This window comes from Ascaphus truei, chromosome 14 (assembly GCF_040206685.1).
Source record: "Ascaphus truei isolate aAscTru1 chromosome 14, aAscTru1.hap1, whole genome shotgun sequence".
Classification (NCBI taxonomy): Eukaryota; Metazoa; Chordata; class Amphibia; order Anura; family Ascaphidae; genus Ascaphus; species Ascaphus truei.
The window spans coordinates 6,588,987-6,651,141 of NC_134496.1; the positions used below are offsets into that span (position 1 = coordinate 6,588,987).

At 45.5% G+C, this 62,155-nt stretch overlaps 1 protein-coding gene across 2 annotated transcripts; it reads left to right on the plus strand.

Annotated features, from left to right (window-relative positions):
• Positions 1-13,680: 13,680 nt before the first annotated feature.
• IWS1 (interacts with SUPT6H, CTD assembly factor 1) lies at positions 13,681-50,155 on the plus strand. 2 transcript variants are annotated; one of them, XM_075569611.1, is made up of 15 exons: positions 13,681-13,918; positions 16,380-16,489; positions 16,929-18,786; positions 28,422-28,614; positions 31,283-31,340; positions 32,124-32,227; positions 37,674-37,824; positions 41,037-41,119; positions 41,662-41,791; positions 41,997-42,114; positions 42,696-42,807; positions 43,967-44,023; positions 47,246-47,357; positions 47,625-47,789; positions 49,683-49,814. In XM_075569611.1, the coding sequence occupies exons 1-14, from the start codon at positions 13,885-13,887 to the stop codon at positions 47,751-47,753; spliced, it is 3,249 nt and encodes a 1,082-aa protein (XP_075425726.1). In that variant the 5' UTR covers positions 13,681-13,884; the 3' UTR covers positions 47,754-47,789; positions 49,683-49,814. The 2 variants fall into 2 exon arrangements, with proteins under 2 accessions (XP_075425726.1, XP_075425725.1); XM_075569610.1 differs by lacking the exon at positions 47,625-47,789 and having other exon boundaries at positions 13,682-13,918; positions 49,683-50,155.
• Positions 50,156-62,155: the final 12,000 nt, after the last annotated feature.

The following is a 62,155-nucleotide window of genomic DNA, read 5'->3' on the forward strand; positions in this document are numbered from 1 at the left end:
CGAAATGGCAAAGGTCGTCAAGCTGGAGGTACCGGCCGGTATCCCATCGTTATGTGGACATGAAGTTGCTATGTTATGTTATATTGCACATATGTTCCACAAACACCTTAAATAGTGGTATCTCCAGATACCAGACGGAGAGTGTCATGGAACAGAAATACCCGTCTGCCTTTTCTGTTCAGCCCCTCTCCCTTGGCAGTTCTGCTTGCTAGCTGTACGTGGATTTACTTTCCTTGCAGTTTACTCCTAGTGCAGATGGAATGGATACATTAAGTAGCCTTTTTCCTTCCAAGCTGTCACACCCCTGGTTACTCTGGCAAAATCCCCAGTCCTCCAGTTAATGGACTTTCCCATTTTCTCCCCTGTCTTTTTGCTGACAGTAGTGCAGTCTCACTCCATTTTAGTGTGACCCTTGCCCCTCACTTCCTTTTCCACCATTACCTCTGGATGAGTGAGCACTGCTGTAAACTCCTGTATGGTAGGATTATCTTTTCACCTGCCGTTAACTACCAAGCACACACAGAGAGACACTATCCCAACATCTACATCTCTACAAAAGTTCCTGGTTTTTCACCTGCTTTCCACAAATAAAGTAAAGAAAAGAAACAGACTTGTGCTTGGAAAAGGGGGCCGAGTTGATACTATCTGGGCTAAATCATCTTACATATGACCCTGGCTTTCAGAATAAAGAGCTTCGGTGTTAATATAACGCAACAGACCTTCACCTGTTCAAATATCTCCAAATCAGGCACTTCCTGTATACCGTCTCTTAGAAACTCGAGTTTCCTGAACTCTCAACTTTTGAGTCATTCTGTAGGAGAGGAACCTACCAGAAGGGCCTGATCTTATATTTAGGAATGGAAGCATCGGCTAATACTCCCGACCATAATTATAAGCTCAAGTGGGCTACAGACTTGAACCAAAATATTGATAAAGATGACTGGGAGGACATTTGGGAATTTGCAGTGAAAACTTTCATATGCACCACTACCAAAGAAAATATCTATAAGATTTTATATCATTGGTATCTAACACCAAGTAGGCTGAAGCAAATTTATCCCGAAATGTCTGATTTGTGTTGTAGGGGATGTGGACAGAAGGGGGACATGGTCCATATTTGGTGGACCTGCCTTGCTATACAGTAGTATTGGCTCACCGTACGAAATATTATCAAAAACACAACAGAGTTATCAATCCCTATTGATGCACTAGTCTTCCTGAACGCAAAACCAGTAGAAGATATCAGTCGGCCTCTAAGACGCCTGATTTCATTTATACTGACTGTGGCCAGATGTGCAATTGCGGCCTCCTGTAAGAAACTAGCCCCCCCCCCCTCCAGACAAACAGTAGAGAAGAGAATAAATGAGGTGATGATGATGGAGAAGTTGACAGCCTTCTTGAAGCACTCTACTGACATATTCTATAGAACCTGGGATCCATGGCTGGAGAGTTGAGTTGAAGATAAAAGCGGTCAGAATGACCGGTCTGGAGCGCCCTCGTCTAAGGGCCTCGGGGCTGTTCGTTAGTAGAAAAATCAGGACAAAATAGAATTGGCTCAAAAGGGTGCCCATGATCTGAATTAATTTTAGAGGTGGTTGTGGTGGATGGGGGTTTCACTTCCTCCCCCTCCCCATTACTCTTATTCAGGATTATTTTCTATTTTCAATACAACAAAGTCTGACGCACCAAATATAAAACAAAGAAGTTCCTGCAAAGAAAATAAAAAAATCAATTGGCTGGAGAAAGGATCTAGAGGTCCTAGATCCTAACTGTAGAGTCCTGCCATTGCAGCCCACGACGGGACACTAAGACCAAAGAATTTAAATCCAACACTACAAAGGAAAGAGAATATTTTGTGTAACAGCAAGGGTGTAATATACTTGTTGGAGGGTGAGTGCGGATTACAGTACATCAGACGCACTATTAGGACCCTTAGAACAAGAACAGCAGAACATGTTAGAAACATAGTAAAGGGGCTAGAATCCCAGGGTTCCCAACCATTTTAGATTACAACACCAATGTAACCCCAGTAATCTAAAATTCATAGGGTTAGAATCACTATCTAAAGACTGGAGAGGAGGGGATTTGTCAGAAAGATTTCCCAAAAGGGAGTCTTACTGAATCTATACCACAGGTCTTAATTTGGCTATCGATTTTGTTTCTTTCATGTTAAAAAACAACATACAGGACACCTACAAGCTCATATATATAATGGGAACTGGGCCTGGTGAGGTGGGTATAACGGGTACTGGGCCTGAGTAGGTGGGTATAACGAGTACTGGGCCCGGGGAGGAGGGTATAACAGGTACTGGCCCTGTGGAGGGCGGTATAACGGGGTATTGGGGAAGGGCTATAAGTGGCACAGGAGCTCTTGCGATACAGAGTATCACTGTCTCTGGTTACAAACACTTCATGTCTCCTACAGGTCAGGAGACACACAAAGGTGGTGCCCTTTGTGCTAGAGGACGACGAGGCGGACGACAAGTGGGGTGATGAGGTGCACAACGATGAAGAGGAATACAAGAGGTGTGGAGGGATGTGCTGCTTCCCCTTTCACAGGCTGGGGAGAAGATCCCGGGTGCATGTAGCAGAGGGGCCAGGGCGTAGAAACAGGGGTATTCTAGGGGCCCTGAGAAGTTGGTTTGACCGCAGGAGAGGCAGATAAGATCAGGAAGGCTGCGGGAGGGGCAGGTACTAGAGGGAGATAGGGATATTGGGCGTGAGAGGGTGAGAGAGAACAAGGAGCAGGGCCAGTGCACGGGTTTCATGCGCCCTAGGCGAAACTTAAAATTTGCGCCCCAGTTGTATAAAAAAATAATAAGATAAATAAAATAATAAAATAAACAGTGGCGTAGCTATCGGTGCTGCGACCGCAATCCAGCGCGACGCATAATAAAAATAAAAGGGCACCAAAATACTGGATAAAAAAAAGAAAAATAATTTAAAAAAACATAAATAAAAAATAATAAGAGGAAAAAATTATAATTATTATTAATGCGCCCCTAAAACCTTTGCGCGCTTGGCGACCGCCTAATGGACGGCCGGCCCTGCGAGATATGCGAGAGGAAAAGGGGTGAATGGGATAGATATGCAGGGGGAAGGGGGTGCAGGTGAGTTATACACAGGGGCACAAGGGCCCCATCACCCGCATCTCTATATACTGAGTGTGCCCGTGTATAATAACGCTGATCTGTGCTTCTCCATCTGATCTCACTGCGCAGTGATCCAGGGACCCTCCGATCGCCATTTAATGGGGTCAGGAAGGAATTTCTTTCCCCCATTGCACAGCAGGGGTTATGTTTCGCCTTCCTCTGGTTCACAGCAACAAACTGCCCTTTGTGCATGAATTATCAGTGAGATCTTTATACACCCTGCATTGGTCTTCACCCCTTTGCTGCCGGAGGGGCCTGCAATGCATTGCTGTGCATGTTACTATATCGCTCTGCAATGTGCTGCAGTCCCCCACCAGCAAAGAGATTAATTATTTAAATAAAATACTCTCTTTAATCAAACCTATGTGTAGTGTCTTTTCTATCCGTTGTATCTATTGCTAACAGCTCAGTGATTCTTACCCAGGACGCTGCACTAGTGTCACGCTGCCAAGCCCGGGTGTGAAGAAGGTTTATAGGGACACATATACACTTCTGCCAAAACACAAGTGCAAACAGGAAGCCCCTCTGATCTGTCATATCTTTTATTACACAAAACGGTATCTAAAAAGGTAAAAAGAACATACATGGGATTCTGCTACAAATATCTCTCTATCCCCCGGCTATCCCCCCCTGTCGGGGAACGGGCTTTGAAGGAGTCTATTACTGCGAAGCGTTGCTAACATTGGGAAGCAACGTTGAGTTGTGAAGTTTGTTACTGTTTAAGTGCTGTAGACAATTGGCTTATTAACCGTCAAATCCCCCATACGGCACCAGGACATGTATAGGAGTGAGGAATACATGTGATCACATTACTACCCTCTGTATTACAGGCATGGGAGGGAGGACAGCGACGAGGAAGAAGCAAGAAACAGCGCTTCACAGGTAAATGGGAATGGCGGAGCTGTGAATCTGCCGCACACACGGTGCTATTAGCTGTTGCACAGGACACTATTTATGGAAAAGTCTGCAACACTTTACAGTGTAATAATACAGAACCCCCTGGAGATGTTTTAATAAAGGTTAGTGGGTCCGTTTCCTCGGGTCTCATGCGATGGGAGCGTTCCCCAAATCTGAGGTTTGTGCCCCTATTACATGGGGGGGGGGGTCGGGAGAAATACATAGAAACAAAAGTAAGGAGGGACAGAGATAAATAAAAGAGATAAGATTAAAGGGGGAGAGAGAGGCTGACAGGAGAGGGAAAGGAAAGGCAGAGAGTAAGGAGACTTCTCACCCAAGGTGATGAAACAGCTGTGACACATGGACACCTTCTCTGAGAAACCTTCCACTACCCATGTGGCTTTACACCTCCACTGTAGAGGGTCCTGCGTCTGGGGAGGGTGTGTAAAGGATCCTGGGGAGGGGCATACAACGGAGTTCTGGTGAGGTGGGTATAACGGGTACTGGGCCTGGGGAGGTGGGTATAACAGGTACTGGCCCTGTGGAAGGTGGTATAACGGAGTATTGGGGAGGGGGTATAAGTGGCACAGGAGCTCTTGCGATACAAAGTATCACTGTCTCTGGTTACAAACACTTCATGTCTCCTACAGGTCAGTTGACACACGAAGATGGTGCCCTTTGTGCTACAGGACGACGAGGCGGGCTACAAGGCGAGATACGAGGCAGACGACAAGTGGGGTGACGAGGTGGACAACGACGAAGAGGAATACGAGAGGTGTGGAGGGATGTGCTGCTTCCCCTTTCACAGGCTGGGGAGAAGATCCCGGGTGCATGTAGCAGAGGGGCGTAGAAACAGGAGAATTCTAGGGGCCCTGAGAAGTTGATTTGACCACAGGAGAGGCAGATAAGATCAGGAAGGCTGCGTGAGGGGCAGGTACTAGAGGGAGATGTTCTGGATTTATTCCCTCGGGTCTCTTGTACCTGGGGGTATGAATGTAGATTGGGAATTAAAACACTTCATGGTCGAGGGACTTACGGTAACGTCACCGCGTTTGGATACCTGAAGGGAGAGCTCCAGAGCCCCCCATTTCCAGTAGGGAAAAGGGTAATGTGCAATTTCAAAACACACACCTAGAAATATACAGCGACCTATCCAATGCTACGACAGAAGGGAACTGAAACCCCTGACACAGAAATTGAAGGACAATAAAGTGAAATACAGGTGGGGTTTCCCCTTCAAGATTGTGGTTCACAAAGGAGGAAAGTTTCATACCCTAACATACCCAGAAGACAGCTCGCGATTCCTGAGGACTGGGTATACCCAACAGACGACGAAGCAGCCCCTGAGGATGCAGAGGATGAACGGAATCAACAACCGCAGATGAGAATGCAGAGAACCTCGCAGCGAATAGCCACGCAGAGGATTCCGGCCGGGGAGGAGTAAGGGATCCCCCCTACCAAAGCAACCAGCCCCCGCGACTTCCAGCTAACCACTACGACCGCTTCTAGACAACAGGAGCCATTGAAGCTGAATGGAGTCACCAGCTGTCCAGTGAGGATCCTGGGACTGCTCTGAAGCTACCGGGGGCTCGGGGAGTCTCCCCCGCCCCCGGTGCCCCTTTCTCTTCTTGCCCGTCCGTGGCCCCCATGCTCTGGCCCTGCCCCCCCCTCCCTCCTCGTCCCCGCTCCGGACTCCCCGCCCATACCAATGCCCGCGGACGCGGCTTTCACCGGCCATGCCTGCACCGGAGCTTAGATGAGCAATCCAGCTGCCGAGTGTCTACGCGTCCGGGTCTCACTCACCCACGCTTTCCCGGGCGGTTGCAGCAATGCAGGAGATGAGCCGCCGCTTCGGGGGATGGGGGTGGGTGAGGGGCTGGACTCGAGTTAACCTTCCAATATTAGGGGGCCTTGGAGGGCGGGAGGGAGAATTGGAGGGTCCCACAAAGAGCCAAGCAAGCCTGAGCCCTCGAAGGGGCCCCTGAGGGTCAAAAGAAACACCTCAAAGGGGCCCCTGAGGTTCAAAAGAAACAAACAGGATCAACCAACGGAGAACTTAAAGAGGACTCAGGTTGTACAATGTTCTTTTATATGTTTTGAAACCTTTCCTTTAAAACTGTTATTGAAGTTAGACTAAAATGTTTCTATGCCCCCTATTATGTTGTGATAAAGTAATAATGGTTTTAGGTGGTTCGTGGTAACAATACTAGAATTCTCAAAATCCGCCCTCTGTACACAGACCAATTGTAATCCTCTAGCCCCACCTTGTGGTGAAACTAAGAATTAAAGACAAAGCTGAGACTCTTGCGTAGAGAGCTGGAGGGAAAGGAAAAAGGAAAATAAATGAATCCAAGATATCCACAAAACCCAGAAATAATTCATCCCTATGCTAGAGCAAATATCTAATTACTAGGATCCAATGTCCTGAACTACAATAGTTTATAATACAGTTGCACCTACAGTATTGCATAAGCCAAACTGTGTCAGCTAGCAAATGATGGTAAGCAGTGAGCAACATCCTGAGATGAAGCCTGGAAATATTGATCATGCTAGGATATATATTTAAAATACAAACTAAATACCACAATAAGCCTACATATTTAACTCCATGGTACCAGTACCCTGATTTGTACTATATTTCGCTGTTGTTATGTAATTTTCTACACCGTTCCGATTGGCCATATGGCCACCCATGGGGGGCCAAATGGGTGCCTAGGAGAGACACACCGAGAAGTCTCCAGTGGGCACTATGCCCAACTCTCTCACCCTTAGCGTGGTGAGGGTCACTATGTTGGGGCGCAATTACCGCCCACTTTCTCTTTTCTTCTACTTCTTCTACCCCCCCCCCCCCTCTCCTGCTGTCCACTCCTCCCCACCCCCTCCCAGTCCCCTCCAGTACGAAAACCCTAGGGCCCAGAGGAACTAGAGACATAGACACCGAGGTCTCACAAGGACTTCACACAGGAAAGCAGACAAGGAAAGAATATAGGCCACCCCACCACCCTGGGAAAGTGGAGGGACTAGAAGGCCTCACCCAATTAAAAAAAACAAAATGGCCAATAAAACAACACTAAAACTAGTATCACTAAATGTAAAGGGACTGAATTCTGTAATTAAGGGAAAACTTGCCCTGCAAGAGCTTAAGAAAACAAACGGAGATATACTATTCCTCCAAGAGACCCACTTTACCATTACGTCCCCCCCAAACACCTTCAAAAGAGTCTATCCCCAAGCATACTATGCGTCCTGCACAGCAAAAAAAAAGAGGGGTAGCTATACTCTTCAAACACAATATCTCATTCACGTTAAACAAAGAGGTCTCAGACCCAGAAGGCAGGTACTTAATCTTGCACGGCACCCTTTCAGGAGTAGAAATAATCTTAGTAAACGTGTACGCCCCAAATAAAGGCCAAGCGTAGTTTCTGAGAGACTTACAGTATGCGATAATATATCCCCCCAACCACGAACTACATTACTCTTGGTAGGTGATATGAACATGATAGCAATCCCAGAGCAAGACAGAACAAGCATATCAGGAACCCCGCACCCACGCTCCACAGAAAAAAATGCTAGAGAATTTAGAAACATATTAAAAGAGTTCTCGTTAACCGACATTTGGAGGGCGCAACATCAGGGTCAGCGGGACTACTCGTACTTCTCACCCCCTCACCAGACCTATACGAGTATTGATTATTTTCTAGGTACTAGAGACTCTACCAATAGATATCCCAATGTCCGAACTTAAAAATATTCCTAACAGAATTTTCCAATTTATCTGGAAAAACAAAAGACCAAGGGTTGCTAGATCAATTTTGCTAGCCCCTAAAGAATGCGGAGGCCTGGCAGTCCCGGATATCACTAAATACTATCTAGCGGCCCAATAAAACAAGTAATAATGTGGAACAACGACCCAACTACAAGTTGTTGGCTTGAGATTGAGTCTACCTATGCGAGACCTCTCTCTCTCCCGGCCACTCTCTGGACTGAGGGGGGAAAGAGAGACCTTCGCGGAGAAATTAAAACTGGGAGCAATGAGATGTACATGGAAGGTATGTTCTAGAAACAAGGGGAAATATGATCTGACAGCCTCCCCCACACTATTAACCCCTATTTTCAATAACCCTGAGTTTCTTCCAGGCTGGCTCCCACAGGGACTTAATAAATTCAAAAAGCTAAAGATAATGATAGCCGATGACTTTGTATCTAAAGGTAAGATACTACCACTTCCAGATCTAGAGAAAAAATATCAAATAGCAAACCTTTCAGTATTCCGTTTCCTTCAAATTCGACACTATTTACAAACAGTCTCTAAAGATTCGGCGTTTCAGACCCTAACAAATTTTGAGAGACTATGCAGAAGAGGCTATTATTGTAAGGGACTGATTTCGGAGATAAATCTGGGCCTGGCGAGAACTGCAGTATGCTTCTCAGCATAGTTACATGCTCAAATGGGCAGATTTAAATTTAGATAAGATTGGGAGGATATTTGGGAAGCAGCTTCAAAAACATCAATCTGTACCACTATAAAAGAGAATATTTACAAAATCCTATTTCACTGGTACCTAACCCCGAATAGGCTGAGCCAGATTTTCCCCGGATCCTCAGATTTGTGCTGGAGAGGATGCGGGCAAAGAGGAGATATGGCTCATATCTGGTGGAATTGCCCAAAAATTCAGGGGTTCTGGATCATGATGCAAACATTGATACGAGAACTCCTGGGGGTGGAGATAGAGGTGGACCGCTGTCCATGATTTTAGCTGAACCAAAAGATGGACTAGAAACAAGAGAGCAAAATGATAAACCATGTCCTCACAGCAGCCCGTTGCTCGGTTGCGGCGGCCTGGAAAAAGAGAAACGCTCCATCCAAACAGTTTTGAGAAGAATCAGGGAAATCAAGATGATGGAACTCCTCTTGGCGCAACTGAGCCAAAAAGTGGATAAATTCCACAACATTTGGTAGATTTGGCCAGAAAATTAATAACCCTATGTGGCTGCCCACAGTAGGACTAGATGGACTACTCCACCCCCCTCCTCTTTTTTTCCACCCCCTCTCTCTCTTCTTTGCTCTTCTCTATCCTTTGATACTTCCGGGAGAGATATACAAGGAAGCGGCTGCTTCCCTAATAAACCCTGAAACGTTGGATCATAACTAAAAGAAATAAAAATAAAAAGGAAGAGACACAAGAAAAATAAGACAACAACACAATGTTCATGTTAAAACCAATGTTTAATCCAACTTGATGTAGAAGACTGTTGACATGTATCGCTTTAAGTACAAATGTATATGTACACACGATATGTATGGAAATGTCTATTATATGATGTCTATCTCTCCAAAAACAATAAAAAAATTGAAACGAAAAAAAAAAACACACTTCATGGTTTGAGCTTCTGCCAAATGTCTCCATTTGAATTCTTTAGTTTAATAGTCCCCTTTGGGACTTATTCTTTGGCATTAACCACTTATATAGTCTCAAGTATCATTATATTCCTCCATCATAATTATATATATAGTTGGAGCTCCTTTTTCAATGTGTTTCAGAGATTCATTAAAAGTTGGTTAAGCTTCGTATTCGAATCTTTACAATTTTTATAATAATACAACGTGTCATTGTTTCAAGGTTCTTTGAAGTATTGTTGAGATAGACCTGTTTCTAGAGAGATGCGTTTAATTTCAGTTTACCAATTCTGTCCATACAAAAGTCTTTTCAAGATAATTACTGAGTTTGTCCCTAATGATTCTATATTTACTAATATTTACTAGTACATAATTGGCTTTATTTTTGTTAAATAAATCATGACACAGTGTAATATGTCATGTGTTGTTGTTCATCTGAGGTTGTATTTACCTAATTTTAAGACCTGCTGAGGAACAGATGATTGTTGCTATGTCCTGATATGTAAAACCATATCATTCAAAGAGGGTGTACTTTCTTTTTCACACAACTGTAGAAAGAATTATGTGTAAGGTTTAAGGGAAGTACTGTACCATAGACCCTCCTGGTCTGTGGGAACGGTCCAGAAGGGGTCTCTATCCCAAAACGTTGCCCCCCTTGTTTCAGTGCCCACTTATTTCCCTTGTGGTTTTTCCATCTCCCCTTTCCTTCCCCTCCTCCTTCCACTTGTTTACCTTACCGATAGCGCACTTTTTTTGTATATACACTTGTATGACACATGGCCCAGATGAGCCAGTGGTTCAGAAGCAGATCCCCTATAAATGTACACTCAATATCACTCAAAGGGAAAAGATGGAAAATGAGCATAAATGCATTAATAGGTATGAGACTTCACCCTAAGTACAGTACATGACAGAACGGTAAAAGTTTAAAAATCTTTTATTATATCTAAACAATTAAAATATAGGGCTTTAAAATGTATCCTCAATACAACAGTGCTGCTTGATATAGCCACTTCTGGATGTGTGTTGCAATATTCACCTCCAGTCAGACGACTATATATATAATGCTAGGTTATGGATAAGGGTAATAGGACCCTAAGGTAAATGATGAACCGGGTTTGAGCCTAAGAGGAAGGGAGTTTCTAGGCCAACTCCCCCCTCCCACGACCACGCTACAATTGAAACTATATTAAAGTCCAAATACACCGTGGTAATAATGGTTGCTCTTGAGCATTAGTTACTCCGACAGCTATATAAGTGGAATTGGGACATCCAGAGTGCCAGGTGTGGAGACCGTAGTGAAAACGGTTCCGGTACGACCGAAACGACACAACCGTGGTGGTAACAGTTACTCTGAACCAGAATGGATGGTTCTTAGTGGGTACTCGGTTGAGTGAAGACACCAGATTTGTTTGGTGTTCTCCTAATTACTGCCTGATTGCTGCTGAGTAAAGTTGCTGTAATCCTATTAGTGCAGCTGTTAAAGTCGTCAGTGTTGCGTGAGTAGAGCCTTGCAATCTTGGTCAGTGTGTTGAGGCAGCAATGGTGTTTCTATGAGGGCAGACATACATCCCAAGTTGTCAATGCACTGCGAGTAGAGCCTAACAGTCGTGGTCAGTGTGCTAGAGCAGCTCAACTCAAGTTTTTTCGTGTTGACATATTATCCCCTCGTGCACCGTTCACTCCTGTTTACTATATAAGGAGTGCTGGTATCTCATCTGTTTTTGTATTACACTTGTTATTGCATTACGCGCGAGTACTACTGTTTGACCTACATGGTCGTTATTGTAGCACTGAGTCACATTGGTTTTTTTTTTCTCCACCAGTGTACTCTGTGGGGATTCTATTTAATATAGATATGTTTAACAAATTTCTCGTGTCCAAATCTTTCTTACTATTTATTGTGTGCTAGGAACCCAATTGTTTGTTCAGTTTATTTGTAGTGAGGGTATAGGGTCTGGTCCCTTCGTTGTTCCCTTTGCACCAGCCTCACCATTTGTAATCCACAGTTTACCTTGAGTGCTGCATATACCATATACTTTTTTTTAACAAATGTACCATCCCATACCTTCCCTTCCCTTATTGCTAACCCCCAACCATCACCTGCCCTCATTTTTCATCTCTCTATTAACCTGTCTGGCAAGTAGCGTTTTTCATAATTTCTTGGCCCTGAAGACTGAGATCTCCTGATTCTTTTCAAGATAATGCGGAGTATATTCTTTTTATATTTGACAGATAAGCTGCAGTGAGCTTGGCTCGATTATTCATATTTAGTACTTCTGCCCTACAATTGATAACACTTGGGCTCAGATTTACAGTATCTAGTCCATAATTTTACTTGGTTTTTAATTCCCGTAGAACCCTAGCCAATATCTTCTAAATCAAGACAATCCCTGAGATTCCAGTTTCTAGCAGAAAGATGGTCATTGAGATTTTGATTGCCAGTAGATGTTTAATAGCTAAATTCTGGAAGAATCCGTATCCTCTTCTTATTAACTTAATCACCCAAAAACAGCAATAATAATGATTTGGAGAAACCGACAAGTATTCAACAAGGTACCTTTATTGTTTCTGTTATTCTGTCCCTTTCGCAAAATTCTAAATGTTAAGTACTAATTACAGTATTTCTTTGTTAAAATTTGTCACTTGAAAAACATCAGATTTTCATTTGCTGAATCTCTTTATTACTTGTTGTTTGCCGTTGTGCGTATTCCCAGTTTGATATCTGCATGTCAATGTACCTTTACTTTTCTTGTGTCCAATCTCTGTTTCCCTTTTTCCTGTACCCCACCACTATTTAAATGTACTAAGTAAAAAAAAAAACAACAACAAATGCAGTTAAAATGATTCTTGTTGTTAAATCACACACTTTGCATTGAACGTGTCAGTACCTCCTAGGACTATGTTCACATCACATCTGTGTGAATTCACCTCTCTTCTTTTTTTTCACCCTAGGCTGACACGTACAAGTATTTTAAAATATTATTTTTAAAGCAGCCCCCTTCCCCAGAAGCCTATTTGTCACGTTAGTATCTTGACCAATGAGCCCGTGCTGCTTTTAAAATAAAGTTGTGTTAAAAATCCTAATTTTCTTAATCACTAGCATCAGGTACCATTGTAACATTTACATTGCACTGGGCAGTGCTGCATTTTAACATTGGCACTCAAAATTAAACTGCTTATATTTCCTAAACGGAGCATCAGATTTAAAAAATAAAGCGTTGGAAAATGCAAGTTTATGCCAAAAGTGAAAGAAATGGCGGTTTTAAGTTAGTCTGTAAACACAGCGAGCAAAGACTTGATAGGTTGTTCTCTTGTCTGATGTCTCTGTATTACACAAGCGTTTGCACAGGCAGTGTCCCCCTCCCCTTATTGCTTTTCTGATAAGGACAAGGTGGGTGAAGGGTAAAGAAAACAGTTGATAGACAAACTCCCCCTGTTTCGGAAGCCCCTATTAAATGCCATTTGTAATTAACTTCCAAAAAAAACATGAAAGCAGCCACGTATTTTCCAGTTTAGTTGCTGTTGGGACAGGCTTTGAGAAAATAACACTTGATAAGGTTTTTGATTTTCTAGAAATTAAAATATATAGTAAGTTCATATTGAATTCAAACATTGTGCTGGCCAATTGTATTTGGCAACACGTATCGTCATTTAGGTCCCGTATACACACAAATATATATATAGATATATATCACACTATAGTTGGTATTAATAGAAACTGTTAGCACAGACTCAGTAGTCCTCTGTGTACTGATGAATATTATTAACTCGATAATGTGTTATTACACCATCCCCACCACGGATTATTTTCAATCTGTTGTGTGAATATTAATATTGAACAACCTCCAAATACCAAAATCGCTGAGATTTGAGACTTCTTGACCACACGTGGCATAATACTGACTCCTGAGTGAGATCTCATATGAATCCATCAACAGGCTGCTTTAAAATCAACGAGAGCCACTGAAAACTCTCTGAATTATATCAAATGCAAGTAAGATTTTGATTAAAAGAGGGAAAAATAACGCTAAACCATATTTGCGGGCTTTAGCCTTCGCCTCTCGCGCCCTCACACCCGCCATGCTACTCTATGACCGCGTGCTACTCTATGACTGCGCTCTCCCTCAGTCAGTGGGTGTGGGTAACATGGCGGCCGTTTTAGCTCCTCCCCCTCACGCGACACCAGTTGTGAGTCGCGCGACCTCTGACGCAGTGTAGAGACGCCGTCTCGCAGATTCGCTGCGGTTTGCGCATGCGTAGTGACACCCGGCTCGGTTGCGGCCTAGCGGTGCCCGTGAAGTTACACGGCGGGGGGAAGAGAGGAGGCGCTCGGGAGAGCTGCACTGGCTGTGTGACCGGAGGCAGGGCTCGCAGGCGGAGAGGGGGACTCGGGACAACAAGGAAAAGGCGGAGCCCAGCTCCGGAGAACCGAGCATGGAGGCGCATTATTACAGCCCGGAGCTCTCCGGTGAGAGGGGGGGAGGGGGCGAGGAGCTCCGGTCTGGCGATGTACGTGGGGCTGTGTGGCTAGTAACACCTTCACAGCCTCAACGGTTAGCAGAGGGTGACGCCATTGAAACTAACGGAGCATCTGGTGTTTGTAGGTGGGGGCATCATGGTAATGAGGGAGAAGGGGGGTGCAAGGGGTGCGCCTCCTAACATTTAGGGGCACTTTTTGAGGGAGGTGGGTTCCAATGGTGGTTGGTAGGGAGTGGTTGATGGTGTGGAAGAGAGGGATCGCATGGTATGTAATGGGGTGCCTGTAGGAGGGGGATCCAGTGGTATTTGGTGTGGATGATGTGTGTAGGAAGGGGATCCCATGGTATCTAATAGGGTGCTTGAAGTTTGAAGGTGGGGGATCAAGTGGTAATTGGTGGGGTGACGTTTGTGGGAAGGGGATCCCATTGTATGTAATGGGGTGCCTGAAGTTTGTAGGCGTAGGATCCAGCAGTGGGTGACAGTGTGTTTAGAAATGTGTGTGATGCAATCAAGGGTGGCACCGCTGTTACTATAATAGCGCTGATTGATGGTAATGTGTATGGCGCGACAGTACATTTTCTATTCAGTGTACTGTATTTCTTGGGATGTTATGAGATGTTACCGATCATGGCTTATAGGCACAATAAAAAAAGACAATGTGAAACAGCGCTAATAAATAAAAAAATTATATGTGTAACACATAAATAATGTACCTAAATAACATTGAAAACAGGCAACCTGGTGAATAATGACAGTACAGTCAAACAACAAGCATAAAAAGAAAGGGATAACCGGCGCCTAAAAAGTCCTTAAAGTGAATATCATTGAATATCAAACCGATCCTTGGAAAGTCCCAATAATGTCCTTGAGGTGAATGGGCAGAGATGGGGTGGATAGATAACTCTCACCATGCAGCAGTGCAATATGTGGAGAAAAAAACAAAACAAATTATGGTACAGTATGCCAATCAATGTTGACAAATTACATTGATCACAAAACAAACAGAACAGACCAACAAGACGAACAATGGCAAGGCTTGAGATTGAACACAAAGCTATTTAATAACAATACAAAATGCTGGGTTCCGGAGGATAACAAGAAATTGCAGCAGGTCCAGAGGGGTAAAATTGAGTAGGGTCTCAATTTTACCCCTCTGGACCTGCTGCAATTTCTTGTTATCCTCTGGAACCCAGAATTTTGTATTGTTATTAAATAGCTTTGTGTTCAATCTCAAGCCTTGCCATTGTTCGTCTTGTTGGTCTGTTCTGTTTGTTTTGTGTTCAATGTAATTTGTCAACATTGATTGGCATACTGCACCATAATTTGTTTTGTTTTTTTCTCCACATATTGCACTGCTGCATGGTGAGAGTTATCTATCCACCCCATCTCTGCCAATTCACCTCAAGGACATTATTGGAACTTTCCAAGGATCGGTTTGATTTTCACTTTAAGGACTTTTTTGGCGCCGGTTATCATAGACATACAATACAACAAAAATGCAACTCATAACCCTATGGGGAATGGTCCAAGATTCTCCTTTGTAGATTGGTGTAGTGAAGTTTTGGGGCGTGCAGGTGTCACCAAATATGGAAACCGTAAAAGTGCAACATAGTGCAATATGTTCTCAGCTGGGTTGGAATTTCTAAAGATAATCTGTAAAGTGGGAACTCACATTTTCTTAAATCAAAAACAGCATTTTCCAAATCTTTTGGTAGATGTTTCAGGCTTGGAACAGGTGGTGTTGGTGGTAAGACTGTTTTGCAGATTGCAAAGCCACAGGTACATTCTTGGCTTTTCTCTGTTTGTTCATTTTGAAGTCATCATTAGCCATACATATAAACAGTAGGGGATATATTTGAATTCGGTGTTCCCGTTAAGTGCAGATGGGCAAAACAGGCAGTCCCAAACCTAATGTAAAATCTCAAGATTTGTATTCCCAAAATACCAGGCCAAGTGCCCATTTCAAGGTGTTTCTCGCCACGTTTTCTTTCCCACCCTTACCGATAAGGTAAACACATTCATTTTTCACAAGGTTCACATGAGTAAAAGTTATTTTTAGAGTTAATCTTTCCAAAGAAACCAGCTAACTAGTTTTAAAATGTATTTTTGACCTGGTAGGTAGACTTCCGCCAAAAATGTTTATATAGATGTGTGTGTGTGTGTGTGTGTGTGTGTGTGTGTGTGTGTGTGTGTGTGTGTGTGTGTGTGTGTGTGTTCCGTCTGAGGCATGGGTGTGAAGGTACAGGCACTCCAAAGTAAGCAAATAAGGTGTGTGTGTATATATCTCTCTCACTCCACCAAAATAATGATGGGTGCTTTGTGTGTATATGTATCTATTATGAAACCTCTATAAATGTGGGAAAAAGTCTGACACTCAAAAGATGATCAGAAAGTGGTAGTGACCATGGGTGTGCGCATCATTTTATTCTTTACACCTTTTCCTGTTGCAGACGATGGGGGTGCGACTCCAGTGCAAGATGAGCGGGAATCTGCCTCAGATGATGAGGGAAATGAGCAGCGCCATGGATCAGAGGCTGGAAGCCGAGGACGCAAGTATGAGGTACTGTCTGAAACAATATTATGTGTATTTATTAAATACTGCCTGTATATCAGAAAATTGGAGTTACATTGAAGCTCTGCGCTGGAGAGTGAGAAGTATCTTTTGGTGTTAGAAATGTGGGAAATGTACCCGTTTGGGTCGATTTGTAAAGTTAGGCGTGGTGGGAAAAACAGATCTGAGGATCATTGCTCTGCTTCCTGAAATTGTGCCCCACAATGTCTTGCATAGCGCTGTGGGGCACAACTTCAGGAAGCAGTGATGATTGTCAACTCTTCTGTCGTGGTTCTACAGCGTTTGCAGTGTATGCCGCTATGGACCACTGCGGTCGACAAGTGACAATGTTAAGAGACCAATGAAGCAAAGTAGAACCTTTTTGTACTGTATATCAGTCCTCTAGTTCTGAACCCCTGGTTAAGACTTTTATGTTCTTCTTTTTCAGACTAAGCACAGTGATGCAGAGGAGGATAGGCGAGATGGTGCCAGTGGGTCTGAGAATGATGATGCTGCTGCTGACCCCAATGATTCAGAAGATGATGAACTGAGAATTCACAACTCCAGTAACTTAGGAAACGATGACAGCTTTAATCACAATGCAAGTGATTCTGAGAACGAGGGTAACCAACATCATGTTGCTAGTGATTCAGAAGATGAGGCACACGGACAAAAGGACAGCGATTCTGAGGATGGCACCCTCTTAAAACGTGCTGCCAGCGATTCGGAGGAGGAGGTTCACTCTAGACATTCAGCCAGTGACTCTGAGGAAGATGAACATAGCAAGAGACAAGTTAATAACTCGGAAGATGAAACCCCAGTTAAATATGCAGCCAGTGACTCGGAGGATGAGGGTCCGGCGAAGCGCGTGGCCAGTGACTCGGAGGATGAGGCTCCAGCTAAGCACGTGGCTAGTGACTCGGAGGATGAGGCTCCAGCTAAGCACATGGCTAGTGACTCGGAGGATGAGGCTCCGGCTAAGCGCGTGGCTAGTGACTCGGAGGATGAGGCTCCGGCTAAGTGCGTGGCTAGTGACTCGGAGGACGAGGCTCCAGCTAAGCGCGTGGCTAGTGACTCGGAGGAAGAGGCTCCGGCGAAGCACATGGCCAGTGACTCAGAGGATGAGGCTCCGGCTAAGCGCGTGGCCAGTGACTCGGCGGATGAGGCACCAGCTAAGCGCGTGGCCAGTGACTCGGAGGATGAGGCACCAGCTAAGCGCGTGGCCAGTGACTCGGAGGATGAGGCACCAGCTAAGCGTGTGGCCAGTGACTCGGAGGATGAGGCTCCGGCTAAGCGCGTGGCCAGTGACTCGGAGGACGAGGCTCCGGCTAAACGCGTGGCCAGCGACTCGGAGGATGAGGCTCCGGCTAAGCGCGTGGCCAGCGACTCGGAGGACGAGGCTCCGGCTAAGCGAGTGGCCAACGACTCGGAGGATGAGGCTCCGGCTAAGCGCGTGGCCAGCGACTCGGAGGATGAGGCTCCGGCTAAGCGCGTGGCCAGCGACTCGGAGGATGAGGCTCCGGCTAAGCGCGTGGCCAGCGACTCGGAGGATGAGGCTCCGGCTAAGCGCGTGGCCAGCGACTCGGAGGATGAGGCTCCGGCTAAGCGCGTGGCCAGCGACTCGGAGGATGAGGCTCCGGCTAAGCGCGTGGCCAGCGACTCGGAGGATGAGGCCCCGGCTAAGCGCGTGGCCAGCGACTCGGAGGATGAGGCTCCGGCTAAGCGCGTGGCCAGCGACTCGGAGGATGAGGCTCCGGCTAAGCGCGTGGCCAGCGACTCGGAGGGTGAGGCTCCGGCTAAGCGCGTGGCCAGCGACTCGGATGGTGAGGCTCCGGTTAAGCGCGTGGCCAGCGACTCGGAGGGTGAGGCTCCGGCTAAGCGCGTGGCCAGCGACTCGGAGGGTGAGGCTCCGGTTAAGCGCGTGGCCAGCGACTCGGAGGGTGAGGCTCCGGCTAAGCGCGTGGCCAGCGACTCGGAGGATGAGGCTCCGGCTAAGCGTGTGGCCAGTGACTCGGAGGATGAGGCTCCGGCTAAGCGCGTGGCCAGCGACTCGGAAGATGAATTCCCCAGAATGAAGAGGAAAATTGAGTCGTCCGATGACAGCGATGATGAAGACAAGAGCAAGGGTAAGCCTGGCCTGAAGAAGATCAAGAAGTTATCACAGGACAGCTCAGGGAGTGAAGACAGCGGGAACGAGGGTACCAAAAGGCGCAAAGCATCAGAGAGCGACGAAGAGGGAGAGAAAGTGGTAAAGAGGAAAGCAACCATCCTTTCTGACAGCGAAGAGGAGACGGCTGATAAACCAGGTATTTCATTGTGTTAAAGCGTAGAAATAAAATCAATGAGTCAAGGGTTCAAAAAAGTAACAACATGAGTTTATCTGTACCAAGGCACAATTGGGAGACAAGAATTCAGAAAGAACTCAAGCCTCTGAAAACATATTGCTTGGATCACATTTTTATACATTTCAAAATGAGTAATACACCCCTTAAGGGGGCTGGCTTAGAGATAAATAATATGATGACATGCAAAAATACATATTGGTTGATACCTAAATATGCTGCATACGCTATATTCTTATCGATAATTTACCATAATGTGGGCCTCTTAACCTTGTGACATAAGGGAGTTACTCTGTCCAGCCCTGTATGTGTACTGTAGCTGTCAGATAACAGCTACACTACGGTCAGCAGGAATATCGCTTACGAATGCTATTTCAATTTATTACATGACTCGTAGGAATTACACAAGGGTGGGTTAGATCCAGAAGCGATACTCTGCAGAATCAAACATTCACAGTTCATTCATTCACGAATGAAACAAATAAACATTCATATAAGCAAACACTCAGAAAATGGTGGTTTAGGCCAAAATGGAGGTGATGATGGCCACACACATTATCTCAATCTTCACAATTGCTTAAGCCGTGATTATACAGAAAACGCGTGCTGTGTGTAGCGGCCCGTTCGCCTGGAAAACATTAACAATATAATAGCATTGATGATACCTTTTGCGGAGTGCGCACCGTGTGGAACTGCAGGGCTGATGTCTCCTGGCGCCATCCTCAGATTTGTTCTTGGTTGGCGACGTAACGTGAGAGGTTCCAGCCAATGAGGGCGAACCGCTCGCGGCCACGCCTCCCTGTCTCCGCTTTGCAGTTTCCCAGGTATAATCAAGATGCTGCTCAGCGGTAGCGTGAGGGTGATGTCACCGGATTGCGCTGCCGCTCAGCGGCATCTGGTATAATCGAGCCCTTAGAACCGTGCCAACAAATGTCTGGGGTCTGGTAAGGGAGAGGGGTCCATTCACTTGTTACTAATAGTCAGGTTAGTGTGGAAATAAATACTATAAACGCTACCCTCTGTTTTACTTTATTACTTAACCCTACGCTGTCAGAGGGGCCTGCAACTCCTTGTTCTGCCAGTACAGGGGCTAACGACACTGATAGAGAAGTTATTGTTTGTACTTTCTGCTGGTCGCTTAGTTTTTTATTGCTTTTACTTTAATATTTTTTTGCCCATTTCTGATTTTTGCTAACATTGTAAAAATTCACAACTTATTGGAACTTTTTTTTTTTTAGTTTGAGAACCTTTTGTTTGTTCTTAAAAGCCATCTAGCGTCAGGGAAACTATGCCTCCGTTGTAATGTGCCATTTAATTTAACCAGGAGAGTTAGTGCTGCAAAATTCTGTAAAAAAAAAAAAAAAAAAAAAAAAAAGAACGATGATGGTCTGTTATCTTGGTTTTATGAATGAACATCTCTTCTGTTTGCCGGTGAGAATGCAATTTGCGCCAGACTTTAGAGCGATGCTCCGTTTGTGAGGTTCATACATAAATAGCCCACTTGTGTTAATAGAACTTGATTTGGGATTTATACACATTTATTAACCAAAGCAATGTGCTCCAGTCAGTTGAAATAGATCTTCTGTTGGAGATTTACTGTGTTGGAGACCTAATTATCTATCTGTTAATGTAATGCCCATATTTTTAGAAATTTGGGGCCAGAGTCGTTGACCCAGCTCGTCAACTGCTCCATCTGGCAAACATGCCAAATTCTATTCCTGATTTTGGGTATGGTTGGAATTTCTTTTTGCTTCCACAATGCTGCGATCTCGCATCTCGTGGTGGTTGCGAAATGCATAACCAGTTTGTGTGTCGCCTTGGACACGCCCTGGGGCCGTCTGCTCACTAGGAACAGCCACGGGTCCAGGGGGATCTCCAAATTGAGAATCCTTTGTAACCACTCTGATAGATTCCCAAATCGGGACCACGATCGGGCAGGACCACAGCATGTGTTTCAGGTCGGCGACTTCCCCGCACTGTTTTGGGCAGAGCGGGGAATATCCCTTGACAAATTTAGATAATTTTGCTGGGGTATGATACCACCGCATTAGGACCTTATATGCGTTCTCCTTTAACGTGGTACATATTGAACTTTAACAGCCGCTTGCAATATGTGGTCCCATTACTCGTCCTCTAGAGTCTCTCCTAAATCTGTCTCCCACTGTCGCATATATTTCAGTCTGGGAACGTCTGCTGTCGTTGGACACATCACCTCCCTGTACATCTGTGAGGTTAGTCCCCTTATGTCCGTTTCTCTTGAACACAGCTGTTCGAAATTAGTTCGCGCTGGACGAACTAGGAATTTATTATAGAATGCCCTGACCTGGAGGAATCTAAATAATTCTGAGTTTGGCAGGTTTTTTTCTGCCTTAAGTATGTCGAACGTCTTGATAAATTTATTTCCTTCCTGGTCTTTCAATCGTGTGTACCCCGCTTGCGTCCATTTTACGAATTTGTCACCCAACAGCCCTGGAGCAAAATCCAGGTTTCCCAGTAGGGGGGTCATTAATGACTGCTGTGTTGTTAACTTAGCTTTAAATTTAGAATCCTCCCGACCGCCAGCGAGTTCGCGATTGCGCAGTGCGGCGTCTTGATCGATTTATTTTTTTTACATCGTTTTTGGAGCCAAATCAGGTCGTGGAGCGCTACTGGCGCAAATCATTCATTTTCTATGGCTACCCATCTTCTCTTGGCTGGCTTCGAGTACCATTGGACAATTTGGCATAGTTGTGCCGCCTTGTAATATGCCAACAAGCAAGGTACCGATAGCCCTCCTTTCGTCACTGGTTTTGTCAGTAGGCTTTTTGCAATTCGTGGGCTTTTTTTGTTCCAAATAAATTGGATGATGTGGGCCTGTAGGGCCAGGATCTCAGCCCGAACGAGCGGAATTGGTAGGGCTTGAAACAAATATAGCATCTTGGGTAGTAAGTTTATTTTGACACTATTATTCCTACCGAACCATGATATCCCATAGCCCGCCCATACCCTGAGATCCTCCTTCAGTTTCCCCATCATCTTGGGGAAATTAGCTTTGTATAATGTATTGTATTCTTTGGTGATATATACCCCTAAATATTTGATCGCGGAGGGCTGCCATTTAAAATTGAAGTTGAGTTCTATTAATTTTTCGACCGGTTTGGTTAGGTTGATGTTAAGAGCCTCCGACTTGGTCTGGTTAATTTTAAACCCCGAAACCATGTTGAAAGTTCCCAAGATCTCAAAAACGTTGGGCAAGGAGGTAAGCGGCGTTGACAACGTTAAAATCACATCGTCTGCGTATAACGCTACTTTGTGTCTGCTCTCCCACTTCTATCCCTGCTGCATTTGGGCTTAACCTAATATGGGCCGCTAGGGGCTCTATACATAGGGTGAATAACAGAGGTGATAGAGGGCACCCCGGACGTGTCCCGCTACGGACGTTAAATACCTCAGAGGGGAAACCCTGGTGTCTCACTCTTGCCGTAGGACCATTATAGAGAGCTTGTATTGCCTCAAGGAGGCGCCCCCCGAAGCCGAACACCCCCAGCGTCTCTCTTAGGTAGGGCCAGTCGATTCTGTCGAAGGCTTTTTCGGCATCCAGACTTAATACCATTGACGGGATATTTTTCTTTTTCGCCAGATCAATCAAATCTATAATCCGTCTGATATTGTCTGCCGCCTGCCTGCCCCCAATAAAGCCTACTTGATCCGGGTGTATCAACCCGGAAAGGACAATGCCCACCCTAATCGCTATTAGTTTAGAGAAGATTTTGATATCAGAATTAATCAGGGATATAGGCCGGTAGCTCTTGTAGTCTGCCGGGTCCTTACCGGGTTTGTGGATCAGTGAGTTGGACACCTGGAGCATCTGTGCCGGTGTCACGGGAGACTCCTGTGGCGGGTAGGATCTCGGTGGCCGGAACAGCAGGAAGCGTAGTAGGGGTCACAAGCAAGGGTCCGAGACAGGCGGCAGGTAGCGCAGTCAGGAAACAAGCAGAGGTCCGAGGCAGGCGGCAGGTAGCGGCGTCAGGTAACAAGCAGAGGTCAGCAACGAGGAGACTGGAACAGGACAGGGGAGCAAGGACAGGTCTGGGGGCAGGGACTGAGAACAGGAATAAACAGGGACAAGCCAGATACCAGCAAGGGCTTTTACTGTGAACAGACTTCTATGGTACAGGTAAAGAAAACAGATCAGGATATCAGAAGCATGTACATTAGGAATCTGACTTCAAGCAAAGGCAAAACCAACAGACAGGAAGCAAGCTATAAGGACAAAGACAGGAACAACAAGAAGACAGACAGACAGAGGAACCCAGAGCCAACAGATGGCAGCAGCACACCCAGTGGACAAGGAAGCTATGGCTAGGCAGGAGGTCTAGGCGATCCTGACAGCCGGGAAGGGCTCCCCCGCTAGTATCCCATTAAATAATTTCAGCAAGTGTGGAGCCAGGATCTTACAGAATTTTTTATAATATAAATTAGAATAGCCATCCGGCCCAGGGGCTTTTGCTGATTTAAGAGTCTTCATTACCTCTGTTAGCTCTTCTAGGGTGAAATCCCCTTGTAGTGCCTCCCTATCCTCCGTGCTCACGGTCGGTAAATTCGCCTCGGTTAGGAATTTCTCTAGCGTCTGCTGTTTTTTGGTTGTGGTTGACCTTATCTCCGTCATATAGTGTCGCATAATAAATTTTGAACACTTCCACTATTTGTCTAGGATCAGGGGTAAGGTCCCCCCCCCCCTGTGTTTTGATGGACGCGATACGAAAATTTGGAAGCTTGTTTCGGAGCATGTTGGCGAGTAAAGTATCTGGCTTGTTGGCTTTCTCATAAAATCTGCGCTTCGACCACGCCAACTCCTTTTCGGCCTGAGAGGATAGCACCAAATTAAGGGCCGCTTTAGTATCAGACAATTCTTGCCACGTGGTCTGACTCTTAATGGAATGCTGTGCAGTGAGGTGTGCTAACTTCGCCTGCAGTTCCTTTATCTTTTTTACTTTTTCTCTCTTTCTGTTACTGGCTTTATTCATCAGTATTCCTCTGAGTGTAGCCTTATGGGCCTCCCAGAGCGTGGCATGTGATGGCACACTGCCTTCATTTTCCCTAAAGAATTCCTTAATCCGCTCTCCTATTTCCTGTTCGGTTGCGGGGGCTTTTAATAGGAGCTCATTTAACTTCCAATTTGCTCCAGGTCTGTCTAGTGCTGCTAAAGTGCACCTTAGCTCTACTGGTGCGTGGTCTAACCACAAAATTCCATGAATCTCTGTATGGCCGATCATTGGAACCACTCTGTTAGACACTAGGAGGTAATCTATCCTGCTGTATCGGTTGTGAGGGTGGGAGAAAAAGGTATATTCGCGGGCGTCTGGGTGTTGTTCTCGCCAGGCGTCAATCAGCTGACAGTCATGGAGGCCCTTATGTATTGTTAGTAGGTCCTGTTTGTGGGAAGCGTTAAGTCTCGTGCATCTGTCTAAGTCAGGGTCTAAGGTGCGGTTGAGGTCTCCGGCTAGGAAAAAACTCCCCTTTGCAACACTATTTTATCGAAGAGATGGGTAAAGAATGTTGAGTTTGGTTCGCATGGGGCGTATACTGAAGCTAATGTTAGCGGCTGGCCCTGGATTGAGCCAATCAAAATTAGAAATCGACCTTCTTTGTCTGGGTATTGTTTATCTATCGTTAGCGCTAGCCTATTGTGTAGTATAATTGCTACTCCTCGTTTTTTTAACGTTGGCCGAGGCCAAATAAACCGTTCTGTAGCTTTTATCTAAAAATGTTGGATGATTAGTTTGTGAGAAGTGCGTTTCTTGTAAAAATAATGTCTGCTTTCTTACGACTGTATTCTTTGAATGCAATTCTACGACTTTGTGGGGCTATTAAACCCTTTAACATTATGAGAGATCATAACTAGTTCGCTACTGATCTTGTATGTAGTTGGTGGCTGCTCCGGGCTCAAATTTAACTCTTATTCTTGCATCCGTTCCTTTGGAGGTCTCATCCACATCCGTGGTTGCTCTGTGGTTCCTCCAACCCCGAGGGTTCTGCGTGCTGAGGTAGGGACAGGTTGACACAACAGGGAGGTGGGGAGGGAAACATGTAGTCAAATATAAACTGTGGTCTCTGGGCCATGGCACCTGTACCCTGACCCTGAGCATCGCCCCTGAGTGAACGGTGTAAGGGGCCAGATGCATCCCTCTCTGGCGTCCCACCCCCTCCCGCACCGTTATCGCCGGTGACCTGGAACGAAGTCCTAACTGGTCCCGATGTGTGGCTCATGCGGAAACCAGGGCAGGCTCGAACCCCGCTGCCCGTGTCCGCTCCAGCAATTATCTAAAGCAAAAACGAAAAACTTTGGAGTGCATCGTTCCCCCTGTCCCGAGTATTAGCCTGAGTGTTGGCTAAGTACAACCCCTCTTCTCTGTGAAGCCCTACTGCCCTCCTTCTGTTTCCGTGTATGGGCCCTGTGGTTGTTATGTCTTGTGTGGAGACCTAACCTGTTTGCCTCCCCTGGGGTTTATTTTATGTAGACTTAGTTTAGACCTCCCCTGGGAGTTACTATTGTGTGTTTGATATTCCCAGGCGATCTCTGGACTATGGAACCATGGGTGTGTGACCCCTCGTTCGATTCTGCTCTGAGCCTGGATCCCTTTGATATGTTGGGGGGTTACCTTTTCCCGTCTCCTCTTTGGCTCGATCCCTTATCTAGTCCCTACTCTCTTGACCTCTGCTCTCATTCCCCTATTATCCCACCGCTCACCTACCTATCTCCAACATCTATCCTGTCACTTCCATTTTCCCTCTCGTCTACTTTACTCTGCCTTCTTCACGTACTTCGCCCTCTTCCTCATCTCATCCCCTCCTCTGCTCACATATCTCTGTCACCTTCCCTCCATCTTCACTTCCCCCTATCCCGTCTCATCCTGCAAGGAACCTTTTCCTGCTCTCCAGTGCACCTCCCCCTACCTTCTCGTCTACCTACTTCTTACTCTTCTGCTCTGCCCTTGTCTTCCCTTGGACTATTCTCTCTCCTTCATACTCTTTCCTTCTATCGACCTATTGCGCTCAGTTTCTCCTGGGCCTGGTAGTCATTAATCGGGGCTTTTATTGTAAAGTAAGTGCTCCTCTTCGTTGCTGTCCAAACATATGCTGGGCTCCGGTGCGGTCTGCGCAGCGATCACCTCCTTCTCTGTCGTGTGGGGCTTTATGGCGTCGTCCTGTGCCTCTGCACGGGAGTAGGGATGCTCCGGCCGGCTGTCGGTCGTTCGCCTGCTGTTCCTCTGTCGCTGCGTAGGTTGTGAGTGGCGGCTCTGTGCTCTCTTCCGGCGCTTCCTGCTGTCGTGCCCTGTGTCTTCCGCCACCTCCAAGATGGCCGCCCCGCGGACCGCCCCTTCCTGTAACATTCTTCCCCGGCCGCCATTTTGAAGAGGGCGGCCCATCAGAGAGGACGTGTCGGCGGCTGCTCCTCCTGTCTGGGTATTTTTCCCGCCCGGGCAGTGTTTCCCGCCTACCTGCCTTCCTCGTTCTGCGTGTCACAGTGGGAGCCTCCATGTCGCCATCTTAGCGGCCATTCAATAACCACGAGGTAAGTTCTTGTAATTTTTCTGGTATTTCTTATGTGTGACTGGTAGCCAGCCGGATTCCGTCTTCAAGTTCCAACGCTCCTGTGGTTGACGATACAGGGACTCCTTTATCAAATGTTCGGGGATTCGGTGCACTTTTTAATACATTGAACGGCAAACTTTAAAACTTATAACAGCTTAGGAAATGGGATGTTGGTAGCGTGATCTCAGCCTTGGTCGGTCCCGGCTTTGGCCATATTTCCTACTGTGGTCCACGAGGGGCCTGGGGCTGTATCGACTGCGTCTGTTTCTGTGGGGGCCGCCCGCAGCCCTAGTTTCCTTAGGAACCCGGGCCCCTCATCTGGGGACTTCATACTTATTGGGCGGCCATTGCGTGCCACCAGGAGGCCGAATGTGAATGTCCAACGATAACGAATCGCGTTATCCCGCAACACTTTTGTGATGGGCCACAGACCCCTTCGACGGGCTAGTGTAGAAGGGGCTATGTCCTGAAATACGGCGATTTTCGCCCCTTCAAACTCTAAGAGGGGTGCATTCCTGGCACGCTGCTGCACCTCCTCTCTGTTATTTTAGTAGTGCAGCCGCACTATGATATCCCGCGGCTGCTCGGTCTGCTGCGGCCTGGAGCGCAGTGCACGGTGGCACCGGTCCATGTGCAGCCTGTCTTTTGGAGTTTCAGGGCAAAGATGTTCGAGCCACCGCGCCACGAACCCCTCGCAGTCCCCAAAGCTTTCCGGGATCCCCCGCAGGCGCACGTTATTGCGGCGGTCTCTATTTTCCGAGTCCTCCTGTCTCTCTCTAAGTTCATTGATTTGGGCCTGTAGGTCCGCCGTCCGTTTTGTATTTTTTTGTGAGGCTTTGGTGTTTGCGTCCACTTTCAGCTCTAGTTCCTGTGTTCGGGCCCCCAGGTTCCCCACCTCTTTGCCTAGGGCTCTTATTTCAGCTTGAAGCAGTGTCTTCAAATCTGTGTAAAGCCGTTCGATATCACAGCGACGCACCGGGAGAAGACCCTGATCGTCCCCTGCTTCTCCCTCACCTTCCGACTCGGATCCTGTGCGGGAGGCGGGTGCCATTACTGTGGCTGCCCTGCGGGATCTCCCGTCCCCGAAATATTCGGGTAATCCCTTCTTTCTGGGGGTCTTGGATATCTTTTTCGACATCGCGGTAGTGTTATCTTGCGGGTGGTATATATTTAGCTGTTTTTATTAGAGTTCTTCGTTTTTCTGATAATGATTAGAGCGGGGCACGGAGCTACTGAGTTATGCTGCCATGCTCCCTGCCCTCGCGTATGCGCCTCAACCTCTGTTCTTTTAATGTAACCATGTATTGTTATAACTCTGTTCCCAGGACATACGTGTAAACGAGAGGTAACTCTCACTGTATTACTTCCTGGTAAAACATTTTTATAAATAAATAATGACATTTTTATCAGGCCATTTCCTGGTTTGGATTGGGAGAGGAGGTGTTATAGTCTTGGCTATTGGAGGTACAACAATATTGAAGATTGCAGATATTACATTATGAGGCCGATTAAATATTTTCTAGTAGGATTTTTGCAAAAACAATTTCCCTCAATAACGCTATTAAGAAATGTATTGCGATAACGATGTTTAGCACCTTAAATCTATTCACTCACAAAACGAGGTGTTTTTTAATGTATATTTTTCCATAATGTTAAAAGTACTTCGTAACATTTTTAGTTTTGACTTTTATTACAAATGAAAGGTCTTCTAATATGACAAGTAGATATTGAAATGTTGAATTTATTGTATCTCGATATTACCATCACACCAGTATATCGCACGACTGCAGAATTTGGTTCCTATTTATTTAACCCTACTACAGCTGCTGCAGGGCAATTGTGGTCGTGGCACACTGCATTGCAGGCGGCTCTGGCATCGCACACACGTGGTGGTTTTTGCACCTGATTGTTTCTAGTTGCACATCTCTTCTTTTAATTAATTGGGGAACTGCAAGTTCTCTTGGCTGCAAAGTTGGGATTTTTGGTCATGTTTGCTCCTGACGCGTTCTGCCTCCTTCACACAGCCAATAAAAAGAGCAGACTCCTCTCAGATGGGGACGACTCTGACAGCGACGCTGAAAACCCCCAACAGAAGAGGAAAGCGGTCGCTTCCGACAGCGAGGCAGACGATGGATCGAAAGCGAAGGGAGAGACGAAGGGCGAGGGGAAGACCTTGTTTGGCAGTGGCAGCGACAGTGACTCTGGGAACGATGAAGAGTAAGTAGCATTGTGCTCTCCAACTAGTTTTCTAGATACGCTGGATCCGAATCGGCACGTTTCAGTGAAGGGGCCAGGGGAATATTGTGAGCTGCTTCCCTGTGCTGGAGAAGATTTTAATTCCGATTTTATTGGAATAGAACTGGAGCCTTCACCGGAATTGGGAAGCAGTCGCATGCTAGATTGAATACATACCTGTGTGATTGGCAAGAGAGACGGTTTGCAAACTTTATATTAAACTAGTAATCATACAGTACTTCGTAGCGAGAGCAAACGTTCCATATCGTTTTCCACCTCGGTAACTGTCCCCAATTACTATTTTATCACATGGCAGGGAAAGGGTTAATGGTTTACCTCAGCTCCTCGTTGATTGGTCGGTAGGATAGCCAGTCAGCATTAACGTGTTATGGACACATGGAGGTGACGTCACCACGACTTTCACAATGATAATATAGGTAGAGATCTATACCAGGGATCCCCAAGTTCCATCTTGTAGAGCAACCGCCAGGTGTTTATGGCAAAGCATATCTGCGCATGGCGTGTTAATGATGAAGCTGGATCGATGTGTTAATTCATAAACATTCATGCGTCTTGTTGGTTATATGAAGAGAAAAAAAATAGGGTAACCCCAATTATCGAGGCCACTACCAGGCACTATGGAGTGTGTTTAGGAAAGAAGGTTTGACGCCGGTACATAGGTGATGCAGGTAATAAGGCAATATATGGGTATCTCCGATACTAACAAGGGGAGTGGGGTACTGGAAAACCGGTTAGAGGTACAAGGGGACACCTCCCAAGGGGGCGCCCCCAAGTAAATCACGACCCGGCTACCAATATATCCTCACCTGTCTCCCCTGTGTATCGCGTGGAGGTCCCTTGAAAGCCGTTCCTGTTTGCGGCTGCAAGCTTGATCCTGGAGGTCCCTTGAAAGCCGTTCCTGTTTGCGGCTGCAAGCTTGATCCTGGAGGCTCTGTGTGCTGGGATTCTGCTTGCTGGCGTCTGCGTGCCCCAACCGGATATGACGTCACAGATGAAAAAAATGGAGATTGCTTCCGAGGTTCACAGCACCTTCACTCAGCCAGTTGTATGAATATAAAAAAGTTTATTAGTAACCAGCAATGTACAACAGCATGAACACTCTTACGCGTTTCGTCCAAGCCAGGACTTTTTCAAAGACTCTTTGAAAAAGTCCTGGCTTGGACGAAACGCGTAAGAGTGTTCATGCTGTTGTACATTGCTGGTTACTAATAAACTTTTTTATATTCATACAACTGGCTGAGTGAAGGTGCTGTGAACCTCGGAAGCAATCTCCATTTTTTTCATCGGTTATATGAAGAGGACTGACCATGGGGGGGCCATGATCTATACCACATATGCACACTTAAGAATCGGTTCTTGTGGTTCTGACGTAATTTCTTGCATATATTACGCCACCACTCTGTTATTATCGATGCAGAGAGGTAACTATTTCACAGGTGAATTACTCTACACGGGCTTTGTTTCCGCTGCAGCATTTATTTTGAAATCAGATTGTATACAACAGAAAAAAACACAGTACAAGTGCGTAACTATAATGAATCAACAAAGTGAGTTAAATAAAGTGAAATAATCACTAAATACCCATGTGAGTATAAGTAACTATGTTACCAATGAGGAGCGTCTACTGCTATAATAGGGTGGTCCGAGACCCTGAATCTAGACAAAATAAAACACAAAACAGCGCACAACGCTCATGGTGAAGTATGAATGAACAATTTATATTTTAAAAAATAATTCAAGGTCTTGCGTTCATCCCTGATGAAGTGGCATTTTTAGTTGCTACGAAACGCGTTGGAATTATATATTTTATTGATCTGCTAGTACCCTCGTATTCTATTACTTTTCTGGCCAAGTGAAGAGCTCGTTTTCGGCACCTTCTTCCGGTGACGTCATCTTTGCTCGTCGGCGTGTACCGGCGTTCAGTGTGCTGGCGTGAGAAGCAGAGCTAACACTGATCGGTGAGACTGTACCGTGACCAGCTACTCCTAGACGGAGTTCGGGACTTATCCACCCTGAATACGTGAAAGCTACAAAGGGATCCTCTGCTTCCAAAAAGCCCAGCAGACGAAAGCACAGCACGATATGACTGCAGACTCCTGAGATCGGGTGATCCGGGGTTCAGCCTTCTCCTGTGTCCTGATGCCCGAGCGGTAACAACTGTCTTAGTCACAGTTACATGCCTATTTAACACTTTTCTGATGTACGCATAACTTTGAATTATTTTTTAAAATATAAATTGTTCATTCATACTTCACCATGAGCGTTGTGCGCTGTTTTGTGTTTTGTTTTGTATACAACAGTGTTGCTTTTTATAATGCATATCCCCAAAAATGTGTAAATATTCCAAGGAATAAATGGTGCTGGCAACTTTCTGGCTTCTTCATTCCCTGGCTATAAATAAGAATGCCGAAAGGAATAAATGGCATGTATTTATTCTGCCAATCTGTTTCCATTAGTTAACCAGCATGGCACTGCATATAATATTCTCATAGCTCAACATAAGCAGTCTGAATGTAGTCTTGTCGGGTGTTTAATTACGGTTAATATGGACCTTTCCCCGGCAGCTAGATCTATTCTTGGTTACTATGGGAAAGTGATTAGATGTCACTTTTTTGTTTTTGTGCTGCAGAAATCTGATTGCAGATATTTTTGGAGAATCCGGAGATGAAGAGGAGGAAGAGTTTACGGTAAGAAATCAGGGCAGATGGCTGCTTAGAATGAGGTTTAGTGCTAGCATGTTTCTGCTGTCCTCTCCCACAGCTAACGAAATGCTTTTATTTGTGCAAGCTTTTGAGATACACTGATCTCTTCTTGTAACATCGCCAGAAGAAGAGATCAGTGTATCTCGAAAGCTCACACAAATAAAAGCATTTCGTTAGCCACAGAACGGTATCATCTATTTATCAGCTGGCAAACTTAGTCCTGCATTACCTTTCATCTTTCTTTCACGTTGGGGGATCCATCTAAATCCCAATTCCTTCCACATCAGGTGTAATCTGTTCCTTGTCAGCATGACCTGTTCCCCCTTCACGTCCCTTTGTACTTCTAAACCACATGTCTAGTGATCAAGTTCGCGCTACATTTGGAAAATTGGGTGTATCAAAGTTTTATTCCTCTATCTACATAATGAAAGAATAACGACACCTGTAAGCACTTGGATAAATAACAGCATTTGTTACATTAGGATACTCGAATTGAAAGATGCAAATAGACCTCTTGGTTGCTAATATATAAATATTTCTCAAATTAAATGTGTTGGTCTAAAATGGAGTCCTTAAATGTATATTTAAAGGAAAGAAAAAATGGATGCTATTTATTTGCTGCTTCTAGTAGTTGCCATGTTTTATCTAGTTGACTGTTATTGAGGCAAAGAGCAGCTCCTGGATGTAACGGCATGGTGCGTGCTGTGCAGGCGCTGGGAAGAGATGGAATCGTTGCCCGCTCTTACAACTCTGCTTTCTCTTTCACAGGGCTTTAACCAAGAGGATCTTGAAGGGGAGAAGACAGCAGCCAGCAAACAATTGGCAGCAACTGCAGATTACGACTCTGACGACGATGTGAAATCTGGGAAAAAGTAAGTATGGGTGCTAGAACTATATACTTGTTAATGCAACATTACGTATAGACAGGCCGGCTCTCAAACATCATTACACCGTTGTTCTTCTCAATACCAATAGTGCCTTGCACGAAGATAACCGCTTTTATTTCCCATACACATTCTATTCTAGAGGCAATCAATACATATCCATGTCGTTGGGGAAACGTGGCATCACGTTTTTGAAGTGAAACTTCCTTAGTGGCACCTCATTCGAACTGGGGCAAAAAAGAATTGTGGAGATAGAAATGAAACGGATGTGACGTCAGTGCTGGCAGTTGAGGCCGGGCTGTGTTCTGGCTCAGCCCGACCCCAACACTGACATCACACCCGCTCCACAAATCAGATGCGGCGGCGGCGGCGATAGCCGCCGGCGCCGCTCCTAATCACAGTTCTGCCTGTCTGTGAGGGGGGGGCGGTGTGAGGAGAGACTCAGGCAGAGCTGCCGCGGGTCCGCAGCTCTGCCTGTCTGTGAGGGGGGGGGGGGGGGGAGGAGAGACTCAGGCAGAGCCGCCGCGGGTCCGCAGCTCTGCCTGTCGGTGAGGGGGGGGGGGGGGGGGAAGAGAGACTCGGGCAGAGCCGCCGCGGGTCCGCAGCTCTGCCTGTCTGTGAGGGGGGGGGGGGTGTGAGGGGAGGAGGAGAGACTCAGGCAGAGCCGCCGCGGGTCCGCAGCTCTGCCTGTCTGTGAGGGGGGGGGGGGGGAGGAGAGACTCAGGCAGAGCCGCCGCGGGTCCGCAGCTCTGCCTGCCTTTGAGGGGGGGGGGGGGGGAGTCAGGAGAGAGGGGGCAGGACACAGAAAGAGAGACACACATACAGTGACAGACACACACACATACATATATATATACACACACACACACTGACTGACACACATACACACACACTGACTGACACACATACACACACACTGACTGACACACATACACACACACTGACTGACACACATGCACACACACTGACACATACACACACACTGACTGACACACACACACACACACACACACACACTGACTGACACATACACACACACACTGACTGTGAATAGGTTAGGGGGATGTGTGAGGTGCAGGGGGGCTGCGCATACGTCACACGGTCACACGCACGCACACGGTCACACGCACGCACACGGTCACACACGCACGCACATGGTCACGCACACACGCACAGTCACACGCACACGCGCACAGTCACACGCACACGCGCACAGTCAGTCGCGCACACGCACTGTCACGCGCACACGCACTGTCACGCGCACACGCACTGTCACGCGCACACGCACTGTCACGCGCACACGCACTGTCACGCGCACACGCACTGTCACGCGCACACGCACTGTCACGCGCACACGCACTGTCACGCGCACACGCACTGTCACGCGCACACGCACTGTCACGCGCACACAGTCACACGCACACAGTCGCACACGCACAGTCACACGCACACAGTCACACGCACAGTCACACGCGCACACGCACAGTCACACGCGCACACGCACAGTCACACGCGCACACGCACAGTCACACGCGCACACGCACAGTCACACGCACACACGCACAGTTACACGCACAGTCACACGCACACACGCACAGTCACACGCACACACGCACAGTCACACGCACACACGCACAGTCACACGCACACACGCACAGTCACACGCACACACGCACAGTCACACGCACACACGCACAGTCACACGCACACACGCACAGTCACACGCACACACGCACAGTCACACGCACACACGCACAGTCACACGCACACAGTCACACGCACACAGTCGCACACGCACAGTCACACGCACACAGTCACACGCACAGTCACACGCGCACACGCACAGTCACACGCGCACACGCACAGTCACACGCGCACACGCACAGTCACACGCGCACACGCACAGTCACACGCACACACGCACAGTTACACGCACAGTCACACGCACACACGCACAGTCACACGCACACACGCACAGTCACACGCACACACGCACAGTCACACGCACACACGCACAGTCACACGCACACACGCACAGTCACACGCACACACGCACAGTCACACGCACACACGCACAGTCACACGCACACACACACACAGTCACACGCACACACACACAGTCACACGCACACACACACAGTCACACGCACACACACACACAGTCACACGCACACACACACAGTCACACGCACACACACAGTCACACGCACACACACAGTCACACACACACACACGAGGAATTCACGCTTAGTGCAAATACAAGGGATGTGTACGCATGTTCTAAGTCAAATTTATTTGCGTTTTGTCAATGAAATTGTATTTTGATTTTTAATTAAAACATCACCAATACAAATACAATTTCTGTGACAAAAGTCAAAGAAGTTTCACTTACTATGCGCGTGCACAGCACACACAGCTTATTTTTACACTCTGGTCTTCACTTCAACAACCACAACCCGAACCTACTTGGTTACATAGTTATATAGTTACAGAGTAGATGAGGTTGAAAAAATACATACGTCCATCAAGTTCAACCTATGCTAAATTTAGACAACAGATACTTTATCCTATATCTATACTTACTTATTGATCCAGAGGAAAAATAAATTCCTTCCTGACTCCAAGAATTGGCAATCTGATTAATCCCTTGTTTACTTATTTGGTATATCCCTGTATACCTTTACTTTCTATAGATGTTGTGACGATGAAAGGGTCCCAGGCCACCAATTAATGCATTATGCCCAGCTGGGGGGGCCCTGAGTCATAAACGGTGACTGGAGTGTCAGTGCTGCGGGCAACGGCTGACTGCAGTCCTAAAATGTATTTTAACCTGTCTAAAATGTGCCCGTGGGGAATTGTGAGTGTCAGCTCTTCAACCCAATTGTGGTATATAACAGTTGGTATAATAAAGATGTATGTGGTTTTATTGTTCCTGGAGTGTTAAAACCAGCGGGGATGATTTTATGGTAAACTGTTCTCAGGGTGTGTTTGGGTGGGGGCCCATGTTGCGTGTTACCCCGAAACATGCACTCAGGAATCTCCCCAGATTCCTGAGGACATGAACACAGACCCCCGGCTAAAATCCTCCCTGGAACGCAGGATGCAGCTTACCTCCAAATCCCCCTGCCTCAGCACAAACCAGGGCAGTAAAACCGGGCGGGGAGCTGGGTTACATTCCAGGCCCTGGGATATGCCCGAATCCCAGGACCCAGTGAGGGGTTCCGTAACTCTCTCACCAGGGATAAGGTGGAGACAGTTGTAGGGGTTACATTTTGAGTTAAAGCGTAGAGTGTCAGCTCCGCAGCCAACAGCGGGCTGCAAGCCTGTAATGTGTTAGAATTGTCTGTGTGTGTCCCCACCAGGGATAAGGTGGCAAGAATCATATCATGTGTTAACTGTATTAATTATGGTAACAATGTTTTCTGAATAAGGGGGAAAAGAGAATGGGTTTTAGCCACCCCCCAAGATTTATAGGTTTGAAGTAAGGTCAGAGGAAATCATTGAGCATGGCTAAGAACCCCATTTGCATAGGGAGCTGAAAGGGCTTCATTGGAGTTGGGTGTGAAAAGTACAAAGTGGGTTTATGGTATGTAAACACCTATTTGCAGGCCTAATGTATATGGCTAGAAGAGAAAGCTAAGGCCATGTCTGGAGCATTGGGTGTGAAATATAGCACAGTTATCTACACGGGCCGAGCCTCAAAAGCATTTCTTGACAAGGGGGGTATAGAAGGCATGGGGCGTGGCTACAGAACTGAAGTTAGGAGTACATTTAGATATGTAAAAGCAGTTTTTAAACGTCATTTGGGGGAAGAGTTTTACTCTGGGGTAAGACGTGTCAATCTCACCACTGATTTAGACTGGGAAGCTGGCATGGCTTGATATGCTAAGCGGCTTAGGGGCAAAGTTGGCACATGCTCACAGCATACACTGAAGCTTCTGCCAGGCTACCCGAAGTACTGGCGGAGTGTGCCCATAGGCGAGAGTAGTAATTCCCACGCTGTGATTCGCTGCAGACTGTAAAGATGGGGCATGTGGAGTTTGAAAAGGTCATGCCGTCAGTCAGAAAGTTAACTCCATTAGTTCCATCTTGTAAGCAGATTCATCTAAGCTACAGCGGGCGGTGCAGAGACTATTTCATTGCCACTAAAGATTTGTATCCAGCTTCCAGTATTCGCAAGGACTAAGGATTGGCTAATTAATCCTGCATTGGGGGGGAACGAAATTCTTTTATTTGGCTGAATTATAGGGGTGGCAAGTTGCGTCCCTAGCCAAAACACTGTCCTGTTTCCTGCTTGTGTATCAACCCCGCTCTGGGAACTGATACCTGGAGACCGGAGTGCTTGAACATTCGTTCCAGAAACCTGTTATTTCGTTTCAGTAAGTGTTATTCGTGATCATTTTCTAATTCAAGCTGTGTTCTTTGTGAATAAAAGCAATGCATTTTATTTCATGCTTTATTCAATCAAAGGATCCAGATGGTAAAGTGTTGACAAGCTTGGTCTACCGTGACTTATGTCCAACTTTTTTTTGAACAAATGTATTGTATCTGCCATCACAGTCTCCATGGGTAATGAATTCCACATTTTAACTGTCCTTACTGTAAAGAACCCTTTCCTTTGTTGCTGGTGAAATTTCCTTTCCTCCAACCTTAAGGGATGGCCCTGAGTCCTTTGAACTGCCCTTGGAAAGAATAGTTCATTTGAAAGCTCCTTGTACTGTCCCCGAATATATTTAGTTATCATATCCCCTCTTAGACGCCTCTTTTCTAATATAAATCTAATTTTGCTAGCCTCTAATAAGTTATTGTCCATCCCCTTTATTAATTTGGTGGCTCTTCTCTGCACTCTCTCTTGTTCCATAATGTCTTTTCTTACGATTGGTGCCCAAAATGGTACTCCATATTCAAGGTGTGGTCTTACTAATGCTTTGTAAAGGGGCATAATTATGTTTACTTCCCTTCCATCCATTGGCCGTTTAATGCAAGATAAGATCTTGTTTGCCTTTGCAGCTACTGCATGACTTTGGGCACTATTGGTTTTGTATAGGTGACCAACATCTTAATTACTACGATTGCACCTTTATAATATTATACAGAGCCTTCTAACTTGTGTATTATAATATTACCATGTACTCTGTAATTAATAATATTTCTGCTGATTTAAACTCAATTGCCAACATCAATCTAGTCTTACAATTAAATGATCATGGTAGTCAATTGTGTATATGTAGGCTGATTTACTTTTGTAAACTAAGAATGATGTACAGCCATGCTACAGGGCAGCTCTAGCAGGTGGCAATGTGGGGCCATTGTGCCTCTTGGCCTCACTTTGCAGCCTAGCTTCATTTTGCTCTGCAAGCAGACCAGAATCTCCATAATGGGTTTGCCCTTTCCACCATATCCATGTAATGACCCTCCTATCTTACTGCCCCAGCATGGATTACAAATCCGACTTTGATTTGATGATGGAGCGGAAAAAGAATATGAGCGGCAAACGGCGGCGGAACCGCGACGGTGGCACATTCATCAGCGACGCAGATGACGTGGTGAGCGCCATGATCATGAAGATGACTGAGGCAGCAGAGGTAAGAGGGGCCGCCCTGGGAAACGCATAGAATTCCCTTTCACGCCATAAATAGTAGAAGGCAAGGAATGACAGAGGTTAAAAATAATAATTATTATTATTAAAAAAAAAATAATAATAATTGTGCTTGAAAACTGTCTCTCTCGGTACACCAGGTCTCTTAACTATATTTCTGGTATCAGTCAATAGACAAAACAAGGCCGTGAAATAAAATGGGGGTTATTTGGATAAAACCTCGGAAATACAACAAAACACAAAATACAGAAATATACACACTTACTGGGATCTGGGGTATGAGATCGAGCCTTTCCTAGGTGCAGGGCACCCGCTTTCAATGGCTTACCCTGATCGGAACCTTGTTCCGGACGTCCTGGACCGAGATTCAGCAGAAACTCCTGACCGGGACCTAGTCCCAATACTCCTTGAACTGTTTTCGGCAGGAACTCCTGACCGCGTCCACTACGTTCTCATGATTACTTGGTCCTCACGTCTGACTATGGGCCTCATGCAGAGAGCAGCGCAAAAAGTGAAAGCGGCATTAATTGGCGGATTCTGCCTTCAGAAAGGCAGAAACCGGCAAGTTTAAAAAAAAAGCGCCATTTTTTTTTTTTTCCCCTTCAAATTCGCCGCGCGCCTGGAGAGTTTAAATTCTCTCCAGTTTTTTTCTCTGCCGTATGCAGAGAGCCGCGATCGCCATCTAGTGGCTGTTCGCGGCAAAAAAATGGCGCGATTTTCAACATTTTCCCTCTCCACCAAGCAGCTGGCGCTCCGCGGCCGGTGGAGAGGGGAAAAAAAAAAAACGCGATTTTTTCCCCAGTAGTTTCAACAGCGCTAATAGCGCTGGTTGAAACTCTCCATATGCAGAAAGGCAGTTTTCTGCCCTTTCTGCATATGGACATAAAAACTCTCCAAAAAAGGTAAAAATTTTCCCCCTCTCCAATTCTGCATAGCGCTGCTCTCTGCATGAGGCCCTTAGTCTCTGCGGGGCAGACTTTCCTAGCTTCAAAATGAAGTCGATTGCTCTGCTATTTGGGACAGAGCTACTTTGAAAAGCCTGCTCTAGCTTCATCGACTCAAGCGACAAAATCGTCTGGCTCTCTGACTGGGGCTTTTCCTTAAATACCCTCCGCTGAACTATGTTCAGCAAAGAGGAAGGAGGAGCGACCAATCAGAGCGTAGGAATTCCTCCCCGCCAGCCAATAGAAACAGTGGCTCGTCTCTGGACTGACATCAGAGGAGGGGGTGTGTCAAGCCGGGGCATATGAATCGACCAATGGGAAACGCGCCGACATTCTGCCGCTTTCCATGGTCAACCCATTGCCACCTACTGGGCAGACACCACTGAGTCTGGCAGGCCAGAGGTTCCTCCGCGCAGGGGGTTTCCGTTCTCTGGACTCAGTACTCCGCCGTGCCCCAGCCACTTAGCACCCAACACCTGTCAACATCCTGTCTCCTATTTGAACTACAGACTCTATGCAGACTTGCTGGCACCTTAAGCAGATGGTGAAAAAAAAGAAAAGTGAAAGGCATTGTAATTTGGATGTGCAATGTGAATATAACAAGTGACGCTATGAATACAATATATTGATGTAATAAATAGTGCTCAAAAAAGTGATATGAAATGCAGCTCAAAACCCTTTTTAGAGGCTGGTCCAGAGTCGTCCTCCATGGAGTACAGGTTGGTGCAGTTTGGGGACCGCAGATATCACCAGATTATGAAACATAGAGAACATATAATAGTGCGGATGGTCTGCAATGTGGATGAGGTGTGCTGAAGAGAACCTGAGATATGCACTCACATTTTGAAATAAAGAATAACGCCGTTCCAAATATAGTTTACTGTGTTAATGCTTGATCGGATGTTAGTAAATCAGCTCAGATCTGTCACAGGTTTTCAGTGGCATGAAGTTCTCAAATACCAATAAAACAGACAGAATATTCCATAGTGCGATCTATTTGTATTATGCAAATTGAACACACAGATGAAAAAAACACACTTGCATAAATCGTACAGGTAGGGGCATGTAGTACTATAGATGGAATCAGTATCTCTGATCACTGCTGCCGTGTACCATCCTCTGGATCCTCGCGTCTCCCCAGCTACAGGTCTTCCGGTACTTCACTTCCTGTCTTTGGAGCGCAGGGAGACAATGGAACGCAGGAAACTCATCCACAGGCTGATGCGGACGGGCGCTGATTCTCCGATGGCTGATTCTGAGCGGGCAACTAAGGGGGCGGCCCCAGGCGTGCGCTGTGCTATCAAGCCCCGCCCTTCCAGTCCCTACCTTGTCGCGCACCTTTCCCCAGCGGTGCGCGACAGGTTTTCAGGCAGGCAGGGGAATTTGAGATTGGCATTTGCGACGGAGGCGTGGCCACGCCCCCGCCGGCGGTTCAGCCAATGAGGGCAAACCAGCCGCTGGACGTCATGGCCACGCCCCCGCAAACCCACAGCCACGCCCCCTCCCGTCGCAAATCTTCCCTCAGACCGCCTATCGCGGTGTAGCGCTGTGCACGCGACCCCCCGGCGCGCGTGCCACAGTGAAGACTGGGGACTCACCCTAAGACGGCAGTGGCTTGTAAACGACTCAACGCGTTTCGCATGTTCGGCTTCGTCAGGAGTCAACTGACGTGTCCACAAGAGAAACATATAATATTGTGAAACGCCAGAAATTGTCTCCTTCCATAATACAGGAAAACATGAAGCTGCAAATAACGATAATACAGACGGTATTCATGCGCGTCACATCATGTTGAATTACTTTTTGCACACACATGCCAGATCCCTATTTATGATCATACAGATCATGATCTTTTTTTGATCACTAAACTCTGTAACACCTTACTGCTTTAAAACCTGTCTTTAGTGTTAAATGTATTGAAATTAGCAACTGATATGTGAGGGTCTCTCAAAATAAACCGTTCACCTGGTCATTACTCCCCCTAATCTGTTACACATCGAGGAATTCCTACTGTAAGAAATTGATTTTCTGTGCGTATAGAGCAGCAGGACTGGCACCAATAAGATAACTTGAACAGGCCAGATATTCACTGTTACAGCACAGTTTGTGTTCACTGGCACAGGCCAGATATTCATTGTTACAGCACAGTTTGTGTTCAGTGGAACAGGAAAACAATCTATATAACAAAACAAAAAAAAAGTCTGTCTTTGTAAAGGGTGAAATCTTGGTGACCTGTTTAATCTACATACTTTAGGAGGACAGAAACCTCAACACCACCAAGAAACCAGCCCTGAAGAAGCTGACTCTGCTCCCCACGGTAGTGATGCACCTCAAAAAGTAAGTGTTTCTGCCGCCATCTTTCTAAATCTTCTTTAGTTAATTTTCTAAGCAGCCGTCTGCGCTGATGGTTTATTTATTTATTTTTTGTATGGTATTTTTGCCCTGTGTGTGTGTGTGTCCCTGTAACTGTGTGTGTGTGCCCCCCTGTAACTGTGTGTGTGTGCCCCCCTGTAACTGTGTGTGTGTGCCCCCCTGTAACTGTGTGTGTGTGTGTGTGTGCCCCCCTGTAACTGTGTGTGTGTGTGTGTGCCCCCCTGTAACTGTGTGTGTGTGTGTGTGCCTCCCTGTAACTGTGTGTGCCCCCCTGTAACTGTGTGTGTGTGTGTGTGTGTGTGTGCCCCCCTGTAACTGTGTGTGCGCGCCCCTGTAACTGTGTGTGCGCGCCCCTGTAACTGTGTGTGTGTGTGTGTGTGTGTGTCCCTGTAAGTGTAAGTGTGTGTGTTTGTGTTTGTGTTTTCCCTGAGGCAACTGATGGTGGTTGTTGTGTTCTGTATACAGAAGAGATGTTCTGAGATTTTGGATCTTTCTCTTCTCACCAGACAGGACTTGAAAGAGACTTTCATTGACAGCGGTGTCATGTCTGCCATAAAGGAGTGGCTCACCCCCCTCCCTGACCGCAGTCTGCCAGCACTGAAAATCAGAGAGGAGCTGCTGAAGATCCTTCAAGAGGTGAGACAATATTGAACTTGGTCAGTTCACAGACAAGCACTGGCCCAGACTGGTATTAGCACGTAACAAACGGATCCTGCAGTGCCCTGTATTCACCTGTTGGATCTCTTATTTCCCGTGTTCCACCATCTTTCTTATTTTTCCCAGTGTCTCCTTCCTGTCCACTCTTTTTCCCAACTGAATTAAAAACAAATGTTTTCTACAGCTGCCCAGCGTGAGCCAGGAGACTCTGAAGCACAGCGGCATCGGGAGATCGGTGATGTACCTCTACAAGCACCCCAAAGAGTCGAGACCCAACAAGGACATCGCGGGCAAGCTGATCAGTATGTGCAACGTTTCTCATGGCGGCCTAACTGCCCCCTACTTTTCTTAATCAAGTTTTACTTTTCTCTACGGCTTCCTTAATCTGTGACACGTTCCTCACTGCATGTTAATTCCAGAGTTTTTGCGTTGCTTGTTTAAGAATAGAAATATATGCGGTACAATTGCACTAGAGCATGTCCAGGTGTTTATATACACACACCAACCCAGGTAATCAATATCCTCCCTAACACAGCTTATAAAAGGGTAGCCAGCTCCAGTCCTCTAGCTACCAACAGGTCAGGTTTTCAGGATATCCCGACTTCAGCCTGGTGGCTGTCTACGACAGCAGGGATATTCAGAAAACCTAACCTGTTAGCTCTTGAGGACTGGAGTTCGCCACCTCCGACTTACAATGTAGTTATTGGTGCCAAATGAGAGGGAGAGTGGTAAACACCTTGTCATCCTGTCAAATTCAATCAACCATGTTTAAATGCAGGTGTAGATACTTTATAGTGTACCTTGTGCACCGTGCACGTAATTTGTGGCGCTAAATACTTTGCCAGACAAAATCTTCCATAACCCGCCTTGTTTCCTTTTGTAGACGAGTGGTCACGTCCCATTTTTGGGCTGAGCTCCAACTACAAGGGGATGACCAGGGAGGAGCGAGAGCAGAGGGACCTGGAGCAGATGCCTCAGCGTAGAAGGCTGAGCAGGTAACAATGCATTGTTCTAGATCTGGGGAAAGAGAGCATTACAGACAACGTTGTTGAAAGACCTGGTCAAATCTCACGGTCCAGTGACCAGAAACCCCCTTGATCATATTTTCCGGTATAAAGTGTGATCCGGTGGATGTGAACCACAAAACGTGTCGTTCAGTTTGTAAAATGGCATTGTAACTTGTTGGCTTAAATCATATGCACATTGTTGTTCACTTAAAGCTGCAGTTCAAGCAATATCCTATATATGTGGGGGGGGGGGGGTTTATATATCAGTTCTGAACTCTGAGGAAATACTTGTAGCATTTAAAAAAAAAATATTTTTAATGTATTAAAATGTAACGAACATTTTTTGTTCCTAAAGCAACCATTTACAAAGGCACACCCCCTTCCTCTTCTGAAACAGGCTCTGGCACACCCCAGTTTGAGCCCTGCCCTCTCTCTAGCAGTGAACCAATTGTATCTAGTCGCTGCCTGGTCACATGATCTTCCCCACAGATCTTTGCATCTTTTGTTCTCTTCTGCTGCACTGACAGACAATTTGTGAACCCCCAAGCCAAATCTTCGCCATTCAATCACAGGAGAACGGATCGATCAGCAACTTGGCTAATCACTTATCATTGTGTGGATTGTATTGATGCACATATTGAAAAAAATTAATTTTTAACTGCTGCTTTGATGCAGGAACCGCCCCTACCCTTTTTTCAGGATGGTGGGTGGGGGGTCCCAATAGCTGTAAATGGCACGGTTCAGCTCCGGCGAACCCATCCCTGAGATACTTACCAGGTTTTAACCTCCAAGGGAAATAATATGGCCACACTTCATCTAGGCAAGTAATGCTTGCACGCTGTTCCACGGTGGCAAATCTTATAGAAGTGGCCAGCTTTAATGTGGCCTGCAGGAAATGCATGATGTTTCTCGGGGAGGCTTCAGTACAGAACTTGGACTAATGCCGTGAGCGAGCTTTAATGTCTTTCAAATAATGCATCTCCAAGTCAAGCGTATTGGCAAAGCAGGACAGGAATGGGTGTATATTTCTGTGCTGGGCTCTTTTTATGTGTTGCAGAAGGTAACAAACCTTTGCTCCATTGAATCTATTTCCTTGGTGTTTAATTGTCGGTGTCTGAGCTTGTATTCGCAATCTCCTCTTCTCTAGTTCTGGAGGTCAGACACCACGAAGGGACCTGGATAAAGTGCTGACGGGGGAGGAGAAGTAAGTACTCTATCGTGCCATCTTTTGTCCTGTGAAAAGGTATCTGTGCTAATGTGAATGTTTATGGAGTCTCTAGTCGCTGTGTAAGCGAGCCAAGTCAAAAACACTCGGGTTAATGTAGTGAGTCACAGCCCTGATGGACTTATCTTAGCTGAGCGCACTAGGAAGTTTAAACAAGTTGTTTATCTGAGCGCCGGTGAGCGCTAGCAGGGACACAGCCTTATACATTATATACAAGACATTGCATGCACTGTTATAGATAATATATGTTATAGGCGTATGTAACAGTTACAGACCAGATTAAAATGTGAGACAGCCTTAGATTTGAAAGAACTTAGACTGGTGGCAACTGTGAGAGTCTCCGGTACTGTTCCAGTTGTGAGGTGTGAGGAGAGGCCGGATACTTTGCTGAACCTTGGGACCATGAACAGTCTTTTGGAGTCAGGTAATTAGTGTTGCATGTGGTGGGGGTGAGGAGCTTGTTCAGATAGGCTGGTAGCTTGCCCTGAAAGTATCTTTCCTTGTGAACAAAGGGTTAATATTCATGTGATATGGTTTGTATTGCAATGTGTTACATGACATGCAAGTAAGCTAATGTACACATTACATATGGTACATTGTAAATTGTCTCCCTAAGATTAGTTTGGTTAACATGCCAATTTACAGAGCCAGTGCTTCAAGTAGATCTGCAGTGGTACTTGGTTATCTATAGCACATATATCTGCTAATGTATTATCTTGTATTGGATTCTTAAAAAAAAAAAAGGAATGTCAATTGTGTCCAAAGTCCCATAAAGCAGGGAATATAAAGTTGTCGCATCCTGGGACCAGTATGATAATCTTGTTCTTTTTAAACTAAAATTGTGTAAGTGCAATCAGGTGATGTTTCTAATTCTAACAGTGCATTCATTTGTTAGTTTAGGTATTAAACTATGAGCAAAAGTGTAAGTGCTACAGCGCTAATGCTTAAATAGTAGTCTGATATACACTCTACAGAGTAATATTCTCAGTGCCTAGAAATTAGGGGGGCAGCCAGGAACAGTGATAGATAAACTAAACACACAATACATACAAAAAAATAAACCGGCGCCTCACACACTCAACAATAACAGTGATAGTCCTGACCATATGGCGTATACCAGTCCTGTTGTAACTAGAAATCCTCTGAAGATTCTTGATAGTTGTCTCACCACATGGAAGTAAAAAAAACAAAAAACAATCATAGTGTGATACTGTATAGCAGGCCTGCACAACTCCAGTCCTCGAGGGCCGCAAACAGGCCAGGTTTTCAGGATATCCCTACTTCAGCACAGCTGGCTCAATTAGTGGCTCAGTATGACTGAGCAGTATGACTGAGCCACTAATTGAGCCAGCTGTGCTGAAGTAGGGATATCCTGAAAACCTGGCCTGTTTGGGCCCTCGAGGACTGGAGTTGTGCAGGCCTGCTGTATAGGATACTAAAAACAACCTATAAAACTAATTGACAACACATACAACACAACTATACGTAGACAAACATACAAGTACTGAAAACCTGCAATAAACCAACTTTTATAGTTCAGTACTTGTATGTTTGTCGTAGTATAGTTGTGTTGTGTGTTGTCATTTAGTTTTATAGGTTATGGTTTTTAGTATCCTATACAGTATCACACTATGATTGGTTTTTTTTTTTTTTTACCTCCATGTGGTGAGACAACTATCAAGAATCTTCAGAGGATTTCTAGTTACAACAGGACTGGTTTATGCCATATGGTCAGGACTATCACTGTTCTTGTTGAGTGTGTGAGGCGCTGGTTTATTTTTGCTGTAGGTATTAAACTAAATATCATGGACACCCACTTTTATTAAATGGTATGTTTTATTACTACTTAAAGCGTATTGTTTCTGATATTGAATTGGGATCTCTATAGTCTGGGAAGTCTGACATGTTCTGTAACACGGGGGGGTGGCACACAGTGCTTAGAGGCCATGCGCTCTTCCCCACAACATTTAAATTAAATGCCAGGGGAGCGCGCGAGGCCTCTGTAACTCACTCTTACCTGGTCTCCGACGGCTTCTGGCAACGCGTCGACATGACAACGCGGCGTCAATTGACGCTGTGTGGTCACATGACGCCGTGATATCAGAGAAAAGGTAAGGGGTGGGTGTGAGCAGGGGGGGAAGAGCAGGCAGGGGGGGCGCAGACAAATGCGTGCACCCCTGCTGTAAAGGGAGAGACTGCCTGGTTTGAGTCCCGGCTGACATGCTCACCTCCCATTACTCTTAAGGTTTCTGTGCTGCTTGGGGATAGGATTATCTGACACTCGCCCCACTCCAACGTACATGTGTTGTTCCTCTAATAATTATATCTCGTGGAAAGATGAACTGTGTAGTACAAAAGGCAAGAGCTCAAAGGAACTGCCATTTTAAAAAGTGTATTGGAAGTAAAGCGTAACAATTTTGATGTCCCACTTTCCCTTGTCGGTACCATGAATCTGTCTGTACTATAATCACTGATATGGGACAATTGTGGAAACCGGTGGATTTGCGGATTTCTCCTCCTTACCCCCCCCCCCCCCCCCCCCAATCTGTTTTGCAGTGTAAAATCCTCAAACTGATTTGACCGGTTTATATGAAAAACGCCATTGGATACAATAAATTGACAATTTGTAGAATCCAATCCGTGTATTCAGCAATCTGTTGGATTCTTAAAAATCCGCCATGTGATTGCTGAATCCGCAGATTGTATTGACAGTAATTCTAAAAAATATGCAAAGTCTCCCTCTTTTGAGATTGATCCAAAGGAACCGGCCGATCTGCTGCGGATCCAAAAAAAAACCAGCTGATCCGCTGCGGATCCAAAGGACCCGGCCGATCCGCTGCGGATCCAAAGGAACCGGCTGATCCGCTGCGGATCCAAAGGACCCGGCCGATCTGCTGCGGATCCAAAGGAACCGGCTGATCCGCTGCGGATCCAAAGGACCCGGCCGATCTGCTGCGGATCCAAAGGAACCGGCTGATCCGCTGCGGATCCAAAGGAACCGGCTGATCCGCTGCGGATCCAAAAGGACCCGGCCGATCCGCTGCTAATGCAAATTTGCCCCAAAAATGTACCCATCTTTAGCAAAGACGTGTAAATCCACCAATGAGTTCCTTTTCTGTGGTTAGATTAGAGATAGGAGTTTTAGTCCTTGCACGTGTGCTGGGTTACTCGGCTAACCTGTGCCGGTCTCTTCACCTTCAGAGCATTGCGACCGGGAGACCCAGGCTTCTGTGCTCGTGCTAGGGTTCCTCTGCCTTCCAACAAGGATTACGTCGTCCGTCCCAAGTGGAACGTGGAGATGGAAACCTCCCGGGTGAGTGAGACCTTTCTTACCATCCAGTGTGATTTTAGGAGATCCCACCTGGATTTCTTTGGGCAACTCCAATTCCTTTCCTGTCTCCAGTTCCCACTTTCCATTTTTCCTCTTCCCTTGGAGTTAGTGGTAGAAATTCTCTACTCTGAGCTGGATCCATGATTCACTTTAAGGGAACTTCTTGCTACTTATCTTTGCTACCCTGTGTTCTGCCCTTCTCCTCCCTTTTCCTTTTCTGTCACCACCTTTGGTGGGAACCTGATTCAGTTCGGAGGTCCTCGGAAAGGCGTTACCCGCCTGGAGAAGCATAAAAGACGCTTTGCTGAACAGAAAAGACTCACTAAAACCACACGTGTCATCAAATTCAGCATCGAGGGGAACAGGATGCCCCTGTGATGTTGGGGGGCTTTGAACTCTGAGCCTGCGTGAGAGGTATCCTCCCTTGCCCCCTCTCCAGTGTGTGAGTGGAGAGGGCGGCCTGTGTGTGCTGTGCATGCACCGATACTAACACACCACTCCAATGCATAGACACACGCTGCCTATAACAGTGCCTGTGTTTATAAAGAGGTGTTCATGACAATGCCAGTGACTACAGCACAGATCGTATAGATTACATTTTTCTTCCCTGCCGCAGAGTGTTTCGTGTGTTTGTGCCTGAGGAGGAGAGATTAAAATGGTTGGCCCAAGGTCCCACGGAGCTGAAAGACGCGCACCAGGTCCTCCCATTGTAAAGATCGTGCTGTTACAACTAGGTTGCTTCTTCTGCCTAGACTAGGGGTGGCAAACTCCAGTCATAATGATGGCACCACCAGTGCTGAAGCAGGAATATCCTGAAAACCTGGCCTGTTTTGGGACCTTGAGGACTGGAGTTTGCCACCTCCGGCCTAGACTACTTCCTATGTATCTCAAAAGTACTGCAGAGCAATGCTACATAGCCCTTCGGCATGTTTCTCTTTATAAGTCGGCTGCAACCTAATGCAATCTAGCCATTGATTCATAGGAGAAAGATTTCACATCCTTGATCTAATAAATGTGATGTTTTCTCTCAGCCTTTACCTTCCCTCCTCTAACCCTGGACTTGCCTCCAGTGCACTGCTTGCCCCCTCTGTAACAGAGTATTGCATCCCAGAGCTGCACATTTTTTTGTTCCCGTCTGAAGAATGAACATGCATAGAAATGGGTCTGCAAACGTAATGTAAATGTTCTACCGATTTAACGGAGCCACAGATTATAGCAGCTCTTCTCCGCTATTTTTAATTCCCTATAGCACAGATGTAATAATGCGTGACATGATTTGCCTCGGATATACCCCGTTATAACGCAGAATAACACCGAATGTTCATAGAGTTGGTGCAGAATATCACAAGACTAACGCCAGCTACATCTATATCACTGTTGTAGAGAACTGTGTTTTTGGTTTGTTACTGTGGGTTAGAAGTAGGGGTGGTACTCAGCTTCAGTCCTCAAGACCTCCCCCAACAGATCTGTGTTTAAGGATATCCCAACTTCAGCACAGGTGGCTCAATCAGTGTTCGACTGAGCCACTGAATGAGCCACCTGTGCTGAAGCTGAGATGTGTTGAAACTGGGATATCCTTAAAACCTGACCTGTTGGTGGGAGTCTTGCGGAATAGAGTTGAGCACCCCTGGGTTAGAGGAATGTAAGGGATATAATGCACTGTACTTGGTCTTTTTGGCAATTACTGGCTTTTCCACCAAACAAATTTCACACTGAAAGGTGTCAAACAAATTAGTCCTATTCCCCTGCTTGTCTTAAACACACCAGGGCATGCTGACTTTTTCTTTCCCTTCTTGACCTCATGAGACCTCCCATCACTGTCCGTTTTGGTTAGTTTACACAAACCTCCGATTGGTAACAAGGCATGTTTTCTTAAAGTTAAGGCGTTGGATAAAATATGAGCTATTCGCTACCTGTCCCGTGGCATGTAAGGTCGGAAACCTGCTACCTTCTTAGAAGGGCTTTCCTACTTAAGTAGGAAAATATGAGAGCCGGAATCTAGCTGAAGTTGCTTGCACCTGCAGTTTATTTCAGTGACTGCGTAGCTGGTATTGCTGCTTCTTAGTTGCAAGTAGCAGTATCCCACTTTTCCTTTGGTGCCAAGATCAGGTTCCCAAAAAGCAATTATTGGCCTGTGGAGCATAAGGATAAAGTTGGGTTTTGTGAAGGGCATTTTCCTCCTATCCCTGTAAGATGGCATTTTAAGATGACCTACGAACAGAACACCATGTCTAAAAGTTGCCAAGCACATAGGTAGTAACACCTTTTTACATCTTATTCTAATGTCCACTTTCCTTATTTTACCAGTTCCAGGGAAACAATAAAAAGGGGGTGAGCCGACTGGACAAACAGATGAGAAAGTTCACAGACATCCGGAGGAAGGGCCGATCTGCTCATGCTGTCAAAATCAGCGTAGAGGGCAACAAGATGCCTTTGTGACACTCCCTGCCCTGTACAGTCAGAAGGCCTCTGGTTGTATTCACCATGAGTGATGGGGCTCCTGCTGAACTCTATCTTGGTCTCGTTGCTGTAATTAGACTCTTTGGAGCCTTTTGCTATTTTTTAAATGTATCCCGCCCCCTTCCCCCCCCCCCCCCCCCCAATGTAAATGTGTTCTGTCCAGTACCAGAGACCTGGTCTCCCCCATTCATGCCTCTCAAGTGATGGACTCTGCCCCTCGTTCATGAGCTGTATTTAATGCTGTTTGTTGTACAGATCAATTTCTCTTCGTACCTCAGTCTCTGGACTTCGGACAATAAAATACAATCTTGTTTTTCTAACTGTGTCAGAAAGCTGTGTGCGGGGGTTTGTTGTGGTGAGGGTTAAAGCAGCAATTCGTGTTGAACGGAAAAATGACCTCATCCCAGGGAATTAAACCGGCCACAACGTATAATGATACAGAGCAGAGTATATGTACACCTAATCTTAGGGGAAAAGAGAACTTTAATTAGATTTTACATGGAGTGCTGTATCATTCCTGCAGTTTATTTAGTTTTCCCCATTACCCACCCAAAACCACAGCAATTACTACATTTTCATTCTACGCCTGCACAGAGGGTATTTATTGATGGGCATTAGAGAACCTTTTTTGTGGCCCATATGTGTTCTGTATTGGCAATGACAATACGATTAAAGGATTAAGATGTTTGAAACCACTGTTTAGAAAACTTGTCCATGGTGATTTTTCCCCATGAGGAGTAGTTATACTTGATGGAGCAATTTCCTGCTGCCTTGTTGCCTAAACATCACGGGTCAAAGATATCACACCTGGAAATATTTGTTACATTAAAAAAAAAAGTGGGTGACAAAATTGCAAATTAACCAATCACATTGTGTTAAAACCTCAGCCCCATTTTGTGTCCGCTTGAGCGAATTATACTGATGCGTTGATGGTGGTAGATATTGGTAATTGCAGTAACTTAAAATATTGATATTAGAGACCTGACCCCATGGCAGTGTTGCTTCACTTCAGTGCTGGTGTAATCAGATCTCTGTTTGCCCCCACACTTTAATAGAAGTAATTTGGAGAGGTATTGATTACTTCAGGGGTGCTCAGCTCCTCTCCTCCCAGGTTAAGTTTTCAGGATATCCCAGCCTTGGCACAGGTGGCTCAAATAGTGTAAATACCTGTTTGAAAGAGTCAATAACCCTTAAAATAACGATCTTGTGTATCCAGTTAAAATAATAATAATGTTTTGCCCTGGTGGCTGTATTCGGGTATATTTGCTACTTTTATCTCTGCAAATTAATGTTGCCATCATGTCAAAAAAACACATTTTTAAACTCTAGAGCGAGTATAGAATGGAAAGTATTTGCTGAAAGTCACAACATTGGGATTGAAGACGTGCTAAATCTTAGCACCCTTTAGTGAATATGGGCCTAATATTGAGGAGGAAGATGACGACTTATCAAATCGTTCTCCCTTATCCTTTCCTTACCAGCCTGTATCCCAATCGTCTAGAGTAGGGGTGCTCAACCCCAATCCTCAATGGCCACCAACAGGTCAGGTTTTAAGGATATTCCTGCTTCAGCACAGGTGGTTTAATCAAAATGATTAAGCCACCTGTGCCGAACCAGGGATATCCTTAAAACCTGACCTGTTGGTCTAGGCTGGAGTTGAGCAGGGGTGCACAAACTAGGGGGGGCGCAAGATTTATTTTTTGGGGGCGGGGGGGGTGTACGTCGGTTACAGAGGCCCCGCACTCTTTCCCCAAGACATTGAAATGAAATGCCGGGGGACTGCGTGAGGCTTCTAACTCCCCGTGATTCAGCCGGCTTTGGACAACGCATCGCCATGGCAACTCGGTGTGAAATTATGCCACAGGGAGACGTCACATGACCCAGCAGTGTCATATGACTCCGGCACACAGGTAAGGGGGGCGTGACCACTGGGGGAGAGCAGGCAGGGGGGCGCAGCACCAGAAGTTTGCGCTCCCCTGATCTAGTAGGTTATCATGCAATGAAATTGGAGGAGTCTTTCTGTGTTACTGTATTCTGCTACTAGACTTAGACTTGTGTAAGGGAAATATCTACATTTATTCTGGGTTTGATCCTCTTGAATTTGCTATGTATTAATAGTTAGGACCCGAAGCCTACAATAATCTTCAGAAAAATAAGGGATCTCTCGCATTGGTAGATATTATTTTGTTTGGTTTTTTTTTTGTTTAACATTTTAAAGGTCTTTTTAATATTCCTAATACTTTCTGTGAATGTAATATACGATGAAAAAAAAAATATTTTAAAAATATATATCTATACCTTGGCTGGCAAATAAAGCGTTAGTAAGACCACACCTTAAATATGGAGTACAGTTTGGGGCACCACTCCATAAAGAAGATTATATGGAATTAGAAGTGCAGAAAAGAGCCATCAGATTAATAAAGGGGATGGAAAATCTGACTTCTGAGTGGAGGCTTGCTAAATTACATTCGTTCAATACCTCCAAAACCTTTCAAATGAAATCAATAAGAGAATGAAGATGGGATGGAGTGAATTTGAAAGAAATAGGACTATCTTAAAAGGAAACCTTCCATTGTACCGCTAAAGGCAAGTGTTTGACCAGGGTGTCCTGCCCGTGCTCACGTAAGGATGTGAAACTTGGACCCTAAATGTGACGACAATTCTTCTGTATGTCGGGTGCCTTGGACAACTCAAAGAGATGTGGAGAGATGTATGCTGTGCCTTTCCCTAAGAGACAGGAAGAAGAATCTAAAACAAGTCTGCGACGTCACAAGGGAATGTAAGATTACCTCGCAAAAAAATATCTGTAAATAGTTACACCACCTAATTGGCCATTGGCTAGAAAGGCATCCAATTCTAAGTGCACACCTAAGCCATTATTTTCCTCTATGTAAATGTGATGCTACTTATTCATCTTAAAACGTAACTTTTAATCAAACAAAATAAAACTGCTCCAAGTCACTTAAAATGAAATGAAAACAGTTTTCTGAAAGAGCTATTGATTTCCAGGGAGCTGTTTCTCTCCTAGGCTGTGCCTACAGTTTCAGAGGAGTTCTCAAAACTCCTTTGTACTCCGTTAATAGCCCCCGAGATTCATTTCAATATTAAATCCCTCCCTTCTCTTACTGTGGGCTATGTGGTCTAATTTCCTTGAAATTCTGGGACTTTCTGATCCCGTTACATGTCTTGATATGGGTGAACCTAGTCCATTTTGTATGGGCCCTATGTTTTTTATTTATTAAATGTTTTACCAGGAAGTAAAACATGGAGAGTTACCTCTCATTTTCAAGTACAGTATGTCCTGGGCATAGAGTTAAGATGACAAACAATACATTGTTATAAATACAATTACATAAGTGAACAGGGTATACATTATATACAAGACATAGCATGCACATTTAAAGATAATATATGTTATAGGCGTATGTAGCAGTTACAGACCAGATTAAATGTGAGACAGCTTTGGTTTTGAAAGAACTTAGACTGCTGGTGGCTGTGAGAGTCTCCGGTAGATTGTTCCAGTTTTGGGGTGCACGGTAAGAGGAGGAACGGCCGGATACTTTGCTGAACTTTTGAACCATGAACAGTCTTTTGGAGTCAGATCTCAGATGATAAGTTCTGCATTGTGGTAGGAGTGAGAAGCTTGTTCAGATAGATGGGTAGCTTGCCCAGAAAGTATTTGAAGGGGCAAGTGAATATGATTATTTATGGTTGATGATTTATATTTATAAGTAACCTTATTTAATTAATTTCTCATATCAATATGTATTTTACTATCACAAAAACCCTTTCAAGCACATTATCTTTCGTTACTACGATACATATATACCTAATATCTAAGGATGTTATTTGACAATTTATTGAATTGTTTTTTAATTAGTTCTCTTTCTTTTATTTTTGTTTTTAATATTAATTTTTTTTTTGTATATCCTTAGTTTTATTTCTTCTGGAGTGTCAGTGTTAAGTTTAAATAAGTTATATTTTTTTGGATTATGACTGATGCACGGGCGCCACGTGACGCGTTGACGCCGCGTCTCGCGTTACTTGGCGCGCTGACGTCATACGCTTATTTCCATCAGACGTTCTTCATAGGGGTGTTTATTGGCATTTTTGCCTCATCCCTTGCGTCTCCTGGCGTATGAACGTCACGCGGTTGTGTCTTTTGATGCACTCACGTAGCGTGGTTGGGCGTGCTGACGCTATGCGTCCCGTATCACGTGACGTACCCGGAAGTGATGGCGATTGGCGCCTACTGCACCCCAGTCGTATACAAATAGCACTCCAGAAGGTAAGTATGTATTCACCTTGATAAAGGGCTATTTATAGTCCGAAACGCGTTGGTGTTTTTTGTTTGTTTTTGACCCATTAAATCAGCTTTAATTCTCATTGTGGGAACGCACCCTTGTTATTTTTTGGCTTTGCCAGCACTGGATGTAGTGCTCCGTTTTTCCTCTCCTTTTCCCCACTATGTTCATCTACAGGCGGAGGCACACTTAACCCTTAGATCGCTGGATACATTGGACTTGCTGTATATCGTGGACATTTATCCCATGTGAGTTTATTCCAGTTTACCTATTTCATTTGGACATTATCTATGCTATTGTACTGTTCCATGGAATTGGATGTTTATTAGTACTGGTCCCCGGCAGTTGTCTATTATTGTATCCTTACTACTGTTCTACGTGGGATTATAGTATACCAGTCATACATCTTTTGGGACAACTATTCTTTTTATACCAAACAGAAGGTAACGCTTGCCTGAGCAAGCGAAAGCGAGACCCCTATATAACTAGCACTCTAGGACAGAAACCAACGGTCAAGTAATTATAGCTTAAATAGATGTATGCAGTATATAAAAGGTGCTCAAAAATAAACACAAAACGCTAATTGTTTAATGGTTAAAAAAAGTATTAAATCAAATGAATAAATAAAATAAAATGAACCACCTCCAAAATAAATGGGGGTGGAAAATAGGAACTATAAGGCACTGGCACCTTGCAATGATGGATGGTATTGCAAATGGAGCCTGGGGGGGGGAGGGAGTGGATTTGGGAAAGTGGATGATGGGATAAATTTCCCCACAAGATATAATATGTGAGAATTAAGTGTGATATATATAATCCTCACATATCCCAGTTCCCCCTGATTAAAATAGTCACTCAATGATATACAGCACAGGCTATGAATGGCAACAGCGAGGTAGACGCCCTAGCAAGAGGTAGTTATTTTATTATCCCCTTTATTTATAAATTATTTTATTTATTCATTTGATTTAATACTTTTTTTAACCATTAAACAATTCGAGTTTTGTGTTTATTTTTGAGCACCTTTTATATACTGCATACATCTATTTAAGCTATATTTACTTGACCGTTGGTTTCTGTCCTAGAGTGCTAGTTATATAGGGGTCTCGCTTTCGCTTGCTCAGGCAAGCGTTACCTTCTGTTTAATCCTTCTTACCCCTGGCACCTATAGACATATAGACTGTAGCAAGAGCTATTTCCCCTCCCCTCCTTTTCCCTCCAATATTCTTTTTATACCAACATCTACTGAATGGGTTAATTATCCAAATATGAAGATTGTCAGTTTTTCAACTCTCTAGTGTTGCTTTTTTTATAGAGCACCATACAACATTTTTTCTATAGAAATGCCGGATCCTGACAATCTCTGGAGGCAAAAGGAGATGTGGCTGGCGGGCTTTTTAAAAGTGCTCTGTGGGGAAAGAGCACTGCGGTTGACGGAGGAGCGCCGGAGAAGCCCGGCCAGCGGGGAACATCTTTGGAGCTGATCGGAGACACGCTGGCGGGAGATTCAAAAGTGCTTTGTGTAAAAGAGCATACACGTGCACTGATCTCAGTGGAGAGGCGCCGGAGAAGCCTGGGGCGTGAAGCGGACAGGATAAGCCTTCTGAAGCAGGCTCCTGCACCTAATTGAGCTTAGAGACTTCCACCCAGACCCCCAGTCGGTGAGTGTTTCACTGTGATCTTGTATTTTGTGTGTTTGCTGGCTTGCCAGAATAAACTCTGTTTATTCAATTACTAGCTGATAGACCCGGCGTTGCCCGGAATGTAAATAGATAAAATAAATTTGTTGTTTAAAATAAAAAGTATAGGAATAAAATGTAGTGAATGTGTAGGGTTATGAGGTGTAGTGTTTTTAGGCGTAGATGGATGTAAGACACTTACCTTGTATGAGTTGAATGTTCCGTGTGTCATATGTGGTACGTGTTGATGTGAAAATGCTGTTTGTTTTCTGACCTGTGAAAGTGTGTAAAATTAATTAGTTATGGTTGTCGAAAATATATATTTGGGATGTACAGTGTGGTAAGGGGGGTTCTGAAGAGTGGTGTAAGGGATGGTAAAAAAGAAGGGATGGATGGCGTGGTTAAAAGTGGAGTGGAAGAGTGGTGAGTGAAGGAAAAAGAGTAGGGGGTGTGGTGTGTGGCAAAGAGGAGGGGGTGTGTGGTGGGAAAGAGGAGGGGCTGGTGGGGGGGGGAGAGTAGGGTTGTGGGTGGGGAAAGAGGAAGGGGGGGAAGAGGAAGGGTGGGTCGGGGGGGCAAGAGGAAGGGTGGGTGGGGGGAAGAGGAAAGGTGGGTGGGGGGAAAGAGGAAGGGTGTGGGGGGGGAAAAAATTATATTCGTCCGAGTAGGCGGAGCGCAGAGAGACATGCCCGTGCGGAGCGCAGACGGACATCGTGAGGGTAATGTTGGAGCGGGATGGTAATGTATGTTGATCGTGTGTGAAAGAGGGTGAATGTATAAATGTAATGTGTGTGCTGAGCTTGGGTGAATGAAGGCAGAAATGTGTAGTGTTTGTTATGAAATAGTGCGAACGTGAAGGTGTGAATAAAGATTGCGTAGGTGAAGTGTGTAATGTGTGTGTTTTGTCAAGTATTTAATGACAGTAATGTTGGCGCCTAAATTTAAAAAAAAAATTGTAGTTGACAGAGGATCGTGAATGGTGAAATGTGGTAAAAAATTACATTTTATTATGTTATTAAGTGGCAACATTTGTAAGTGGCAAACCTGGACATGTTCTGAACGTGAAGGCAATGAAGAGTGCGTGCGCGGGAAGGGTTAAATGCAGTGATGTGTAAAATGTTTATTAGTTGAAGGAAGAAATGTGTACATTTGAAGAGTAGGTGGCGTTTGAATTAGGTGAAAGGCCAATGTGAATGTAAGGCATAGGCTGGCGGCCATTTTATAAGGGAAATTAAGACTACGTAGGTGAACGTGGCAATATGAATTGAAGGCCTAGGCGGGCGGCCATTTTGTAATGGCAATTAAGAGTGCGTAGGGCGGGAAGGCATAGGCGTGCGGCCATTTTTGAATGGGAATTACAGTATGTGAAGCGGGAAGGCAGTTGAATGACATTTTGTGTATGGTGATTTCGTTGGTGTAAAGATTATGAATGCGATTTTTTTGTATGCAGCAACTTAAGGGAGAGTGCAGGCTATGGCGGCCGTGTGTGAAGCAAGCTGCGCGGCTACAGGGAGTGTCGGGCGGCCGTGTGTGCGGTCCGGCCGGGCGTGTGTGCGGAGCTGAAGAGGACGGAGGTGCATTTTTTAAAGTTAAGGGAGAGCCCGGGCGGGCGTAAGTGCAGGCAGAGGGAGTGTTGCTATGGCGGCCGTTTTTATTAGGTGAAGAAGTGAAGGGAGAGTGCAGCCAGAGGGAATGTGGAGCAGGCAGGAAGTTTAAATATTATACAGGGGTCATAGTCTCAGGTGTGAGTGTGTGTGTACACAGGGGTGACAGTGAGTGTGTGTAGACAGGGGTGACAGTGAGTGTGTGTAGACAGGGGTGACAGTGTGAGATGGATGAAACTTACCTAGGACTCCGCAGGGGTTCTCTGGGGGTATGGTGTGTCAGTGTGTGACAGTGAAGTAGGCGTGTGTCAGTGATGTCACTGTACCTTTTGGCCAATGAGAGTCGTGTGGGAAGCTAACTATGGGCGGGCAGACGGACACAGGGACCAATGTCTGTGTGTGTGTATGTGTGTGTCACAATGGAGCGTACCTCTTGGCCAATGAATCGCGGGGGGGCGGGCGAACCCACGGACCAATCAATTCACCACATCTAGTAACAATCACACAAATTTCAATTATATAGATGTAGATAGATAGATTGATTCTCAAGTGAGGGCATCCCCTGCGGTGGGGCAGACCAGGACACTCACCCATCCCCTTCCCTCCCCCTTTTACTCGCGTTCCTTCATTTGTCTTTTGTTCTTAGTTGGTTAGTGGTTCTTTGCATTTATAGTAATTCAATTTTACTTTCATATACCTTCTAGATGAGATATCATTTGGAGCAATTGTTAATCTGGACACCTGTATGATATTGCCATGATACAATGCCTGAATGTTTGTTAAGCCAATGTCACAGTTTTGACTCTAAAAAACAAATACAATTGAAGTTATAAAAAAAAAAAAAAAGAGTAGGGTGATTCTGGCAGCAGTGTTTAGGATAGATTGTAGGGGAGACAGGTGAGAGGTAGGAAGGCCGGAAAGCAGGAGGTAGCAGTAATCAAGACGGGAAAAAATAAGGGCCTGTGTCAGAGTTTTAGCAGTTGAGCAACAGAGGAAAGGGCGTATCTTAGTTATATTGCGGAGGAAAAAGCGACAAGTTTTAGAAACGTTTTGAATGTGAGAGGAGAATGAGAGAGAGGAGTCGCGTGTGACCCCTAGACAGCGTGCTTGGGCTACTGGGTGAATGATCGTAGTTCCAACAGCATTAAACATAAGATCAGACATTAGGAATAGTCGCCCTCGACCCTAAGCCCCAATGAGCGATCTGTCAGCCGCGTCAGGGTCTGGGGCTTCATCCCCAGTGTCTGATCTTATGTATGTTTCCCGTCTTGTGTTATAATCCCCTGTATTATACTGTTACATGTGTAAAGCACTACGTACATTGCTGGCATTATATAAATAAAATACACCCTTGCCAAACAAAAATGTCTGCCCCTTCTTTTATCATATCGCAGTTAAGGACACAGCCTCAATGACACAAGCGCACACACAGATACATACATAGACCTATAATCACAATGGGGCAGATGCACCCAGCGCCGGTACAGGGTCAGCGCACCCAGTCTGGTGTTAATTCTCTTTGACTTGAATAGGAGTTAATGGATCGGGTGCGCTGACCCGGTACCGGTGCTTGATGAATCTGCGCATGTGTCATTGAGGCTATGTCCTTAAACTGTGCTAGTTCCGATCAGGACACTGTGGCAAGGAAAAAATCAGAAGTCTCTGTGTGATAGTGACCCAATCGGCACTATTGCAGTATAATGAATAACCCTCATTGGGTGCACATGTCTGTGCATGTATTTACGTATATACACATATAATGACAGCCTAACTCACTGGAATTACAGTAAGAAAGTATGTATAAATATGATCACACGTCACAGACATTTCATATCACACTAGCGCCTGCGCCCACAGCCCGGGCCTCCACCAGGGGGCGACAGCTGGGACTCCAGTCCTGGTGCAGAGGGGGCCTCCTGGAAGGTGCTACAGAGGGTCCTGCTGGAGGCTGTCTTTAGAGTTGCCTGTCTGAAGAGGGAGGCTTCCCTGACAGGCACCTCTCTGGGCAGCTCTGCAGGCCCCCTTAATCCTCCAGGGGAGCAGGTAGGCAGTGGGCTCCTTTCCCCCCCACCCCTCTCTCTCCCCTCCTCTCTCCACCACCCCCCAATTTGCCCTCCCACTTTCTCTCTTTCTCCCCCTCCTTTCCTCTCCCCTCCTCTTTCTCTCCCCCATCACCTCTCTCTCCCCATTAGAGGATAAGGAGGAGGTGCTGCACAATAGACATTTTATTGTTTAAATGATAACAAATTATTTATTTATTTATTGATTTATAAAATATTTTACCAGAAGTAACACATTGAGAGTTACCTCTCGTTTTCAAGTATGTCCTGGGCACAGAGTAAAACAAATAATACATGGTTACAAATACAGTTACATAAATGAACAAGGTATACATTATATACAGAGACATTGCGTGCACAGTTAAAGAAATATATATTATGAGCGTATGAAACAGTTACAGACCAGATTAAAGTGTGAGACAGCCTTAGATTTGAAAGAACTTAAGCTGGTGGTGGATATGAGAGTCTTTTGGTAGGTTGTTCCAGTTTTGGGGTGCACGGAAGGAGAAGGAGGAACGTCCGGATACTTTGTTGAGCCTTGGGACCATGAATAGTCTTTTGGAGTCTGATCTCAGGTGATAGGTGCTGTATGTGGTAGGGGTGAGGAGCTTGTTCAGGTAGCTGGGTAGCTTGCCCAGAAAGTATTTAAGGGTGAGACAGGAAAGGTGAACTTTGCGCCCAGACTCTAGTGATGACCAATCTAGTTCTTTGAGCATTTCGCAGTGATGTGTGTTATAGTTGCATTGGAGAACAAAACGACAAATTGAATTGTAGAGGGTGTCAAGTTTGCTAAGGTGGGTTTGAGGAGCCGAGCCATATACTATGTCTCCATAGTCAATAATTGGCATTAGCATCTGCTGTGCAATACGCTTTCTGACCAGGAGACTTAGGGAGGATTTGTTCCTGTAAAGTACCCCTAGTTTGGCATAGGTCTTGGTTGTCAGGGTATCAATGTGCATCCCGAATGTTAAGTGGGAGTCAAACCATAAGCCCAGGTATTTAAAACTAGTGACAGGTGTTAGGGTGGTGTTAGCGTTGGTTCTAATCAGGAGCTCAGTCACTGGAATCTTTACAAATTTAGTCTTGGTCCCAAATACCATTGTTACAGTCTTGTCAGTGTTTAAAAACAGTTTGTTTTGGGAAATCCAGTTTTCGAGTCTCAAAAAGTCAGACTGAAGTATGTGTTGAAGGTCAGAGAGGCTATGGCTGTGTGCATATAGGATTGTGTCGTCTGCATACATGTGTATTGAGGCTTCCTTACAAGCTGTGGGAAGATCATTAATGAACACTGAGAAGAGTAGGGGCCCCAGAACAGAGCCTTGCGGGACACCACAGGTGATATCCAGGGGGTTGGAGTTAGAGCCTGAGATGGACACATGTTGGGATCTTCCTGATAGGTAGGACTGAAAACAGTTTAAAGCATGTTTCCCTATTCCAGAGCTCTGGAGTTTGTTAAGCAGGATAACATGATCAACTGTGTCAAAAGCCTTTGCAAAATCTAGGAATACTGCACCAGTGAGTTGTCCCCGTTCCATTCCACACTGGATTTCATTGCAAACTTTTAGCAGGGTAGTTACGGTGGAGTGTTTGGGACGAAACCCAGACTGGAATTGGCTAGGGAAATTTGTCTTGGTGTAGAAATCGCTTAATTGGGAGTGGACACATTTTTCCATTACTTTGGATAGAATTGGAAGAAGTGAGATTGGCCTGTAGTTTGAGACAGTGTTTTTGTCCCCACTTTTGAAGATTGGGACAACTCTGGCAGTTTTCCAGGTCTTAGGGATATGGCCTGCAGACAGGATAGAGTTGACTATGGATTCAATTGGTTTGGCAATGGCTGGGGCACCAAGTCGTAGGAACCTAAATTGTAGTAAGTCGGGTCCACATTGGCTGCTTAGTTTTAGTTTGAGGAGCGCTTGTATAATCTCTTCAGATACTGGGCTAAATTGAAAATTGTGGGCAGTGTTGGGAGGGGGATGGACTGTAGGGATACTCCCAGGATGAGATTCATGTTTGGGGTTTGTGCTGCGTTTCGCTAATAAGTTAGTGGCACACCCCACAAAGTAATCATTGAATGCATTTGCAATGTCAGTGGGGTTTGTCAGAGTAATATCCCCCTTAGTGATATTACTTGGTTGTTGATGGTTAGGAGGCTGGAATATATTGTTGATAACCTTCCAGAAGTTAGCTGGGTTTGATGTATTTTGGTGGAGATTGTCAGCGTAATATTGTGCTTTTGCATGCCTTGTTTGCCTTGTGCACACGTTCCGCATGCATCTGTAGTGATTGAGATCCTTGGTAGTGACAGTTACTTTGTAGCTTTTCCACAAGGCATCCCTGAGCTGGTAGAGTGCTATAAGGTCAGGTGTAACCCATGGAAGGTGGGCCCCCCGTACCCTTATTTTGCGTAGTGGAGCATGGGTATCGCAGAGTTTTAAGAACTTGGATTGGAAATAGTCGAGCGCAGAATCGGGGTCGGGAATTAAATCGATTCTGTGCCAAGGGCAGTTGGTAAGGTCATCCAGAAACTGTTGTGGGTTAAAGTTTTTAAATGTTCTAGTGAGGAGAACTTTAGGGCTTGAATGAGGCGGTTTAATTTTCCTTACACAGTACACTATTTCATGGTCACTGAAAATATCAGGAAGGATGCCAGAGGATTGGATTCTGCTGAGGTTT

Bases quoted from the DNA above. Each gene is read 5' to 3' on its own strand.
- IWS1 (XM_075569610.1), top strand. From the start codon at position 13,885: ATGGAGGCGCATTATTACAGCCCGGAGCTCTCCG. The intron at 32,228-37,673 runs GTAAGTATGGGT...TTACTGCCCCAG, and splicing joins GATGTGAAATCTGGGAAAAA to CATGGATTACAAATCCGACT. The intron at 42,115-42,695 runs GTATGTGCAACG...TTCCTTTTGTAG, and splicing joins CATCGCGGGCAAGCTGATCA to ACGAGTGGTCACGTCCCATT.